We start from the raw sequence: 72,089 nt of genomic DNA, 5'->3' as shown, positions 1-72,089 counted from the left end.
GCCGAAACATATGTCGACCGATAAAGGAAAACTAAATTCCTTTTCCTATGTCATGTATGCATATTCATAATACCTGTTATGCTGGAAGAAAATGTAAGCTATAGAACCCCATTTTTGTAATAGGATCATGTTGGTTGAATGGTATGATTGATGATCATTAGAGGAAAATGTTTGTAATGTTTTTTTAATATGTTTTTATGACAAATTATTAAAGAGATTTATGTTTTGCAAAATTGCATCCAGCTTCAATAATTGCCCCCATTAAGGTGTTCACCCTGTCAACTATTTAAACGGGGCTCTCCACCCGAACCTGTGTGACATACAGGACTTCTAGAGAGGGGTAGTCAATCTGTAATGTACATTTGCCCTCTATGTACAGCACCTCCTGTTGACAATATTGCAGTTTTTCCTTGTCAACCTTATAACCCTTCTCAGCCAGTATAGTCAGTAGCTGAACTGAATCGCGCCTGCATTGTGCTTCTGTCGTGCTGCAGATCAGAATGTCATCCACATACTGCAAGACGATGCTTTCTACTGAAATATTGCTCTGGTCCATCTGGACGACTCTGATAAAGATGGACGTGGACTCACAGTACCCCTGTGGCAACCTTGTGCTTTTCAGATGCATTCGTCTGAATGTGAACGACGTCACATCTTGTGAATCACAGTGCAACGGGATTGAGAAAAAATCATTTTTCAAGTCAATCACTGTGAAATATTTTGCCTCAACGGGTATATTACATAAAATTGTGGAAGGATTTCAACAATATCGTTCAACGCTCTTAAATCTTGAATTAAACGCCAAGACCCTCCTTTTGATTTCTTGACAGGATAAATCACTGTGTTAAAGGGTGATTCTGACGTCATGAGGATGCCCTTTTCCATCATGGTGGAAATAGTCTTTGCGATCCCTTCATCCGCCTCTCTGGACATGGGATATTGTCGCGCTTTTGGTAAAATTGCTCCTGGTTTCAGTTTAATTTTCACTTCTCCCACCCCCTTCAGGAGGCCTATGTCATAAAGTCCTGTGGTCCATACTGAGCCACCTGGGCCATGTTGGCATCAAAGTATTCTGGACATATAAGTGCCAACATTATTCTCTGAGGCATTTCTCTTTTGATCATTTTCACCCAAAATATGAGACTCACTTCTACCCTTGTCTCTTCTGAATCAGGCTGTTCTTCAAACAGATCGTCATCGGTGACGTCAGTCACTCGATAACCTTCTTCAATGGCGATTATTGCACACCATTGTCTGTCTTCATCATCGTAGCCTTGAACTAATGTTATCCTACTTTGCACTGCTGCAGCATATATCATCAAGGGAAATATTTGTCCCTTCTCTTCATGCATTGGTATTCTCGGCCTGAATAAAAATTTGTCCGGGGTTCTCCTGACCTTTTCTGCGAGGCCTGGTAATCCCATCATAAGTACACGTATGCCATACGCAAAAACCTCAGGTTCCAGTGGTATAGCTCTCATGGCTTCGTGTCCTGAATAGGCTCTGGTCATATCGCACACGTTCGAATAATGCATTCCCGGGTTAGAGCATACTATGCCCTCCTCTGTAAATGAGATGGTCATATTTAATTTTGTCATTAGATCTCGACCCAGAATGTTTACTGGGGTCTGACGTGAATACAACAAAGGTACATTAATTTCACATTCCCCTATGGAGACTGGGAGTGCGTCTGTAAAAGGAAACTCGACTGTGAGCTCCTGTAAAACTCTGAGCATCTATAGCCTCGCCGGACAAGGGAAATGTGCCTTCTCGTATGCACGAGCATGTCGCCCCCATGTCAACTAAGAAGGAATATTCTTTACCCCCTATTGCGACATTCACCCTAGGTTCCCTATTAGGGTCTGGAGTCACTGATAGGATAGAGCATATCAGGGTTCCCAGTGAGCTGTCCTAGTTCATATATAAGTTAGGTCCACTGTACACTTGTGGATTTTCTCCATTCCCGGGGTTGCCTCCCCTCGCGGAGTTTGTGCCCTGAGACATTTGCAGTGGTGCCTGTTGGAATTGCCCTTGTGGCAAGTTCCACATGCTTGGGGGTTGAACCCCCTGCTTTGCACCCTGCTGCATGCCTGGTGCTTGCTGCTGCACTGTGTGATTCTGTGCACCGCCCTGTTGTGGGATTGCAGGTGCATTCTCTGCGACTGCTCCCAATCCTTAGCTATTTTTCCAAGCGCCTTGGCTTCTGCACGCGCACGCCAGGTGCCCCGTCATTCTACACAGCCAACACACTGGCGGTGGTCGGGCTCTTTGTCCGTTTGACATATCTGGACTGCCCATCTGCACGTTTTGAAAGCCTCCTTGATTACTCTAGAAACCTCCCTGATTACTCTGCCATCCTCTTCCTCTAATTCCCCTTCCCCTTGGGTATTATCCTACGAAACCCTGGTTATTCTGCTGTGGGATAGCCACCTGTTGCGCTTTCTGTTCAGCTGGGCTAGTTAGCATGGCTCCTTCGAGAGCATACTTGGATAATTTCTTTTGCACCAGCTTCGCTTCCTCACCTTTACGAGTTGCCTCCTTTTTCCGATTCTTTTCTTGCAACAGTCTGCAATAATGTGCAATCGTCAACTGAATTTCGGCCCAAGGTTTAGCCTCAACTCCTACCAATTTCTTAAGCTGTTTTTGTAGCTGGCTCTGGTAACCCTTGGCATAAAATGTGGTAAAACACAGGTATGGATTTTGTCCAAGATTCATGCGTTTCGAGCACCCACGCATCTTAGAAATTCTGGATATAAATTAACGGATCTTCTGACTCCTTCATTTTGCGAGTCATTATAGCTCCCATATCGGAAGTATCGGGGTAAAGCACTCGTAGCGCTTTCCATACTGCTGCTCTGCAATTATTAAATGGCGCTCTGTCATGGGCAGTGTTAATTATGGTAACATCAGGGTACCCAGCCCGTGCCCATACATCGTCTGCTCTCTCACCGAGTATGGCAATCAGGAGACCTTTAATGTCCCCTATAGCTAACGTGACACCCCCTGTCATTTTTATCTACTTCCCAGCTCCCGATGTCAACATTGGAAGCTTGTTTCTCAAGTTCTCTCGATCCATGTGTGGCCACGGGATATATTGTGGTCTCGCTCCCCCTTTTTCTAGTAGCAGAAATTGGAATGCGCAGACTCCCTTCTCTTCCCCCACAGCTCTCCTGTCTACCGCTGGGGTAACATTCCCGCATCGCCGTCTACCTGGTAATGTCCTTAACCTGTCCGCATAGGTGGGTGCCGGCACCCCCCTCTGACAATGGGGTGTTCCTTCGTGTCGGTAAGACTGTGCGGTAGACTCTGATGCCCTTGTTGCGGACTCGCTAGCGTCTGACCATCGTACCCCTTTGTCCCTTAGGAGCCGCTTTTCACGCTGTCTCCCTTCTTCATTTGCCTCGCACTCCATCTCCTCTTCGGAGTCGGTCATTGATTGTTCCCAATTCACGCAGCTCCTTGCGTCATCTTCATTCTTACTGATTTCCAGCCTATCCAGTGACAGTCTCCTGCTCCCACTACTTCGGGTGACGTCCTCAGTGTCATACAGCTGAGTGCTTTCTAAGCGCTCGTCTTCCCTTTCCCCTTGGGATACTCGTTCTAACCCCATTTCATCATATATTTTATCAATCGTTTTCCCCGATGCTTCGGGTGTCAAAGTCATCCTCAATATTCGCCCCACTGGTGCCTGGCACTGAATCGTACGCAGGGAAAAATTCTTCAATGTCTTTCCATTCTACAACAGGATTGGGTTTTTTAACTTCCCGCTCCAGATAGTCGAGATTGCGTGCCCTCTGTTTATGCTTACGTTCAATATCATCATCAAATTCTTTGCACTTCCTCGCCTCTTCCCTGCCCTTATCTTCTTCCCTTCTTCTTTCATTTCTACATTCGTTTGCCCTGCTAACTTCCTCATCTTCTCTTCTCTTTATTTTTCTTTCATTTTCTCTTTGCTCTTCTTCCAACCTTTGCAGGTTCTGCCTGTACTTGTCGTAGGCTGTGCTCTTCTTGCGACTAAGCGGCTTTCCTTGCTCTTCGCGATATAGCTGTTCTCGCCTCATCCTATCTTTCCTCTTTATTCTTTCGTCCCTTACTTCCTTTTCCTTCTCTTTCTCCCTTCTCTGTGTCTCATCAGACCTCTCTCTTGGTCTCACATCAATTCTTCCTTTACCATCGAGTTTTAACAATATTCGTCCTCCCATTCGTCTTTTGCAAATGCTGTCACATCAGTTCTGTCTTCTCTGCCTTTCCATTTTGTTCCCTCCCTCTCCTTATCAAGAGGTGCACTTGTTTGTGCCTGATCCTCCTTTTCATCATAGCACCTCTCCTTGTCCCTCGGGACTGCGGAGGTGAGATTCTTATCCTGATCCTTGCCTTTATTTTCATCACTACTCTACGTAGGTGACTCATATGTGGGGTTGCTGTACCCTGTAGCTGCCTTGAGCTCTCTTAATGGGTAGAGTCCCTCTGACTTACTTCACTCGCTTTCTGTTTCAGGTAGGGCTTGTGGCGTGGTAGGTGTCTCGCCCCCCTGCGTGCATACATTTAATATCCAATCTGCAGGTGGCTCTTCCTCTTTCCCTTGTTCGAACATTTTCCAAAGTTCTAGAACAGCGAGGCGTTTCTCTAGTTTCTTGCCTGTATATGTGGCATGCAAATAAGTTGTCATGTGTTGTAAAACGGCTTTAGATAAGGACCCAATCTGTGGCCACGGCATAAACATCTTGTGGGCGATGCCCTTAAGCCACTCTGTACTGTATTTCTTAAGCCTGGGTGCATGTTTAGGCAATTGTTTACACAAGTGAGCTAGCAGAGTAATATCTTCCATGCTCAATCTGTTTTAGCAATACTTTCATGCAATTTCACCACTCCCACCAACATGAGCGAGCACCAAATGTCGCAAGCTCCAAACCAATCTTCTCCCGCAGAATTTCTTATATCACCAATTCATTCAAGAACATCAATTCATGTGCGATTCCCTCTTAATTATAGAATTGCGAAAAACCCTTAATCAATTTCAAACAACATGGAACCACATTTTCTTACATGTGACACATCAACAGAACATGTATGACAAACGTTAAACAGTCTAGACAAACTAGACAGACACCAGCTGGACACAGATATCTCTGCCTTCTAATCAATACCCCGACATGGAGTTTAAACAAACTCCTTTTATGACGTCTTTAATCGTCATAGTAGCCTAGTTTTTCCCTATTATGTGGGACTATGAGTTCACGTTTCTTCTGACTGCTATATTAAAGTGCAGGAACAAGGTGAATCCTTTACCTCTGGTGTCCTCCCCGGTATCCTCTCTCTTCTCAGGTGTCTGCCCTGGTATCCTCTGTTTTCTCTCAGGTGTCTATCCCGGTGTTCTCTGTTTTCTCTCAGGTGTCTATCCCGGTATTCTCTGTTTTCTCTCGGGTGTCTATCCCGGTATACTCTCTTTTATCTCGGGTGTCCTATCCCGGTATACTCTCTTTTTATTCAATTATCCTAGAGTCATTACTCCCCTATATATATACACAGTCTTCTCTACTTCCGACTATTTTGTTTTCTCCACCTCCCTCTGTTACCTTTCCCCTTACTTGTTCTATCGCCTAGGAACATTTGTCAAAGCATCACTTTTTATTTCACGCACCGCTTGCATCGTTCCTCTAGATCCTCGGGATCACCGCCTCATTTTACCACCTCCTTCGGTCTTTTCGTCCGATCGGCTGCCCAGAGGAATGAGAAGGGTTGTGCTTCGTAAGGCAGGTTCCTTCCGACCCACTGCAGTTTTTTGATGGATTTACACTATCATTGTCCACGGGAAGCTTCTCAGTCTACTCAGCCGAATGGCTAAGGTCTCGTGATATTTCTGAAAACCTAGAGTTACTACTTGTCGACGGTCAGTAGGTGTCTTATCAATAATCAAAATTCACTAGTTGATGGTCACAATCATCCTCTGCTACCAAGCGTACTGGAGAGCGGAGTGACCTCTGAACGGGCCCATGAGATTCAGAGCTCGCCCTCCGGCACCTTAAAACGAGATAGCTGCACCTTGTGGAGGATGGGGTGCAGGATTCTCTTACTCCAACACCAATCAATAAGGACAAATCAATGGTTTGGCAACGGGAAGTCCGTTTAATGACAAGTACAAAAAACAGGGAAACAAATGGAAATCATCAGAGCTGTGATTGCCTGTCTCGCTTCAACTTCCAAATTGTTCATTCAGACAGCAATAGTTATAGTACATTCTCGTCATCACTGACGTGTTACACTCCAAAATTGTCATGCAATTCTATTGGTTGGGAAAGGTAACTTAAGTATAGGGGCTATATCTGTATATGGTAACAGAGTGTGAGGATTGGATAACTCTTATCAGGTGGGCATCTACGCCCATCCCTCTACATCACTCGTGATAGATGTCACTACAAGTACGACGTCTTATTGGTTCTACTAGCTATAGGACCCTAGATTATTTGGTTCATTGTGATTGGGTGGGTTACACTCCTAGGCATAAATCTCCACTTTAATTAGCAGCATTGCAGAATGGACACCCAGATGTGGTGTGCCCCAAGATTCACCCTGCCTCCCTTCCATCAATCAGTACTTTAGGGCTATGTGTCAATTAGTTGGCTGAGGATGGCCTCGAAACTGTAGCTTCTTATCAGGAAAAGTTATGGCATCCTCGGGTTCTGGGTGACATCAGACGTTGGTACCTCTTTGCACTCAGCTGGTCACGTGTCTGTTCACCGTGAATCTGCTTCATTTTCCATCTTTTCGTGTATTTGATTCTTCCTTAGCCTTGCCACCTGCCTGGGGCCTCCTTATCTCGACCTTCACTGGCTGGCTGCTATGCTCTTAAGTTTCATTTCTTCGAAGTTGCTGCTTCCTCCCTTTCTTGAGTTGACCTCGTATTCCAAGGCATGAGCTGCCTTGTGCTCAGTTTCGATTCCGCTCTTTCCTTCTGGCTTTAGCTGGAATATGAATCTCGGCCCGGTTGGCCCCTTGTAGCCTGGGCTTAGTTCTGCTTTTACAAAATGGAGTCGCACTTGTATAATGTGCTTCATTGAGGTAGATATATAATTGGCGTTTGTCGCTCTATTCTTCTACTCAGCATTGCAAGCAATACCGTTTCCTTAGCTTCTTGCGTTCCAAGCCTATTTACAGGCGTTAGTTAGTTGCATATTTCATCTCACTTCATGGTTACTTTTCTTTATATATCAACATTGTTTCTTCTTACAAGTCCATTACATCATTACTCTTCACATTTCATCCTTATGTGTCATCTTTCGATTGTCGTTTATGTTCATCTGTACGTCTGTCCGGGCCCTTGGGTCATCACCACTCGCCTTCCATTAAGGCTCTTTGGGTCTCTTCGGGGACAGTTTGCAAGTAGCCTTCATTCCGTGTTAACTGCTGGTACGGTTGTCTCAGTGGGTATCATGCGGCCCATGGTTGTCTGCTTATTGGTGCATCAATAGGTATTCAAGTCCTTCTGATGTGCACTGGACAGAGCCCTACTGTGGCTCTCTGTTGGTTTATTTGCTCCTTATACGTCACATATCTTGGCGAGTATGCTTCTGCCATCTCGAAATGGGTGGCTGGAGTGCAGGCCATATTTGGGATATGTAATAATTAAATCTATCTAAATCAAGCCCTATGGCTTGATTGCAGAGGCACATTACGACCGCGCGCCCACTCGGGTCGCACTGCGGTCACGTGTCACATAAAGGAAGCGTTGCCTAGGCAGCGCTTCGATGGAACAGCCGCATACCCGCTCGAGCCAGCAACAGGAGAACTTCTCCACTCCCGTGTTATGCACAGTAAGCTTTCTTCCCAACTCTATTTTTTCAATCACATACACGGATTTCAAACACTGCACTACAACGTATTTTCTCTGGTTACAGGCAATTCATTGCAGGCTGTTGTTCAGCAATGATTTCTGTCACTAAGAAAAGACAACTTGTGATTTCTACATGACCTTTATGAGCATATCGTGCCACAAACTCTGCATGCAACTAACCTATTTCAGGTAAATTTTTTCCTGATTTGGTTTCATTTTTAATATCTACAAACATGGTTTCATTATCAATTAATTGATTTATTCTTTTCCCTTGTTCCCTCCTCCCTCTCCTACTTTTGAAAACCACAACTGAATGGTATGTTTTTGACTTTATTTCAATATTTCAATATTCATGACACTAATATGTTGCTTTACACAAATTGTTCTTGCTATTTGTGACCATGTATGGATTATCTTTAGACTGGCCCTGACGAAGGAAACTTATTTCCGTAATGCATTGGCAATTTGATAAAAATGTTTGTGGCAAATCCTTCCTCACTAAGAAAACATTAGTGACTTCTCACTCTTGAGATTATTTTGGATAAAATTGTTTTGAAAAACTACTGGAGCTTAATGGTTTTGTCATTTTTTCAACTAAAGGTATCCCCTTTCACCTTCAAGCTGAACTTTTTATAGTTTTGATTAAAGACATACCCAGATTGGGTTCTATAGAGAGCGGCTCTGTGACCCAGTATCTCACTTGGTCTCCTGCTTTACACATATTTGGGACCTCCTCTACAGTGCCACCTTATCTATAATGAATGCATATCTATAAAGAGGGAAATTAAGCTTGAAGGTGTTACACTTGTGTTCAGCTATTTCGTTTCACAGATCTCTAAGCATTTCTGGACTTTTCTGCTGCCCTTGATGACCAACATACTGACTAAAAATGACTTTATTCTTGCCCAGAGCACAGACATGTCTTTGTCTGTGTTGTTTGTATCTATTGGTGTGGCTAAGAGCCATGCTAGAACACTTTCAACCATCTTGTTTTCTTTGTTTTCTGTTTGTTTAAGAGTTGATTAAAATGCAACATATTTGTTCCAATGCAGGTGATTGCACACGGGTCTCTGTCTCAGCCTGTAGGCCCACCATGGTATCTGCACTTGCCTATGGCAGGATTTCAGCAATGCCTACCAGTGCTGTAGATAGGAGCTCTTGAGAAGGTGGTCCTGCACATATGAGATGTGTTGTATTGATGAGGATTAAATGTCCGAGAGAGATTGTTAACAACCGCAAACTACTGCAACAAGAACAAAAACATATTTTTCTTACTAAAAGCTACATTGTGGGACTCAATGACAAAATTGAATGGCATCACCCTTAAATGAAGTAATGGTGGTTTGTGTCTTACCCCTTCTTCGTGATGATGTAGACAGTTGTGATAGACAATAACTAATCCTTCTGGATCTTCTGAATTTGAGGTTGGGTTTAGCTGCTTGTCACCATATTTGATTTTGTGTTTAATGGCAGGCCTTTATACTATTATTGGACAGCTCACATGATGCAGACTTGCCACATTTGGATTCATGAGAATTGAGTTGGGGGCACTGCGACAGTATGTATACGTATGAGAGATGCTATTCTCTCCGTAGGTAATGCCGAGGTCTAGTCTTTCTCTCATCTCGGAGGTTTGAAATTTCACATGTCATTTTGAGATAAGGCACATGTATTATCGGTATAACGTCCTTTCATCGCGGGATGTATTTTCGCTGGGTTTTTTACCGCAATAATTTTGACACGTGGGTGTTCATGATCATATAAAAATAAAAGTGGATGGTGGGTTTTGGGGGAACCCCCCTAAAATAAAAAAAATAAAACATTTGATGAGTTTTTTCATTGAAAAATCTGTGGTAAAAAACCCTCTGAAAAAACATCCTGCGATGAAATCACATCCAGGGACTATCCAGACAACCGGCCCATTACCAGTTGCCAGGCAGTCATAACTCGCTGCACCAATTCCCCGCCTCACTCCGTCCCCCGGCACCCTTGGCTTTCACCGAGCTCCAGATACAATTGCACTGCACCATCAGACTATGAAGCCATACCCTCTCCCCATCCTTGTAGATGCTATCCAGCGCCTTATCCAAGGACAATTTCATCAATCTACCCCTTTGGTAAGACCCTTTGAATACAAATAATTGATTAGAGACAACTTATCCGCACTGTCTATTACATATTTTCGCACCCGCCTTTTTTCTCCCGCCCTTGGTGCATTTTCTCATTATGCTAATACCTACCCACTTTGGTCATGTTTAAATGGTTACTTATGCAATGCCTATTTATGTACATGTATATGTATATGTATGTCACCTCACACTCACTAAAACACCACTCTTCCACACACATGACAACTGGATGTACTAATGTAACTTGAAAATGTATGACTATCCAACAAATCATGTTCTATACTACCACCAAATAGTGCACGGCAAACCACCACATCACCACCTCACCAATTGGCACCATCACCTTTACACAACATCAGAGACTTGATAAAGCCCCATTGGTCGCACGCGTGTTGGCTTTTTCTCATGTGAATGGAAACCCTGTTGCTCTCAAGAATGTGGCAACCGCTTGCGCATTCAAACCAATTCCACGCACATCTAACAGTTTCAAGAATCTTCATTTGCCCTCCATGGAGGCACCAGTACATTGAGTGAAAACCACCATATCCAGTGCCCATTGTTACAGGGATCCGGCACCTTCTTCTCCTATGTGATAAAGACACCTGCTTATAGTCATTATTTTACAAGGATATGGAGCTTGCTGTTGTTTGTGAAACAAAAAAGCAAACCATCTGTGTATGTCCAACAAGCATACATTACTGCTTCCTATGCTAGCTGTCCTTGGGCCATGATGATTGGCTACCCCTTCTTGAACTTCCAATTGGTGGGACCGGGAGTCGTTGAGCTGGACTGTTTTCAAAGGTCCACTTCTAAGGACCTGGTGTGCTCCCTGTACTCTACCAGGCCGCTACATGATTCTATTGCCACAACCTGGCCATACCTGGGGCTTCCAGATTACTCAGCTATGAAACCCGACTACCAAGACTCTATCTCTGCCCTCTCAATGGGTTTGTTCCCTCCTACTGTTTACCCTTTCATTTTCCTCTTTGACCTTCACTCTCCCCTCTGCCTGGTCCAACCTTTCTCCCTGTATGCTCCCTAACACTTTGTGTTTCAGCACTCTCCTCTAACTCTTACCTCAGTTCTTTTACCTATGGCGCCTAAGCATTTGCTTCTGGTATTCAAATGTGGGTGTGTTTTGAAAAGTCAAATTTGGGTGTGTTTTGTAAAGGCAGATTTAGGTGTGTTTTGTAAAGGCAAATTTGGGTGTGTTTTTTTCATTCTACTTTGGATCTCAATTGTAACCTGCTAGCCCAGTGACTGTTCCACACTGCTGTACTTGCTTTTTCTCCCATTGCCTCCTCTCTCTACCTGCCCATGGCGCTATCTTTTTCCCCTATCTACTCCAACTGCTTCTCTATTAACTATCCTTCCCTCCTCACTAAGTCTGGTAAGAAGACATTTAAAAAGGATATCTTGGCCTCCAACCCAAGTCTCTCCATCGCTGACACCTATTCCAGCGCCTCTGCCAGACAAACCCTCACTGGCATCCTCTTTGTTGTTCCTTCACCAGATCTATGGACCCCTCACATGATCTCTGTGCTCAGTCCTGTCTCCTCCTCTTCCATTAAGGTAGCACCCGCTGGGAAGCCCTCATGTATTTCTTTGACTCCTCCAACGTCATCATTAATGTCTACCTAAATGGCACCGTCAAGGTGCAAGGCCCTCAGGCTAATCTCCTCCTCTTTGATAGGCGGTTCCCTCGCCTTATCAACTTCCTCTCATATCCAGCTGTCCCCTACTCTCTTCCCTTGGCTACCTTGCCCTCTACCCCTTTCTCCTCTGCCCCTTCTCAAACCCCCTCCACACCTCTGCAGGGCATACCTCTTATATGTACCACTCACCGGAAGGCCTTCAAGGCTGGCAATCTCCTTCATCTTGCCACTCTAAACTTGCTCTACTGTCAAACACTCCTCTGACATTTGCCACCTCCTGGAAGAACTTTACCTTGATGTCCTCAGTCTTACAGAGACATGGTTCAAGGCCAGCTCTGTCACGAGTTTTGACACTCTCCTCCCTGAAGGCTGCACAATCCTCTCCGCCCCCAGAGCCACCCGGGCTGCAGGGGTTGTAGCCCTGATCTTCCCTGAGTGGATTTCTGCATCTATCATCCCTACTTAGACTTAGTCTTCTTTCGAATGCCTTGTCTGTAAGCTCTCTCTCTCTCCTAGCCACTCTCTCACTATGGCTACTCTCTACCGGCCCCCTGGTCCAATCACCTCTTTTCTCTCTGAGTGGGCTGACCTCTCCTCCTCCCTCCTGGCATCAACCACTCAACTCCTTCTCCTTGGGGACCTCAATATCCATCTTGACTCTCCCTTCTCCACATCTGCGCTCTTTCGCAACCTCTGCGATTCACTCTCCCTCTCTATCCTCCCCTCCGTCCTTACTCACTCTGCTGGTCACACACTGGATGTCTTCATCTCCTCTGGCCTCACCCTCTATATTCCCCTTACCACTCCTCTCACCACTCCTCTCTCCTAGAGTGATAACTGCCTCCTCTCATCTTTCTATCTCCTCCCCTCAAAACAAGCCTTCCCCAAGATTGCCACCCACCTTCTCGGACATCCGGCTCATGAAGAGTGTGACAGTCGAGGCTTTCGCTGCAACCTCTCCCCCACTCCTCCACCCCGGGCTGACACACACCCTGACACAGCCCTATCTCTGCTCTACTCCTCTATTTCTGCTACTCTTGATGCTCTTGCCCCTGTCACGAGGATCCGCTTGAAGTCCAAAGCCAAGTGCAATTCTTGGTATGACTCTGACCTAGGTACACTAAAATGTGTGTAGGGCGGCCAAAAGGAAATGGAGGGCTTCTTGCTCATCCTCTGACAAACTGGCCTGCCGCCTGCTCCAAAGGCAATACTGACTCTCTGTCCACACCAAGAACAGAGTCCACATTCAAGCCTGCGTCTCTGCGGCATCTAAAAAATCAGCTGAACTGCAATGAGCTGGCCAACCCTGCTGCAGCCTCCACACTCCCCTCGCCCTCCGCCTGACCTTGCTTCTCACTTTATCTCTAAAAACCAGGACATATTGTCCATCTCCTTGGTCCCCCTCCTCTCCCCTCTCCTTCTCTGCTTGCTGACCCTCCTTCTGCTACCTCCCTCCCTCTTTCTCCTCCTTTCCAAGTCTGATCTATGAGAGCCTCATCAAAACAGGCCCATCCCTGTTCCTCGAAAACCATTAAGGGCCACATTGATACCTTAGCTCTGGCCCTTGCTGATTTCTGCAAACTCTCCTTTGCCACTGGATCTTTCACCTCCCCTCTGAAGCACTCCCTTATGCATCCTCTCCTCAAGAAACCCACAGCTGATTCTTCTTGTCCGGCTAACTATCGCCCAATTACCATCACTCCCTTTTTGGGTACGATCCTGGAAAAGCTGGCCATCTCTCAGCTTAACCTTCATTCCTATTCTGTTGGCTCTCTCCATGACCACCAATCTGGCTTCAGTGCTGCCATAAACACGGAAACTGCTCTCCTGAACATCTGTGAAGACCTGCTCTCCAACCTTGACTCTAACATTCCCTCTGTCCTCATCCTACTTGATCTCTCCTCTGCTTTTGACACGGTCAACCATACCATCCTGCTCAATCGTCTCTGTGAAAACCTGGGGATCACCGATCAGGCTCTGGCCTGGCTGACCTCTTTCCTCTCTGATCGTCCCTCCCAGGTACAACTCGGGTCCTTCCTAACTTCTGTCTCCCTCTCTACCTGTGGGGTTCCCCAGGGGTCTAACCTCTCGCCTTGGCTTTTCAACCAATACCTGGCAGCCCATGCCTACTGCATTTCCTTTTTCTGCAAAAATGTACAGTTCTATGCTGATGACACCCAACTCATTTTCAGGCTTCCTTCAGCCACCTCCTCTCCTTCCCTCATCTCTGATTGGCTAATTGCCATTCACAATTGGTGTACGATCTTTGTCTAAATGCCAACAAGTCTGAGATCCTCCTCATTGGTACACCTTCACCATCCTTTCCCCTCACTGTCTGGCCGGCCTCCCTCAGCCCTTCCCCTACCCCTACTTGCAAGGACAAGAAACTCAGGGTTATCTTTGACTCCAAACTTTCCTTCTCCGCACACATCTCTGACATCTCCAAAAAGTCAAACATCTTACTGCATGTCCTTAGAGGTACTCTGCCTTTCCTCTCCTTCCCCCAGAAGCTCACTGTCTCTCAAGCTCTGTTTCTCTCTAGATTGGACTACTTTAACAGCCTCTTTCTAAATCTACCTGCCTCCACTCTCCGCCCTTTACAACTGATCCAGAACAGGATTGTGAGACTTGTTCTTGGCCTCAACCCCTTGGATCATATCTCTCCAGAGCTGAAATCCCTTCATTCGCTCCCAGTGGATGCAAGGATTACAATTTAAACCCTCTGCATTGTCCACAAGGCTTTCTGGGGCCTGGGTCCAAATTACCTTCAACTATCCCTCTGTAAATACCTTCCCTCTTGAGCCCTTTGCTCCTCATCTTCTAACTCCCTCAGGGTCAGTCGTTTTTCTAAGAAACGAGCTGGGGGTAGATCTCCGTCTTCGGCTGGGGCCTCCCTTTGGAACAGCCTCTCTGCACCTTGAAACCTGAGGAGAACCATCTCCGGCTCCAGAAGCAGCTCAAGACCTTCCTCTTTGCTTCTGCCTTTGCCCCATTTCTGCCCTGCTGATCTGCTTTCTCTCTCGGCACCATGCACCTGTGACCACCTTATGTTCTCCAGGCCCATGTACCAGCTCACCCTGCCTCCTTCCTGCACTGCCTCTGGGCCACCCCCTGCACTGTGGTCTATATCTGTAGCCATACAGTCCCCCACTCTCTTTTCTTCTGCTCTTATCAAATACACCCTATCTGATTAATGCTGCACTTTGCCACTTGCTGGCTGCACTACCACTGATTTATCACCATATTTATTCATTTATTTGTACTTATTATTATTTATTCTGTTCTCTCCTCCGTTCTGCACTTTCCACTTCTCCCCCCTTCCATGCACTTTCCCCCTTTTTCCCTTCACCATGCACTTGCACGCTCTTAATGTCACTGACCCTAGTAAGATCATTGTTTTTTTTGTTCTCCTCTGTTCACCTCCCTTTGCCTGGTCGTGCACTGAAACACTTGTGTATGAGCACGATATAAATAAAATATCATATCATATTATATGGTAATTATGGTAATAATACATTATTGTAATAAATTAAGGAGATGAAAAGGGGGGGTTATTTTGTGATTCAATAGGTTGTTGTGGAAGAATCGATAGCTAATTAGGGTGCAGGGTGCATGGGGTCTTTGAGCCTACATGCACATATTTCAGTGTGAGTCACTCAAACATTCACATTTACTAGGAGGAGATGTGACAGGTGTAAGTAAAGATTCCCATTTATGTGTAATTTTCCCACCAGTTTTGTACCCCCTAACTTTTGCTGTTGTTTAACACCATACTCTGACTTTACCAGAGGAGCCCAGCCTTCTGCTGCACTCCTCTGGGCTTTTCCCTCACTTTTTATGGGGAAACTGACATGCCCTTAAGACAGTCAGTACTGGGAGACTTTGTTTCCCTTAGTCCTTTCCAATGTTGCAACTTTTCTGTAACATGTAACAAGTGTACAATGTACCTACCAGTACAATACACTTGGGTCTATTAATCATTTCCAAAGGCCCTAGATACTCTCGAAGGATTTTTTAGAAGTGCAGATGTGCCTTGGACAGGGCTGGTGGCAGCTTATCATTTCATATAATTTTAACACTTTCCTGCCAGGTAAACCCTGATTACCACGTTTGGCACAAATAGGTGGCCTGACTCCAAAATGGCCAGGCCATGAGGTCCTTTGCCCTGTCCGTTGGCCATCTTGCCCCTTCACCTTCCACAGGTCGAGCCAACCCGGGTCAGTCCTTATTTGGGCATGCATTCTCCCCCGAAATGCCAAGCTTTCGCAGGCTTCTGCATGCCTTGTGTGTGTGCCTCCAGGATGTGGGCTGGAACCTCTGGTTCCAATACACATCCTGGACGTCAGAGAGTCTGGAGTGCTGTGAATGCCTGGGACCACCTTGGTCCGTGATTGGTCCACATATGGTATGCCTGTATGTGAGCAGATCTCCCATTGGGTCCTCTTCGTTTTGGCGCGAAGGAGATTCTGGATAAGAGAAGGCCCCCAAACACCCTTACCATGTCAATCTCTGGAGTTCTCACTGAACGAATGATAGGATCCAAGTATCCTGAAACTAAGAAGCCGAGTCGAGGAACCGCGGGGGACCCGCTGGAAGGTTTGGCACCCTGAGCCCGATGTCCCATGGGACCCCTCTACATCTGGTCGTCCTAGAAGGTCTGAGAACATGCTTTGACCCATTGGAATAGTGGGACCAACTATTCTCGGCACCTTCATCAAAACCTGCAAGTAAGCCTTCTCGGAAGTGTCCTTGGGTCAACCAGTGGGCTGACCAGCTTACGCAAACTCTTTGCCCTGATAACGCTGCTGTTTTGAGGAGGTCCTCGAAACTTGGTACATCGCTACCTCTGTGTTCACGGCACCCTCACACTGAATTTCGTACACTTGGCATTCCCAGGTCTGAAGTGAGACGAGTGCACCAGAACCAGAGTATACGCGATTACTGTGTCGCCCCGCTGTGGTGACAAACTTTGCAGGTGCACTGCATTTGTGCCCCTCTTGCCCCTGAAGCCTACTGTAGTGAAACTGCCCTGATCCATCCACCAGGAGCGGAGAAAGCGCCACTGTCCCGTTTTGGAATCATCACTGTATATTCACTGCTGAAAGTCGCAGAGCTGCCAAATTGCTGCACTTGAACCTGCAACTGAAGTGGACTCGACTGCCGAAGTTTGGTCCAGAGTGCACCAGGGGTCAGTGAGTAATCACAACCCTAACTGGTGGCCCCTAGCGCCTCCACCATTTTGTATGCATGTGTGGCCCCTGGGGGCACCTCTCCTTTCCACTGCTAGTGCAAACTAGCGAACTATTCCCAACTCTTGGAATCGACTTTGCCCTCAAGTGGAGACCTTCCTTGAATAGTGGGAACCTATTCTTCATTGCCTCACCCACCTTTCTGAGTTGCTACAGACCTTTGAAGAGACCCCGTTTTGCCCGTTTGAACTACCGCATGTGCTGGCATTGGATGTACATTTGAGCATTAGGCTCCTCTCTTCTTAGGGTTTGGACTGCCTCTTAGTTAGGAGTGTGTTGGATGCAGAAGGGACTAAAGACTGTTTGCACTACCTGTTTCCTTCCCCTTTTTAGGTTGTGGACCCATTTCGTGCATTAACCCTTTAGACCCCAATGGTCCTGTACATATGTATTTAGATAAGATTGTGTTGCCTTAATAGAATTACTGTGATTTGATTTGTGTGTTGAAACTCGAAGGCCTTGAAACAAATGTATATGTATTTTTAATATATCTACACCTGACTGGGAGTGATTTGTAAGTGTCTTTTACTCTGTGTTCTCATTAAGGTCTTTCAGTCACCCCCACCCCTCCTGAGACCTAGTCTTGACCACCACTAAGCTACCTTGATTGGTCTGGGTTGTCCAGAAGGTTACCCTGTTCCAAGAAACTAGGCTGGGCCCCTGAACCTCTGCCCACCAGGTCAGAGTTCAGAAATCCATCTTATATATAGGTAATTCTAGTAGCTTTGCAACATTTAAAATAAATCATGTTAATATTAACCAACAATTTGGTATTCATTTTAGCAAATCCATAAAGATGAAAGAGACAGCCCTCCAGAATTCAAACATGCATGTTTTCTCATCTGCAGTGCGATAGTTAAATGCTTGCGAACCTAGTAATGCACAAAAACAAATATCTTCTTCTCTTAACTACAGGGCACACGTCGAAGAAGGTACCCGCATGCGGATGGCGTCCGACCCCATTTTTTAGAGGGTGTACACTGTCCGCCCTTTGTTTTTGGGGCTGGGAGTAAAAATAATTTAGAATTCTCTAGTTCATTGTTCTTTAACAATTAACTCTGTGTGTTCACATTAGGGTCAAACATGCGATTTGAAGGACTGTCACCAGGCTCCTAGCCCATACTTCTCTGCTAGACCATACGACCAGATGAAATGTCAAGCAAGACAGAAGTGTCTCAAAGGAACTGTGCTCTCCGGGAAATATTTTGGAAGGGATTCTTGGTTTACAAGGTGGCACCTTTCATCATTTCCCAACTCGATTGGAAAAAATAAATAATCTCAAGGGTTATTTTCCCTGTGTTCGAACGCAAACACCCATTCATCCTGTGTGCTTTCTTTTATTATGAAAAGCCATTTGAAGCAAATTTGCATATGTCACTTTGATATGTTAATTTTGGAATGGCGTTGCTGTCCATCGAATATGGTAATCAGTCCTCCCACTTTTTTTAGGACTTGTGTCCTGCTCAACCAAGATCATTCCTTCATGAACATTCCTTAAACATATGGTGTAATGGAACTCTGAAATCACATTCTATATGTTCCAGCAATTGTAGTGAGTGTATCTTTGCAATTCGAGGACATATTATGAATACAGGACTGTTTTTTTACTTCAACAGACTTGACATGATAAAACTGTAGATCTCTGCAAATTACCTTATTGTTGCACTACATTCAGACAAATCAGAAAAGAGCCTGTGTGATAGGTACCTGGTTGTAGTCATTGTTTGCACATTCAAATATCCTTGCACAAGATTTGCAGGTCCATAAACGAAGGTGTCAAAAGCTTAGGTTTGAGTTGGGAATACTCACAAGGCTTTCGTTGAGCCTGCTTTTAGCAGCAGGGTACTCCTTAGGAGGTGTTTTCCGGTTTAGGGTAGGGTTCCAGGCATGAAAGAGCTATTCATATAGCAGGGACATCATTTGGGGGAGGTCTCCCTTGCGACCTCTTAAAAAAATTAAAAAAATAAAATAAAAATAATAAAAATATATATATATATATATATATATATATATATATATATATATTTTTTTTTTTTTTTTTTTGCAATGCAAGCTCCTGGGCTGTGGCCAGCACCATGTGGCTCTTTAATTTTGGAGTGGCTAGCTTTCTTGTTCAGGCCCCTTGAAAAAAGAAGAAAAATAAGACCATGAGAGCCACAAGTCTAACACTTTCAGCGCTGAACCTAAATAAGAAGGAATAGGAATGCCAAAAAATGTGTCTTTCTGGAATTCTATACAATAATTTCTAGACTCATTAATGGTGTGCTTCGGTCACACCTCAGGGGGTGAGTCACTGATTTAGTCTGTTCTCAGCCTTTCATCCTTCTGAGGTCGATAAATGAGTACCAACACAGGTTGGGTGATATTGGGTGTATATTTCTTCTATGTAAAGCGCTTAAGCGTAAGTGCTATATAATAACACATCATTATCATTTGGTCATGGAGGTCTGCTTGCAATCACAGTAATTTGGTAATATGGGCCTATACAGACTGATCTTAACGATACATATGGCGATCCATTCAGGTATGAAATGTACGTCACATTATAGTGATATCGTAACCATATTTTTCGTAGTGTACAATGCAAGGGGATGCCACTTCCTGTTTTGTCAACGGGTGAAAGGTCGTGTTCCATCGCTTCCCGCGATATCACTTTGGAGTGGGGTCAAATAACATCACTTTCTGTGATGTCATCAGGGGGTTAAGGGTCGTGTGATGTCACTTCCGCTACCCCTGGCATTTTGGTGAAATTACGTCCCTGTATGGATGTGGATATTCGTGTGCAGCAGGAATATATATGTAGGAAATAAAAAACTGCTAGACAAGATGGATGCTTACGTGAATGCCAAGACTACATCCCCATTCCCAGAAGACCCTGAAATAGGTGAGATCATGTTATTCTATCTAAGGGAGGAAACTGAGCTGCAGGCAGAGCCCTGGGACTGATAGGGTTCTGGGGGATTATGTATATCCTGTAGTGTCTGCTGTTCCCTGTGGGACTGTGTCTGACACGTTGAGTTGTGTGTTCATTTATCTACACTATGAACTTTATTGATTTAACCCGTGGACAGCAGCCGCCAGCTTGACTTGCATTCCCTCTATGCCCTGGGGAAAAACAGTGGGACTTGTGCCTGAGGCCACAGCCTGTTTACACTACTGATGCCTGCTACCGTTTTCTGGAACGCCATTGACGAACATATGACAATCGCTTGAGATTTCAACGCTTCTCGATCTGTGCTTTGAAAGAACTGAAGGCTCGCAATTCTTCATGTGCGATTTAGGCTTCATCCTAAACGGTCAGTTGAGTTCCCACGTTATTGGGTTGTTGAAGTAAACATGTAACAATCATGGTGTATGTTGTTCTCTGGCTAAGCATATGACACGCGTTTGCCTTTCAGACTCGCATTGGTGTTTGTAACCTTTCCAGAGACTTTAAAGACAAATATTCACATCCCTATTGGCAAGAGAAATGGAAATCATGTAAGCACACACACCGGGGATCAGGAATCACACAGACTTTGATGCACAAGTGAACTGTAAACGAGCGGAGCGGCAAGGGCACTCTTAGCAGTCACCGCGATTACCAGCACAAGGGTACTTGGGCCCCAATGAAACCCCCCTGCAAGAATGGAAGACTCAACCATAGGGCAAAAATGTACTGTCTTTATTACAACTCAAAATGACAGGATCACACCAGCATGTCATTTCCAGAGCCCTCTTCCTCCAAACGTGTGTCACAAAGTTGTAACCATAAATTACATCACAAAAACAAGTTGCACCTCCCAAAAACTATCAGGGATATGGATTGGCCAGTTTAGGAAAACAATATATATAAAGCGTAGAGGTTTAGCATGTTTACTGGATCGCCATATCTGATGGCTCCTCATAGGACCACCTCTACATCTAACGAATACAAAGTTGCAGATTAGCAGAGAAATTATTGGCCACTGCAACATAGAGTGCCTCAATGTGAAATGTAGCTAAGAACTGGACAAAACGTGTCTTCCCAGCCATGGGACCTTGGACAGTTACCAGGCTGAGTGAACCTGTTCAAGGCGATGGGAATGATCACAAAGGTGCTGTATGTTCCCATCATGTTGCCATCGCTGATTGCCAAAGCACGGAGAGTCTACATCCAGCTTTTGAAACTGTATAATAATTGTATTTTTCCACCTCTGGTTCGATGGGAACAGCCTTCCTCTATCTACCTTGAATGAATAGGCACTGCTCTACTTTTCCAGGTCACATGTGTAGGGGCCACAAAATTGAGCTCTCCTGCTTGTAATTATGAGGACTTTAGGCAATATTCCTTAAAGGTGTCTTATCACCTTGGTAAACTGGAAACATTCTGTCTCTGCTCGTCCTTGGCTAAGACATGCATCATGTCTGTGCTGGAAGCTCTGTCTGTCTGCCTTTAACTGAATCAGGCTGTCAGCCTCTCCATGTATTCGAAATCAGCCTTGCCTTCCTCGTTCACTCTAATGGCTTCCATCTTTGTTCTTATGGCCTTTCATGTAAGTCGCAATTAAGCATGTGCAAGCTAGATATATGTATTCTTGGCATCTTGTGGTTACTGCTTAGTAAAGGATATATGTGTGTGTGTGTGTATGTGTATCAGTCCTCTGCGTGATTCATAAGAATTTGTTCCGTTTCTAGCGGCAATACATTAAAAAGTGTTCATGTAGCTTTGTGACTGGATGCCTATATGCTTAATGTCTACATGCACCTAAGTTGTGATGTCAGTAGTGATGTCATCAACCTTTTGAGATCATAGTCAAAAAAAGTGTTCGATCAATGACAATTCTATCTCCTCCACATTGTCAGTTGGGAATGGTTTGAATGGCTGTCTGATTGAGTAACGTTGCTCACATCTGCAATACGTTGACGATGGTGTTGAAGGTCCCAGGAGTGATGTACATCTTTAAATTCTCTGCCTTTGGGTAGCGAGTCAGGTGGGGGTCATGAGGGTCAAACTTGGACCTCACTCTTCCCAACAAATGTTGACAAGTGGGAGATGGAGATGGTTTAAAGGTACACAACCGCCCTGACAGGACTAACCACATCAACAGCCACAGACCAGCATCGGTCACCCCACAGACATCTGTAAGACCGTGCCGTAAATCTGTAGTCACTCAAATGCTCATCTGCACCATAAGATTATGTAAAGGGCACATTTGTGATTTTTCTGCAGCAACCAGGTCTGGCACCATCTCGGCCTGCCCGCTTTCTATCATCAGTGGGTGCCTGTTGTAAATCAGACAATTTCTATGCCTCAAGCACCTCTTTGACCGCCATTGGGTAACCCCTCCGTCCTCCCCTTTCTCCATGCGCATTTCTGCATTTCGCCCGGGACCCGAGGAGGTTACGCAGAAATTACTCTGCCTATGCCGAAGGCTCACACCTTGAACACAAGTCGCATCCATTTGATCTACTGTGCTCTGTCACTTCTCTCGCCCCCCAGTACCTCCCAGGCTGTGTGCACTTTTATTCTCCCGCACAAAACCACACACCTGCACTTGTGCCTCTTTACTCTTTGCTGAACTGCCCTCTCTCTGCATGCCTCCCAGGCTGAGCTGTCCACTTTTTCTTGTGACTCCTCCCTCTTCTCCCCCAACTGGCTCTCCTCTACTTGGCAGACTACAGCATCCTACCCCACTCTTCACTAGCTGCCAACACCAGCTGTACTTTGCATTCCCTCTACCCACCTAGGGCTATTACTGCGCCTCTCTAGTACTGCTGGCCATGTTATCAAAGTATGTTCACTGCCATCTGTGGGAATGTTGTATTTGCCAGTCCCACATTGCTGACTGTGTATTCTTAAAAGTATATTTCTCCACCTGCCTTAGGCATGAACTGTATGCTTTCTGTGACTGTTGTGGAAATCAAATCTAGGCATGTGTTAAAAATTGTTTTTCAACTGCATTGCATAACATTCGAATCTAGTCGTCCTTTTTAACCTACTTGCACTGCTTAAAAGGTGTTTTTCAACTGCTTTGTGTAAAATTAGAATCTAGCTGTCTTTTCAACCCAATTGCTCTGCTTAAAATGTGCATTTCACTGCATTGTGTAAAATTCAAATCTAACAATCTTTTCAACCTGCTAGCTCTGTCTAAAAGATGTCTTTCACCTGCATTGTATACAATTTGAATCTAGCTGTCTTTTTCACCTTCTAGCTCTGCCAAAAAGGTACTTTTTAATGGGACGCCTTATTCAAAGTTGCATTTTGACTATATTTTTGAATATAGGGCTGTTCTGACATCTGCTGCCCTGTTGAAACGCTGACACTTCCATGTACATCTGTTTTTCATCTTGGTGTTCTTAAGTCTGTTGCCCTTGACTAAACTCTACTCTAAGGTCCTTATTTGTCTGCTTGTTGGCTGCTAGGCTGCCTGTTGAGTTTACTCATGCACTGTGCAGTTCCGCTGTCTGTCCGTCTCCTTCCCCCACCCACTCCACCCGCATATAATAATTTGCATTTATATAGCGCTACGAACACTCAGGCATCTGAGCACTGCTTATTACCCACGGTGTGTGGTGCTCATTTATCGACCTTGGAAGGATGAAAGGCTGAGTTTGGCCTTGCTGGGATTCGAACCTGTGTCAGCAGGCTCTGCATGGATGTCGAAGCGAGCACTTTCTATTCCCCCTATCTATTGTAACTGCTACTCTATCACCTATCCTATCTCTCCCAAGAAAGTTCAGAAGAAAAGCTCTCTTGGCTTCTGAACCAGGCGTCCCAATTGTTAAAACCTACTTCAATGCTGCTTCCAGGCATACTATTACCAACATTCTCTTTTCTGTCCCTTCCCCTGACCTATGGACTCCCCACTTGGTCTTCACGCTCTTTCCTTTTCCTCTTTACCCATTAATGGTGACACTAGATGGGAAGTACCCATGGCATTCTTCTCATCCTCTCGGTGCATCATTAATGTCTATCACAATGGCACTATCATGACCCAAGGCTCTCAACCCACTCTTTCCTTCTTGGCCGGAACCTGCCTTCTCTCATTCACTTCCTCCCTTCTCCTGCTACTCCTCCTTCCTCGTCTCTAACCTCAGCACTGTCGGGAGTACCATGCCCCTGTACCCCTCCTTAGAAAACTTTCAAAAGGTGCTAATCAGCTTCACTTAGCTACTTTGAACACTCATTCTGCTGTTAAACACTATTCTGACATCTGCCTCCTTCTAGAGGACTTTCATCATGATGTCCTCGCACTTACTGAGATGTGGTTTAATGCCAGCACTGTCACTGCTCTTGACATTCTCCTTCCTGAGGGTTACAAGCTCCTCTCCAAACCCAGGCTCAACCTGGCCGAAGGTGGTGTGGCCCTGATTTTCCCTGAGCAGGTCCCTGCTTCTATCCCACCTACTCAATCCTACACCTCTTTTGAATGCCTCATCTGTAGGCTTTGGGTTTCTCCTACTCTGCCACTCACCCTTGCTACCATCTACAGGCCCCTGGTCTTATCCCTCTCTTCCTCTCTGAATGGGCAGACCTCACCTCCTCTCTATTGACCTCTACTTCCACACTCCTTCTCCTCAGAGACTGCAGCATCCACCTTGACTCTCCTGAATCAGCCACTTCACAATGACCGCTGTGACTCCCTCTCTCTTACTATTCTTCCTTCCGACCAACTCAGCCGGACAAACTCTGGATGCCCTCATCTCTAGTGACATTCTTATTTCTAACAGAGTCACCACCCCCTCTCCTGGTCCAATCACTCTCCCCTCTCTTCCCACTTGGGGCCCCTCAGCCCTTTCTCCAAGCTTCCTCCTGAACGGCCAGCCTCCTTTGATGTCATTTGGCTAATGAAGCGTGTGTCAGTGGCTGCTTTTGCCTCAACTTTCATTCCCCCTCCAACCTCTTCTTCTGACTCCCCATGACTCTGTCCTCGCTGACCTTCACCTCTCTGTCTCTAACACCCTTGACACCCTTGCCGCTGCCATGAGGATCCACCTGAAGCCTGCCTCCAAGTGCAAAGGATGGTATGACTCTGATCTAGCTTCTCTGAAACCTAAGTACAGAGTTGCTGAATGGAAGTGGCAGTCCTCGGGTTCATCCTCTGACAAACTGGCCTGTCGCCTGCTCCAATGGAAATATTGTTTGTCTATCCACTCCAAGAAGAGGGCCTACATCCAAGCCCACATCTCTGGAGTCACTGATAACACGGCTGAACTTTTCAAAATCTGCAAGCAACTCGCCAATCCAACTGCATTCTGTACCTCTCTCCTTCCTTCCCATGCACGGCTTTGGCCTCCCATTACAAATCTAAAACTCAGGACATCCTGTCCTCACTCTCCACCATCCCCATCTGCACTTCAGATTCTGCCTCTATACCTCCCTTGGTTCTCCTCCTTCCTCCCCGACACTCTCTTACCTCCTGCCATAGCACCCGATGAGGTCTCTAAAGTTGTCCGCTGTATGAAGGTCTCATCCAAACAGGTGCTCCCCTGCTCTTCTAGATCCATTAAGAACAACATCTCCTCACTTGCCCCAGCTCTTGCTGACTTTTGTAACCACTCCTTCACCACTGGCACCTTCCCTCTATCCCTCAAGCACTTCCTTGTGCACACTCTCCTAAGAAAGGTATCTGCTGACCCCTCCTGCCGGCTAACTATCGCCCTCCACCACCTTCCTGGGCAAACTCTTGGAGAAGTGGGTCCTCTCCACTGACACTCCACACTGAACTCGTTGGTTGCCTCCATGACCATCAATCTGGATTCTGGACCTCCAGGCAACTCTTGGAGAAGTGGGTCCTCTCCACTGACCCTCCACACTGAACTCGTTGGTTGCCTCCATGACCATCAATCTGGATTCCGGGCATCCAGAGGCACGGAAACAGGTCTCCTGAACACCTGTGAAGGCATGCTCGCAAATCTTTACTCTAACTCTCCTGCTGTTATCATTCTCCTCAACAATCTGTCTTCATAAAACAACTCTGTGATACCCTCAGCCTCACAGACCGGGCACTGGAATTGCTGACCTCGTTCCTCACTAACCGCCCTTCCAGTTCCAACTGGGCCCTTTCTCCACCACCACAATATTCTCTACCTGCGGCGTCTTCCAGGGCTCTATCCTATCGCCGTGGCTCTTCAACATCTATCTCGCCCCTCTTGCTCACCTTCTCTCCTTCTTCTCTCTCCATTTCCAGTGTTATGCTGATGACACACCTCTTTCCTTCAAACATTCCCCTACTACCTCATCTTTCTCCTCTCTCATCCCCGATTGTCTGACCGCCATCCAGGCATGGTTTGGGGCTAACAATCTCTGTCTTAGTGCCAGTAAAGCAGAGATCCTTCTCATTGGCACACCTGCACCCTCTTTTCCTCCTACCCTCTGGCCTCCCTCCTTGGCTCCTCTACCATCTCCATCCTGTGAGGCCCAAAACCTTGTGGTCAACTATGACTCCCCTCTCTCCTTCACCCCTCACATCTTGGACCTTGCCAAGAAGGCCCACTTCCAGCTACACCTCCTTAGAGGCGTTCTCCCATTCATCACCTTCCCCAAGATGCTCAAAATCTCCAGAGCTCTGGTCATCTCTAGGCTGGACTACTGCAACAGCCTCTTCCTCAATCTCCCCCTTTCCTCCCTACGCCCCGCCAGCTAATCCAGAATAGGGCTACAAGACATATCCTTGGCTTCAAGCCCAGGGACCGTATCTCCTCAGCCCTAAAATCTCTCCATTGGCTCCCGGTGGCTGTGAGTATCAAATTTAAGACCCTCTGCATCATCCACAAGGCTTTCTGGGGCCTGGGACCACGCTATCTCCAACTTTCCCTCCCAAAATACTCCCCTCCTCTAACTCCAACTCTCTGCTTGTCAAACACTTCTCCAAGCAGACCGAGAGTGGGGGCAGGTCTCTCACTTCAGCTGGTGCCTCCCTTTGCAACAGCCTCCCTGACCCTCTCAGACTTGAGCCAGACCTTCTTAAGTTCTGGAAACCTCTCAAAACTCTGATTTTTTTCTAACTCTTTCCCTTGTTCCCTTCCTTGCTAATCACCTCATCGCCGCTGAGACTGGTGGCCCGGTCCTCATGAATCTCACAGAATACCAGGTCCTCTAACCAGTTGACACCAGCACCCCCACTCAACAATAGCCACTGTAGGCTCCTGCCTGGCAGCTGTGGATCCCACCCTTGGGATTCATTCGCCCCCGCACTTAGCCTGAGGCCTCCTCCCCTGGCTCCCCTTGGCACTTCCCTCCTGGGCCCCCACCAGCACTTGTCCATTACTAGCTCTCTCTCACTGCCCCCCTTCCCTATCTCCTGCACTTCCCACCATCCCATTTCACTCACAAAAAAGCCAAGATCAGATACATCCTTGGGAACCTAACAGGAAGTGCCTTGGCATGGGCAGCACTGTACATCAGCTCCAACAGTCCGATCTTGGATGACTTTGCTGTATTCAAACAGACTTTTCTGGAGGTGTTTCAGTCGCTGAATTTGGCTTCTGCAGCCCAGAACCAGCTGATCGAGATCCGTCATGGAGCAAGTGACATCATAACCTATTTGAGTCGATTCAAGCAGTTAGCAACGGACTCAAAGTGGGCAGAAGTAACTCAAAAGACTCTGTTTCATCAGGGACCAAGAGACAAGTACAACCCGAAACCAGAACCTTGGCAGCTTTAGTTGGACAAGTCCTAAAGATCGATTATCATCTCACAGAAAGAAGAGGCAAGAGACGGAGAACCGAGCGAATGTACCCAAGGTCTGTGACAAACCCTGTAGTTCCAATCAATCCACCAGACCCAGCTCCGGAATCCATGCAATATGTAGCAGTTCCAGGTCCACTGCCCGAGTTAGAAAAGAAACGTTGGCACACTAATCATCTCTGCCTTCACTGTGGTGAAGAAGGACATTACCTGGGTACCTGTCCTCTACACCCTTACAGACGGATGGAAAACTAGAAGGCTTGTTGTTAGTGAAGAAGGCAACGACAAGCCCCCATACACTCACAGTCCTTCTACCTTTTGCGCCCATGCAACGAGCAACCCTTCTGGTTTTTAAGGTCCACATCTCCTGGTACAACCGCCACTAGGAAACCATAGCCCTGCTCAATTGTGGTGCTTCCGGAAATTACATTACACCAGAAGGAGACAGAGATTCTTGTGGAAGTGATCGAAGGGACACCTTTGTCTTCTGGACCAGTACATCAACAGACTGGGTTTCTTAGTTTTCATATCTACGACCACAAGGGACAGATCCCGTTTGACGTAATCAAGACACCATCTTACCCAGTGGTCTTAGGCCTACCTTGGTTACTGTTTCACAATCACCTCATTAACTGGGAAACACAAACATTTATATTTGCATCCAGTCAATGTAACCGGAATTGCTGTGCCACACAACTGTCCTACATTTCATTTCCCACACCACTCTGCAGGCCTCCAAGGCCGATAACATTCACTGTTTATGTTCCCTGGATACCATTCCAAGGGAATACCAGCAGTATTACCATGTGTTTTCTGATCCGGAGTTGATTCCCCTTCATCCTCATAGGGACTTTGACTGTTTTATCGACCTGTTGCCAGACACGATTATGCCACATGGTAATGTTTATTCCCTAACCCAACCTGAAAAAGAAGCCCTGCCAGCCTACATTGAAGATTGTTTGGCTAAAGGGCACATTGTTCCCGCCAAGTCACCAGCAGGCTTTCCTCTGTTCTTTGTACCAAGAAGGAGGGAACTCTTCATCCCTGCATCGACTATCGCCAATTAAATGAAATAACACAAAAGGATCGTATCCTCTACCTTTAATTTGAAACAACATTGAATCACCAGAGGCCGCAAAGTACTTCACCAAGCTGGACCTAAGAGGGGCAAATCATCTGGTCTGGATCAAGGCAGGTGATGAATGGAAGACACCCAGTGGGCACTACGAGTACCAATTGATGCTGCTCGGCCTTTGTAATGTCCCCTGAGTCCCCTCAGTCTTGCAACATTTCATGGACTCCATCTTTGCCGACTTGCTGGGCCTCCATATGTGGATATATCTGGATGAAATCCTAATTTTTTCCACCACAAAGGATCATGTACAGCACATGTGGGAGGTGTTGTGTCGGTTGGCCAACAATCATCTCTATACCAAAGCCAAGAAGTGCCTTCAATAACCAAGAAAGCATTGAATTTCTTGGATATGTGCTTAGTAGTTCTGGGATATGAATGGATTCTGCCAAGGTGAAAGTGATCTGACAATGGCCGCAACCTCAAGATCTCAAGACTTTACAGCGTTTTTTGGGTTTCACCAATTTCTACTGTCGCTTTATCCCTGTCTTTTCTCGTTTTACCACGTCCTGAATCGACTCACCATTACCAAGGTGCCATATGTTTGGGATTATGATGCTAATGAAACATTAGAGGAATTGAAGAGAGCTTTCGTTTCCGTACCCATCTTACGACATCCTTCTGAGGACTTGCCCTTTATCATTGAGGCGATGCCTCAGAGTTTGCTATTGGAGCGGTTCTTCTGCAGAAGGAGCCTCTTTGCGGCTGTCCTCTGTTTCTTACCGGCTTCAGCTTCCCCTTCCTGGCACGTACATCCTGTTTTTCTTGCATGTCTTCTGAAGCCCTTAGTCCCTGATTCCTTTGGGAGAGCCTGTCCTCATCCAGCTCCTTTATTGCTCCATGGTTCTCCTGAGTATGAGGTGTAGGAGATTTGTGACTCTTGTATCAGGCGTGGGGTTCTCCAGTTTCTGATAGATTGGAAGGGCTAGCCGGTTAGCGATCGCATTTGGGAACCTCTTTCGCATTTACATGACTCACGTCTGGTGTGAGAGGTCTTTTTTTGACATTCGTGGAAACCTGGTGCACCTGACCTTCCTGGGGGGGGCATAGTGTCACACCGCTAACCCTGTGAGTTGCCTCCCACCCAGCTTCACTTATCTTGAGGGGTCTTCCATCTCGCGCTTTCCAGTGCCCTCGCTCCCCGACTGGATCATGGCGTCTCTATCAATGCTTGAGTTGTCCTCGGCTTCGCTCAGCGAGGTTGCAGGTTGCTTTGGGCGCAGCCATTATGGTCCCACCATGAATGCGCGGACTGACGCATTCCTCGCTCCGCACATGTGCAGTGTACAGAGTGCTTGGCAAGGACGGCTTGCAGTCCAAGCCTTGTTGTGGTGCTGGCGCTATAAGTACTTTCTGCAATGGCCGGTTTTTCGTGGCTTAAAATGGTTGGATCTGTCCCCATGTTGCACTTCAGGAATATAGCGGTCCTTGTCTAGCATTCCCTGCCTTGCTCTCCTTGCCTTCCTTGAGACCCTGCCTTCCTTCCCAGTCCTTGCTGTGGGCCCCATTGACTCTTTTCCCTGTGGTTCTGCCCTGCTCCCTTCTGCCTCCTTCCGTTCTCTGTACTGCCTTCTTGGTTTCTCTCTGCACTTACCAGCTTCCTCCAGCCTTTTTTGCTCTACCCTGTTCCTTGCCAGCGCCTCGTTTCTTGTCTCTGAAAGACCTTGCTGGTTTCCTTTTGTTGTCCTCGGAGACCCCATTTGGACCTGAACATTCTCCAGAGGTACCTTCCTTCAGTATACATTCTTCTCAAAGACATAGACCTTGGACATAAGAATACAGCCTGGCCTTCCCAGTCGATGCTTGCACTGTTCCTGCACCACGGAAATCTGGGGAGAGCCATCCTGTGCGGTGGGGAGTTGATTCAGGACTACCCAGTCGCACCCTGATGGGTCCTGTGTTGGTTTCTTGCATTGCACTCACTTCACAATACAAGACAGTGTGGCGTCAACAGCACAACCATCAGGAAAATCAGGTACACAGAGCCAACGAGTTGCATTGCTTAACAAACACACATGCTGGCTAACATCACCCATAGTCCAATATTCTGATACACAGTTCAAAACCTTTTCTCAAGGTTGTTCACCCTCCAATGTGAGAGAAATTTCTACAAATGGCAAATCCGTGTTTGACATTCATACAATAAATATGTCTGCGCAGGCTGTTAAGTGTATACGTTCCTTCTTTTTCTAAAGCACTGTCCTAAATAGTTTCTATAGAGGTTCGCCTTTGTCCTCATCCACCATTTTAGTGGGGTTTCCTTGACAATTTTCCATTCAGGAAATGGGGAGTCGTGGTGTCAGATGCTTCCTTATTTGTGGGATTGTTTATGATATAGCGCCCAAACATGTTACTGAAATAACATTTCAGGCCAGCCTGTGCTCCTGCACCCTCTGAATAGGACTGTAGACACTGCTTTAAATATGCATTGAATGACTTTTATTATTATAATTATAATTATTATTATTATTGATTTTATTGAGTGCAGATCTAGCTTTGGGAAGCAATGGAGTAATTTTCCAAGTCACGGGGGAAGGACACAGTGAGGAAAGCAGAGATACAAATGAGCATTGAGCTAAAAAGGGAGGAAGGCAGGCAATTTTGCACTGATGGCTTTGCAAGCAACCTGGTGAGGAGAAGGGATAGCAGATCAACCTGTCTTAGGTTAGGTGGAGAGTGGAGGGTGTGTGGAACTAGTTGTTAGAGAGGTCCACACACCCTTCTCTCCCCTCCTATCCGTAGAACGACTTCATTTTTAGACCAGCTGTTGTTTCTTGAGAGCTACCATCATCCATATTCCTCTTTTTTTCTCAATGGAAAGGGCCAATTCAAAAATATTTATTGCATCTATTTTGCACCAGAAAATATGCAAAATGCTGCTTATACAGCCACATCAGGGACGTCATTTCACCAAAAAGCTAGGGGTAGCGGAAGTGACATCACACGACCCTTGACCCCCTGATGACATCACAGGAAGGGATCTCATTTAACCCCACTCCGAAGTGATATCGCTGGAAGCGATGGAACGCAACCTTTCACCCGTTGACAAAACAGGAAGTGGCATCACATAGTATTGTACACTTTGAAAAATATGGTTACGATATCACTAAAAGGTGATGTACATTTCATACAAGAATGGATCGCCATATGTATCGTTAAGATCAGTGTGTATAGGCCCATATTACCAAATTACTGTGAATGCAAGCCGACGTCCATGACCAAATGATAATGATGATAATGATGTGACCTCTTGCTACCCCTAAATGACGTTCCTGAGCCACATGAGTCATCGTATATAATTTCACCATTAGGTGTTTCCTTGTCATTCAACACGGACTCGTCATAACTGCATATGCTTGCTCTATCCGTCTTGGGCTGAAATTTGGTTCATATGCACTCAGGCATGTCTCATTGCTAGAGCTTTGGTCGAGCAAAGGATAGAATAATTAACAGGGCCTTCATGCTAATCCTCGCCAACAATAAACTCTGATTATGTAATATTATACATTTTCCTCCATCCGTTTATATTATTAGCAATAATAATACTTGTTATTATTATGATTTATGTGTGCAGTATAACGAGATCTTCATAGTGCAGTATTTACATTAGAGTGCATTATCATCAACTAGCCACCAACACCCACACCTAAAACCTAACCTGCAGATTTGTGCAGTGGGTTGGTAGATGGGAACTGGTTGAGGCCATTAAAGGCTGGCTAAACGATATGGGTCTAGAAGGATTTGCTTCCCAGTTGGTGCCAAGTGCCAAATCCCTTGGGATCACCACCCAACAACACATCACAAAGGCACTCCAAACCACATGGTACCAATTATCACTCCTACACAATATAATAATATCAAGAGTTTCCTTTCTCATACAAGCTGACTTTAGAACTACCTTTGAAATGTTTGTCCTCTCACACCTGGCTGGATGAAAAGCACTCTTGAAATGAGTTGTAGACACTCAACTAGGACGAATTGGTGCATTCCAATACACTGACCCAACTAATCACAAGTATACATAAAATCAAGCATGTCACCCAACCCTCACAGAGCACCGCAGGCTCTCATTTGTTGCCAATATGTTCTGCATCACCTACAAGGCCGTCACAACTCAGACCCCAACTCACAATGGAACTCATCATATCAGGTGTATGACGCCTTAGCAGGCTTTAAATAAGAAAAGACAATAATGCGGAATGAATTCCTAGTGTCAACCACAATAGCGCCAACTCATCTGCAATTTGTGAAGGAAATGAAGACTCTTATAGAGTACCCAAGCAACATTAAATGGCAGCGTGCATATCTCAGCTACTCCCTCATATGACTACTCCCCAGGACCCCTACACACACCTCACCCCTTATTCAGTCCCATTCCCCTCGTTGAGGGGACTCAACACCCAGCCCGAGTCCTCAATATAATTCCTTATCCACCCCACAGCATGTACCACCCCCTGGTACTTACTAGCTATGATTGCGCTATATAAAACACAACACATGCATCCATGCATGCATGCACACATTCATCCAGGATCACTGTGAATTTGAATGTGTAGCTATTTCCACTTCTCACCTGCAAGCTGACCAATGCTCAGAGGACACTGAAGAAGGTGTTTTCAGGTGCTACAAATGGCCATCTATTAAATATTGACTCCCTTAGACACTGCTCAGTATGTATTTGGAACTTGTTTTGAAATGTTCATTCTAATTTTTTTCAGTGGCAATGATCCTTCCCACCTGCTTTTGGTAGTCGCCTGGCAGTATTGTGTCCAGACACGGCTCTTCGGTGAGGGTTTATTAATGGTCCATGATTAAAATGTCTGTTTTGTGCTAGGCCTCACCACCAGCACCTCGCTCAATCCCTAGAACACAACAGCTTACATTCAAATGTTCATGGGCCTTTCAAACCTTCTGCCAACCTCATGGCATTAATATGCAGGAGAAGCAGAAGGGCAGTCAGTCTCAGCACAAGTAGGTCGTTGCTACAGCAACACATGTATGACGTGAGTGTTCAATGATTGCTTTGAATAATCACAGCCACTTGGTAGGTGGTCACTTTGTATTCATGAAAATAAGAAACAAACACAAAACGTAGAGCACTGGTGGAGGGACTGTTGGCCAAATGTCATACATGAGCGCAAATCAAGGAGTGCAGCAAATGCATGCATTTCATTTGTGCTAATTGCTAAAATGCTCAGGTCACCTTATTTTCAAATTATCCTTTGGAAATTGGGCTGCTCCTTTTTTTTTGGTGCAAGTGAGGAGATTGGCTATTGCATCTTCTCACTTGCTTCAAAAAAGTTTTGCGAATCTGGCCCAGTGTATTTGAACTGCAGGTGATTTTATGTCATACAAGTTTTAAAAAGTAGAGTACCGAACAAGAGGTCCAAATTCAGACTGATCTCCTTTTTCAAAGTCGCGGATTAGTCCTACACACTATCAACGCTCTGGTTATTAAACTAAAAAAGTGTACATAAGCTTAAAAAACGTGTCAGCATGGGCTAGGCACTTTCACATACCTGATATCATTTATGAAAGGTCTTTTATCATTTGTACCCACTCTACTAATAATACTTTTTAATACATTCTACACAAATTAACTGATTTGTGGATTGCTGCTCTTTTTCCCAAACCATTACACAAAAGCAAAGTGCACAGGCTTGTTGGGTAAGTCCCGATCCAAGAATCAAAAATTAATCCACACGAGCCAAAAATGAATGCGCGAGATATGACACAAACCAAAATGTATTATGACTGCCTAGGCTGGGAAACATCTAAAAAGACATTCAAATGCATTAGGAAAAATGGCCGGTTTTACAGAAAGGAAAAGACATCACATGTTTCAAATCATTTACATTTCCAGGCTTCTGATTTGCTTGTATTATTTGCACTATAAGTATTTCCATACATGTACCAACTCTATTGGTTTAATCTAACCATGTGACAAAATTGAAGTATCAACAAGATTAACTAATTTGCATTGAGCTCATTTATGTTCTCACAGTTTTAATTGGATGGCTCTCTCTAAAACATGTATAAATTAAACACAATTTACCACTGATTGCTTCACAAAAAGTATGAGTGTAGTGAATGATTACGTGCATTCTAACCAATTATTTTTTGAGATGTGGCAGTGTGGCATTAATATTATAACCTGACATCCTTTCCTGTGGACTTAAGCGGTTTGGCACCATCTTACCGTTCTCATCATTTGTGAACCATTTGTCTCTGATACACTTTGCAACGCGTCATTGGAAATATGACTGGCATGCTTTCCATTTCTCATGATCTCATCTATCCTGTCTTTGACCTTTCATGCTGGGACTTAACTGCTTGTGAAAGTCATTCTATTACAATGACAAAGATATGTGTATGCGCTTACAGGCTTATATGTGCATATCTATATAGTTTCTGAGTTCATGAAGGTGTCTTTATTTTTATTTTATTCATGTGGTGAGGGTTATGTGTGAGCTTCTGGATGTCAAATCAATAATTCCTAATCAATCCTACTTCACATGTAATGGTTTTCTACATAGGTTCTTCGTTAATAAATGGAGCTTAATGGCGCACTCAGAGGGCAGTGTTGTGTCTTGTTCATTCTGCCGAAACTGACATATCTTCCGCTTGTTATTGCTCTGCTCATACAGGCTTTTGACTTTCATTGTATTACATTTTGTCATACTGTTCAGGAACACGATTTATTATATATCTTTTGAATATTTCCCTAGGAACTCAACTTGAGCAATGTATTTTGACCAATCAGTCTGAAGTGTTATGTCCTTCTAGTACAGGGGCCTGCTATCTCTTAGTTGCCCTCTCATGACCTGCCTATTGCATCTTGAGCTTGGGAATTGGTTTGCCTCCCCTGGTTTTTGCCAATCACGGTGCAGCATTTAACTGTATGCTTTGGAAAGTTACAGTTGAGCTATGTGTATGTTTCCTTGCAAAAGCTTGGTTAATATTTCTACTGTGGGGGTGAGGACTTTTCATCCTTGTAGAGTGGCTAACTAGATTCCGAGGCCTACATGTACTGCATGCTCAGTTTAGTGTAAAGGCTAATGTCATTCACTATTATGGCTAATATGTTTTATATTTCCCAATTGATGTTAAATGCAGCTGTGTTCACTTGGCATGGGGTTATGTTTGACTAAAGGGTGAGTACCCAATGCTTCACTAAAACATGACTGCTAGTGCTTTGTTGGGCCTAAATAAGTCAATCTCTATTGAGTGTGTGTGGGTGCGGTTGCTGACTTTCATTCTGCTTGCACATTTTACAGAGACTTTCACAGCCTTTATACCTGTGGTTGCTTATCTGTCTGACAGCTTTCATCTTTTCTACAAGGAGTGGCATTACGTGCCTGCCATAACTGCAAGAATGGTACTTTTATTACCATGAGACACACAACAAGTTACTATTATTTGTTAAGTACACTAGAGTATTATTAAAAGAACAAGAATAGGAAACAGCATTCGGCAAAAGTTGATTAGCCACTAGGGTATCCATTATGTTAGAACCGTGAGCCAGTCATCAACCTTGACAATTCCTTCTGCTTTCTCCATGTCCATTGTCAACTTGGTCATCTGTTTAATGGCAAGGTTTAAGAAGCCGTTGTTAGTGTGATTGGGAGGCATGTATGTGCAGCACATGCTCTGAGTTTTTTGGCACACCCCGCCATCCGTTGCTGTGAGTAGGTCGAGTACCATCCACTTCTGGAGTGCCACGAGCCTGAGTGCACTGATATTGATTGAGTACCTTCTTCAAGGCTTCATCGGCTTCCTCTGAAAAATAACCCTATTACTTCTTTCTTTCCACTCTAGGTCATTAGATGTGCCCTACAACTGGTGGGGCGGCACAGGGGACTGGGATCGTTCTTTGGGCAATTTTACATGCTTCCCTGGGGCCATCATACCAGAAGCATCCAGAGTTATCAGCGAGCAGCGCCCACTCCAAGATGGTGATAGGCAGTAGTAGGCCTTGCTGCTGCACTGCCATGAGAAATCCATGATGGTGGCTGTGACCTCATTCAGTGCTGGTATCATGTAAGTCTGGTTGCAGGTACTGTGTGTGCCAACGGCACACTCTCTTTGCCTCTGAAACAGAACAAAGATTGTGTGAGTTTCTGTACTTTTACAGCTGGATCGTGTTGATGCAGACTTGTCAATTTGTTAACATGCATTGCCCACACTTTTCTACAGCTTTCATCTGTCTGCATCACTTCATCTTCTTTAAATCCCAATATTCCCTCTGCATTGAACACAGCCTCCCCGTCACCCATTTCTTATTCCAAAATGCTGTGCCCTCTATTGATTATCTGTGGTTTTGCTGGACATTCTTTTTAATATTTTCCCATCCCTTCACACTCATAGTTTGATGTCTTTTCCAAATGTATTCAAACTATGTGTCCCTGGAACTGACCCTGTATCCCGCAGGTTATTAAATGTGCTAAGCACTGCACCTCTAAAGTTGACACTTCCTTCGATAAGAACAGTATGGGGGTGCCAACCACATGCGGGATAAGCCCACATATATAGCATGATTCATTTACTCGTGCCCTACTAATGGTTTTCATGAGATTGTGCCACACATTGGTTACTTCAGAATGATGTTCATCGAAAATATTATTTGTTTATTCACTCAACTGTCATTTATGCCTGGTCATGAGGTTAATTCTAAGTATAGGTACATTCATTATCTTTGTGCTATTATGGTTAGTACTTCTAGACACTAGCGTTGACAGTTCTATTAAAGAAAAGGAAAGAAGAAGAAAGAAGAATAGACAACAAATCCCTAAAAACATATTCTTAACATTTCTACGTTTCTATGTTTTCTTTAGCCTTTTGCATATTGCTTGTTGCTCTTGCTCTGCTGTTCCCGAAATACTTCATTCATGTCTTGTAATTGTTTTACAGTTAAAAACTTGTACTCAATTTTCGTTGTTCTTTTGTTGGAGTCCCAGTTTCTGTTGATACTCACTGTTGCAGTGTTGTGGTTGTGTCTTTGTGTAGATTGGTGAGATGAATCCAGGCGTAATGATTTTTCAGCTGTCTTATATAAAACCGGTCGGTTTTAGTTGGAGTGGTTCTTACGTTGTGTTGTTGTGCTGATCAGCTGGGGCCTGCTGGCATGAATTTATTTCTATTTGTGAAGAAATTAACTTTGCCCAGGTTGACATATTCTTAATATATATATATATTGAACTCTTCTCCTAGAAAGTCTAAAATACTGTGGGCATCTGACACTGTTCCTGAGGACACAGCTGGGCCACATATTCTCCTTCCTGTTACTACCTCATGGGGTGCATGGTGGTGGTCCTTCCCAGACTGATTATGTAAACTAAACAGGGCCAGGTGTAAGCAGTGCAACCGGCTCCTTTTAAGAGTATCGCAAAGTTTAGCTCAGCTCACTTTATATTGAGTAGTCAGTTCATCCTTTCCACCAAGCTGTTCGCTTGTGGGTGGTAGGCAGTGCTTAATTTGCGCCTCATTCCTAATATCAGGGAACTCTTCGTAGGAACTCATTTACAAAGTGAGGTCCATTGTCGGACCACAAAATCTCACGTATCACCCACCTGGGGAATACCGTCCCTTACTAAAAATGTATCTGCATTGAAACAAGTTCCTGGCCTCTATCCAATAAGGGCACACTACACTACTACATACCTGTAGGTACTGCATCAATTCACCATATCGATATAATCAATATGGAGTTATTTGATTGGCCCTGTGGGGTGAGGCAATGTTGTATGTACAGGATAGAATGTATGGTATGTGGTGCAATTTGCCTCAAACTTGTCGACTTGTTCGGCCAAATTAGGCAACAACCAGTTCTCGCTAATGTAAGCAGCACTCTGCTGCTTAGGTGCATGCATAGGAAAATGGAGTTGCTCTAGGGCAATGTTCAGTAGCTCTTCAGGCATTACTACCTTAACTGTGCTGTTTTGTCTCCAAAAGATGTCAGTGGATGGCTGTGCAAAACCTCTTTTTATCCATGATGCTTTTTCCTCTTTCCTGGAACTCAATTATATGTTCCTTTGATAGTGCACTGTAAGCTTCTGGTAGTCTTCCCTGCTCTACTGCTGTAACAGGGGTTTGGCTTTCCTCTGAAAATGGAATATAAGCTGCCTGTTTTGCATTTGGGTCAGCAGGTGCATTTCCGTATGAAACTAACTCTGTCCCTTTCACTTCACTATGGCTACGTGCAAAGGGCCTTTCAACGCTTCAATTAGTCTATCTATCAAGATTGCATGCTGAACTGGTGACCCATCTGTAACCTCTTCTCTTCCACCTTGATAAACCTTAGTTCACTGTGGCGGTCATGCAGGCTGAGTCGCTGTAAATGGAGACATCTTCATAATCTGATATTTCTAGGGCTTCTGTGAGTGCATAAGTGCTACCAGTTGTGTTGTGTGTGCTGAATAGTGTGCAGGCACTCTCTGGTGCATCAATATTTGGTATTGTTCCTCTTAATTCTTTATATTTTTTACACCTGCTGCTCCTTTATGTCTCTGACCACTTTACTGGTCTATGCTTGATGACCCATCTATATAGTACACCGCTCCTATGTCCAGAGGGGCTTTGCTCACTCTGCTGAATTTGCCTGGCTCTCCCTCATATACTGTACAGTCATGGATGTTGTCCTGAGGTTCAGCTGGTGTGGCGATGTATGTTGCTGAGATGACTGTGTGACACCTCATTATGGTAATGGCTGGATCTGTCAAAATTACCTCATACTCACTTGATCTCTGTGTAGTAAGGGTTAATTTGTTCCTCTCTAGAATGGTGAATACTGCATGCTCTATGTACAAAGTGAGTGGACACCCCATAACTATGGTAGCAGATTTCTCTACAGCAAATGCTGCAGCTGCTAGTGCGTGCTCACATGGAAAATTGCCTTGCATTACTAGGTCTAAATGACCACTATATTATGCAAATGACTTGTGCTTTTGCGATGACCACTATGTGAGGGCTGCTGTCATGACCTATCCATTGGAATGCAAGAATAGAAAGAATGGCGTATTGTAATCTGGGGTTGTTAGCACTGGTGCACTACTGATTGCTATTTTCAGGTCCTCAAAGCATTCTGCTGTCTCCTCTGTCCATGCAAGCATTCTTCTAATTGTGTGTGCTTCCTTAAGCGCCTGCAATAGGGGTCTGACATATGTTGAGTAATCATACATCCATGTTCAGCAATGATTGCATATGCAAAGAAATTACTGCATATCACTGATTGTTTTAGGCTGTGGTGTGTACCTCACTGCTGTGGCTCTGTCTACACTTATCTTCCTTCCTGCTGATGATATGATCTGTCCCAAGTAAACCACTTCTTTCTGGCAGTATCAGAGTGTGTTTCTGTCCTCCTTGTACCCTTTGTCTGCAAGTATTGTCAGGAGTTGTACTGTGTCCTTTCTGCACTTTTCCTCTGTTGTGCTTCACACTAATAAGTCGTCTATGTATTGTAGAACTTTACTTAGGAAAACCGATGTTTCCTAGGTCCATCTGAAGGACCCTGTCAAAAACACTGGGGACTTCCAGTGCTCCAGGGGCAAACGAGTGTGCTGGAATCTCTTTCTGCGATATGAAAACACTGTCCGATACTGGGAGTTTGGATGCAATGGTATTGTAAAAATGAAATTTTTTGGGATCTATCATGAGAAGTAAACTGCATCAGCAGGTATGTTGCACAATATTGATGCAGGGTTTGGTATTAGTGGATATTCTGCTTCCGCTTTATCATTCAGAGGATAGTGATCCTGTATGAATCTCCATGATGATCCCTTTGCCTTCTTGAGGGAGTATATGGGTGTGTTGCATGGTGAGTCTGGAGGCACTATCATGCCTTGGTCGAGCAGTGCGTTGATTGTGTCATATATAATTATAAATGTTTTTTTTTCATATATTCCCTCGTCTGCTTCTTTGGACAATGGATATTTCTTTACTCTAGGGAGTATGGCACCTTGTTTGAGTCTGATTTTAACCGCTTCTATGCTGGTCAGTTACCCTACATCATGTGGGTCACTGGTCCATAGCCAACTAGGTACTTGGGCTAAGTCCTGGTGCATCTCGGATGGTGCTTTGGCAGCTGTCAATATTTTCTGTGGTACTTCCCTTTGCTATATCGCCATGTGTTAGGGTATGCTGACATTTCTCCACCTGTGTCGATGTTTGCAAATAATTGTTTGTGAGTGACTTCTCTCAATGGCAGTGTGGAGATTATGCATAGTACTGTTCTCCACTCCATCCCTTCCTCATCTGTGCCTGATATGATGCCTTTGTCTTTCCACATGATCACTGTCTCAATGTGTAGTGTAAAGATCATACCTGGAGCTTCCTCAAGTGGTACTGCTGGTCTGAACAATAATTCTTCTTATCACATTTGGTACGCCTGCTAACCGACCAATCAGAATGGTCACTGTACATGTGAATATAGCCTCTTGTAATGGTAATGCCCATATTGTGTTGGTGCTGCAGATTGCCTGTATTACTGTGGCTATACTTTTGAAATGCATGCCTGGTATTGAACACACTATTCCTTTGTCAGTGAATGAAAGTGTCATGTTAAGCTTCTGAAGGAGATCCCTCCCTAGTAAGTTCCCTGGTATTTCTGTACTGTACAATAATGGTTTGACTATCTCTTGAGTGCCTATAGTAAGGGGTACATCTTCAGTGATAGCAACCCTAACAATAGCCCCAGAAAAATCTTGAGTATCCATGCTGCAGCTTGTCAATGGAAACAGTCCTTCCCTTATACAAGATCGGTGTCTCCCCTGTCTACCATAAAGGTAAACCTTCTGTTCCTTTTCCTTGCCCCTACATTCTGTTCCTTATCTTTACCCCTACTTTGGACTCCTTGTCTGCTTTTGGAGTGAGTGAGTGAGAGAACTGTACACGTCAAAGCTTGCTGTGGCCTGTCCTATTGTTTATAGGCATTGGATCCTGGGAATATGAAAGCATTACTTCCTTACACACTGGCTCCAGTGTAATGTGTTACAATTCCTCAGGCAAGGGCACAATGTTCTCATTGTACTGTAGTAGATTGTGCTGATATCTGATGGGTGACAATCTGCACTGCCTGTGGGGTTGGGTACTGTATAGGCTGGTCCTGTGTGGCTGCAATCATTTGTATGTGGCCTATGTTCTGGGGCTGTGCAGACCCGGGGGATACATTTGTGCTGGGCTGTGGCTTGTTATGGGGTAGAGAATCCCTGTGCCTACGTTTGTTCATAATATGGAGCTGGGGGTTCTTGGATGGCATTGCATGGGGGTCCATTTCGACAATCCTTAGACATGTGTCCCATCTTTCCACTTGTCCAACATGCTCCTCCAAATTGAGGTTATAATCCCATAAATGAACCCCTTACCCCTTCTGTAAATTACCCCTTGCCCCTTGGACTACCCCTTATCCCATCTATTGCTGTGATTGTCCTGTGTATTAGTCATGCGTGTGTTTCCCCTGACTACTGTTGTGCATCTGCACGGTTAGTTACTACTGCTCCCTCCATACTGACATTTGCTAGTTTCTTTTGCACTAGCATAGCTTCTGCATGCTGCACCTTGTCTACCGCTGCTTTTTCATTCTAGTGCTTGCATTTACAGAAATGCACTATGTGAGAATGCATTTACCCAGCCCTTTCACTGCCATGCCTACAATTCTATCTAAATCCACTTGCACTTCGGTAGGAAGACCTTTTCAAAGCACCTGATAGAAAAATTAGACATCTTTTCTCACGTTTCTCCTGTCTCCTCTTGCCACATTGCCTGAATGGACTGGATATATAATGCAGGACCTTGGTCATACTTCATTGTGTGTGCCATTATTGCACCTACATCAGGTCTATCTGGGTATGCCCTTCTCAATGCATCCCATACAAAAGCTCTGCAATTATTAAATGAAGCACTGTCATGTGCATCACTTTCTAATCATACTCCCTGGTACCCTGATTGCTCTCAAATGGTTTTTGTCTGATATCCAATTATACTGTCTAGTAGGATTTTCATGTCGCCAATTGCTGAGGCAGCCCCTGCTGTACGTTATTCTACTGCAGTGTTCCACTTACTTGCCCCCGCTGCAAGAGGTGACAGCATTTTGATCAAATTATTATTGTCATATGCAGCCATGGTATATTATGGCAATCTGTCCCCTTCCTTCTGTATCAATGGGAACTGCCTCCCTTGTTTTGGGTTATAATGTTTTCTAGCCTTCTTCCTCCCCTTAACCACTGCCATGGTTTTAGGATGAGGCCTTAATCATCTTTCCCAAAGAGTTCTTTCTTCCTGGTCCAGTTTCACAATTCTCCTCACTCTCTTCCTGCTCGTCTTCACTTTCAGTTATACAAACAAGGAACTGACCATATCCCATCAAAAATATTACTCTTTTTACACACACTATTTTTTCGTGTGGTGCTCTACGAACAAAGGCTGAAAACTAGTACGCCTATAAAACAATAAATGTTGGACCCAAATGCTCTGGATATCTAATTAATTTGATATCTCAGGCTACCCTGGAGCATCGAGTGTTACTACCTTGGAGCAAAAGAAAATATATAGAAAAAATATAGAAAAAACTGCTGTGATAGCTTAGTGGCTATTTTTAATTGTACAGTTGTTGTTTAACAAATAAACATGATCTCCCAAAGGAGCATTTACAAAAAAATGGTACTTTCAAAAATCGAAACCATGAACATTAAAATGCACAGTGAATTACATCAAATACTATGGAACATACATTCTGGTATTTGACAAGAAATAAACATTTTCAAACCAAAAAACCATCCACACAATGTGTGATTGAATCCACAGCCTATATGATGAGTTGAAAAAACAAAATGAAGAAAATAAAACAACAAAAAGAAAAATCCTAACACATCCTGATTTTGTGTGATAGGGCAAAGCAACCAAATGCGACCCCCACCAGAGTCTGATGTATTGGTGGCCTCGGCCAAAGGACCGATTGTAAAGTCCTCGGGTTTGGAGCCCAGGGCATGTGTGGTTCCAAACTAATGCCAGAGGTCAGGTCCTCCTGATGACTTGGAGGGTCAGCTGGTGAGAGTTTATCAAGAGACCAATCCTAGGTCAACGTCGGTGGTTATATTCCTGCTGATTTGAAAAATGGGCCGTATAGCAATTACGTGTCCAATAAGACGTTTCGGCGGGCAGTGAAGGCTACCTTCATCTGGACCTGCGGATGTCGCTCTACATGGGAAAACAGAGCAAAGGAAAGAAATCAGAAGGGGAGAGTGGGTAAGAACAAATCACCCCCAGCATCTCATCAATCTATACATGCCTAACAATGGTAGAGCACGTGAGAAAGAAGTTCAGGTGGGTAATGCCAGCCTACAGGTGCCAAATGTTCTCTCCTTTTGGCAACCTTTTAAAGCTTAATGTCTCCTTCTTTCTCAAACCCCACGAGGGTTTGAGAAAGAAGGAGACATTAAGCTTTAAAAGGTTGCCAAAAGGAGAGAACATTTGGCACCTGTAGGCTGGCATTACCCACCTGAACAGAGAAGAGGGGGAAAGTGGAAAAAAGCTCCAATGGTCAGGGTGACCAAGGAGACGGCCCGTGCCAAATTAGCACAGGTACTGTATGGAACCGTGGTTCCAAAAGACTGGTGCCTCCGTGGGGTCCCGGAACCAGTCGAGCAGAGGGTGAGTTAGAGACCCGATGTATCAAAGCTGGGAGGCCTATCAAGGGAATACAAGAAACAGAGGAAAAAGGATCAGAAAAAACGGAAGCATCTCTAAACTGCATCCGTGCAGGTCAAATAATGTGTAGCACCGAAAAATAGCAGAAAGGCAACACTTACTACAGACATGTTGTAATTCGTGTCAGGATCCGGTGTGTGCGTCAATCAGTCAAACCTTGTACTTGCAGGTAAGTGGATCGTTCCAAAGAAGAAATCAAAGTGTAGCTGGAGATCCTACAGCGGGAGCAGACCAAAATGTTGAAGTGAATATGAGGCTGCTGACGATGGCTAAATGAATGCTAACATAATTAAGAAGCAGATTGGAGCAAGTAATGGCTCAAACGATGTATAGACCACATCCATGGAGGGGAAGGGGTCTGTGGTCCCAGGGACTAGGATGGATAAGGAGAGGGAAGGGGCATGTTCACTCAGTAAGGGGGAAAGCAGGGTGAACCCATTAAAGAGGAAAATGCTAGAGCCCTAGCGGTAAGGTGCCTACCCGTCTTCAAGCAGCGTGTCGAATGAAGCCGTCGCTGTGAAGAAATCTCGAAGATGCGCGCCGGTCCGCATCCCGTGTCGCAAGTGAGCAGTGCACAATGAGAAACACTGCTAGAAATGCTGAAGCGCGCGTGATTCGCTTAAATGTAAGGGGAGAGCGCGCATGCGCGGGTATAAAGACACCGGTCCCGTAAGTGCGGGCACCGCGCATGTGCGGGAACAGAACCACTGATCCTGGGAGGGCATGAGCACAGTGGCGAGCTCCTGTTTCGGATGAGTGGGCGCATGCGCATGGCACAGTGCCGTAGTGTTCTAGTCGAGCGCATGCGTCCCAAGGGGCAGCGCCCATGCTGGCATACGAGTCAAGCCCGGAATAAAGTGAGGAAGGAAAAGGAAGAAGGGTGGGGGGGGGGGAGAGAGAAACTAAGACAGCTGCCACGAAATGGTCAGTAGAGCAGAAGGTAGCTCCAGTATAAAGCCAACGGGAATCACCGAGAACAGAAGGAGGGTGTGTGCTCAACTGGGTACATGAAACTGGTGAGTGCCTGATGTGAGGAACTGATCAGGGGGCTGGGTCTGTACAAGCAGAATAACAATGTAGTGGAGAATCCACTTTCTTAAAAAACAAGCACCATGCATAAAAGAGGCTTCTGGTAATTTAGCAAGGTTTGTATCAGAAATGATCAACATTGTAATACAAATTCGAAATTACAAAGGAGTCTCACGTTGTCAAGTCACAGTTGATACACATGTTAATGAATTCAATCATGTAATAAGTAACAGTGAACAAGAGGTCGGAGACACATATCAACGTCTTCACTTTCAATCACCTCTGATTCATAGTCTACATCCTGGGACTCTGGCTCTTTTGTTTCTACTTTTTGTCTATAATTACTGCCTCGTGCAATTTCAATAATATTTCTCATGCTGCCCATGTTTCTGCATCTACTTAATTGTAACTGTAAACTGTAAACACGTTAATGGAGTAATGCAAATGTCTACATCAGGTCTGGCTTCAGCCTATCGATTTATAAGCACTTTGCATGTCCTTTGCTGAAGTCCTGTTAAACACAATGAATTGGCAAAACTGAGAGTATTGGCTTGTGTATAAGTATTAGGCATTTGCCAGGCACTGCTATGATATGCTCAGGTACTCGACCATTTTGCACCTCTTACCATCAATGCCCAGTTAATAACACTACGGCAGAAAACTAGGCTTTGACAAAACAGCAAACCAAAGAAATACTTCCATATTCTGAAAGCTGACACATTCAAGGAAACATACATGTTATTATATGATTAATCATTTATAACGTGCCTGTACACATGCATGATCTAGTAGGTGCTCTTATCACAGAGTAAAAATTGGGTTCCAAATCTTTTTTGTAGGCAGAACATAGCACCTCCATATAGAAGGTCAGAGAATTTGCTCAGCTCTGAATGAAGCAGAAATGCCAAGGGTGGAGGTTGTCCCTTTATAGGTCATCCTGTTGTTCCCCACTACAGCCCCATTTCCACCTTGGCAGCCTCGGAAAATTTTAAAGTTACAATTAGAGGGGAATGTATGAAAAAGAGATACATTGGGCATAGCCTTAACCTAGTTGGTTAAAAGATAAAAAATAAGCCAAATACGCTGAATTCGTATCGGACCATTTGGGCATCATTTTTTAGGACCCAGACAGCATTAAAGGAGTTTTTAAAGATCTACACTCCTAGGAAATAAGGGTAGAACTTTGGTGAGTTTAGAAACAGCTATCCTCACCTTGACAGATGAGAAGTGGATGGATATATGGCTGAAGTGACAAGGCCAGTGGACATTTTGAAAGGGGATGATCCCGAGGTGAGGATGGTTTACCAATTAAATGTTATTGTATTTACACATATTTGTGAGCCTCAAGATTATTAGCAAAGTACAATGAGGAATTTAGATAAATGTCTTCCCTGGGTCTAAAGTTATCACTGCATTACTGCCCAAGCCTTGAAAGGATGCTCTACATTGTGGCTAGTACTGCCCTTTTCTTTTTCTATGAGGAATCATATGCAATATCCTGACAGGAAGATAGTTCAGAGTGATATTGAGGCTTGGAAACAAAGTGCAGACATGCCCTGTCCCTTGGAAAAACAGTGTCTAATTTCCGCCAGCTTTCCTTAATGTTTCACCACATGAAATGTGATGCATGGAAATGGGCTATTGTAAGCTTGGACGCCCACCAAGCATTTGATTGTGTAGACTGGTATTACATGTTTGTAAACATTAAAATATGTGGTTTGGGTTCAGGATTCTTGCAATGTGTCGGCAGCTTCCGTGTATATAGACCCACTGTCTAGAATAAACAGTTTAAGTCTAGAACTCCATCCTCCAAGTGGCAAGTGGGCCAAAGGGTTCTAAATTATTTAATCACAGATATTTCACTTAATCCCATTTCACTGTTTTTTTTATCACATTTTACGACAGGAATTGAGGAGGAGACCCACGTATACCTTTCCACACACCCACACACACCCACCTTTCTAAATACCTAACCCCAAACCACATCTCCCTTTTTGCATTAAAATAGAAAAACTGCAGTAATACACGATTCGGTGAAAGTGGCCTGTGGGGAGGCAAGGCTGTCCTCTAACAGTATTATATTTAATTTGGCAGTGCAAACTTTGACTCTGCTAAAGACGAAAACATTTGCAGAATCTAAACAAACAGATGTTATTTAATTGTACACAGGTGATTTTATATTACATGTCACTGCCACACCTAACGCCATCTCTGACATTGTCAAATAGATAGAAATATTTGGGGTGGTGCCAGGCCTTCAAATTAATTGGAATACATCACTCTTGTATCCTTTGTAAGGGACTGGTCCACTGAGTCTAGTAGGACTAACTCTTAAAGTAACCACAGGTCCATTTTGATACTTGAGCATGAAAATGTGCTGTGTAAGTAGGAGAACGCGAATTATCTCACCTTATGGTACGTTCTTGAAAATGGTGACTGTGCTGGTGGGTGCAGTAATATTTTAAGTTAAAATTCCCTATTGTTGCTATTGGGCAGATTGATACTGGTAAATGAATACCCACTGGATGGACCAGATAACTCTGAAAATTGTGTTGGTATTGAAGCCAACAGCTTGTCCTCCTGATTTATGTGGCCAAGATTACATTATAAGGAGATTTATTGGGATTAAGATCTTATGTTAAAAAGTTGATGTTCAGAACATAAGGATTTCAGGTGTGCTTGAGAGGGCAACTGGGGGTTATATCCTTTTTTTAACCACTTTTTACTATGACTTGATTTAATTTCCCTTCAGACTGTCATAATCATGTGTTACATATTGGAAGTGCCTATGTTACAATATACTATGAACAAGGAAATTATCAGCTCGGCTTTTTATTCCTTCCCCCTCTCAAATTGTAGCAAGTGGGAGGAATGTGAAGTCTCTTAAGAGAGGATGAGGAAGAGAGACATGCTGTGAGATTAATATCTGCTTCTATTGTAGGGATAGTGTCACACATGGATCTTGTCAAAATCGAAGCCATCCTTCGTTGGCTCATACTCAAGACCATCAAAGACTTACAGAACGTTCAGGTTTCAGACTGTTCTGCAGATGCATCATCGCACAGTACACCACAACATGTAACTACTGCCCTAGTTACACCGTAAGGGGACACCACTTCAGTGACCAGATAAACCTCCCAAAAAACATGACGCAACCTAAATCAATAATATCATATGCTTCTTGAAGCAGTCCTATACCAATCACAACCCCCCAAGACATTGCTTCAGCTGGTAGCTACTCTATGGGTTTTAGGCCCTATTGATAAGATGGTCAGGTGCAAACGTCTTTTGCCTCATTTCATCAAAACCTTAGGTTCATTCGGGATACCTGCTGTGTACACCAGAGGAAGAACTGATGTCCTAGGTTCCTGATCCAATTTAAATATTGAAATCCACTTTACTTGATGGCACATAAAGCCCCAGCCCAATTCTATGCCTGAAGTCTCACTAGTTACAGGAAAAGGAGAGAGACACTGTGTACAGTTGTTGCCTTGTGAAATATTCATTCTGTTGACAATACCATTATAGGTTTCCACACTCTTCCCACATAGCCTTCATACATGCGGATATGAAGTTTGATACCCTGTCAGAAACGACCTCCTTTGGTAATACAACACAGGAGAATATCCCAATGGGAGCCTTTGCAACCACAGGAGCTTTGATGCTCCTCAGAGGGACAACATCATAATGGCATGGTATACCACCACCAAGACGTATCAGTTCCCTGAGCTGGTTTGAGGATCCAAAGGACCCACAATATCCATGCCAATTTTCCCGAAAGCCCTCCCAACCATGGGTAGTGGAATTGAGGGGGCCTTTGTGGCACTACCTGACTTGCGAGTAGCTTGACAAGTTGGCAGGACCGGACACATTCCTCAACTTTTACACCAAACTGTGGCCAGTAAAAGTGCGCAGACAACCGATCCAATGTCTTAGTCACTCCCAAGTGACCCACTAAAGAAATTTGGTGAATCTAAAAGAAACTTTCTCTGACATTGGGTAATCACCAACCTTCTGGTGCCCTCACCCTGACAGTCTTCTGGCTCACTGTACAGGAGTTCATCCTCCCAGTACACTTTAAATAGTCCAGGTGCCTCACTCATAGCCTGCTCGTCTGCCTGCTTCTACAGGCCCACAAGATTCGGACACTCTTTTTCTGGGCTTTAAAGAAGTCATTCTGATATGGGCCCCTATCTGATGCAATCTCATCCAGCTCAGGCAGACCCTTTATATCTGCCCTCACCTGGTCCTCCACCTCAGGTTCCTGTGCTGTGCCAGGCAATTATGAAGTCACTGAGTCCACTGCTACCAAAAAAGTATCCCCAGTGGTTACTGGCCCCTCTCCCACAGGAGTAGGTGACTCAGCAGTCTGTGGAAACTGGACATGGGGCTACCGGCCACGCTGGTACCTCCAACTAACCCTCTGGAAGCACTCCAGGCCCTAAAGCCCTGGTGACCTCTTTGGCCCTCGATCGGGTGGACACTGCGACTATCTCCGGGTCAGGAAGATCATTACCCAACAGACATGGGACAAGGATGGAGTCTTTCACCGCTACATGGAGCTGGGTCGTTTCAACTCGCTAGCTGAACTCTTCTATCGCCAAGGGGCACTTACTCTTTCCGTCAAACCCACTGATACCGCAATCAGGCCCATCGGTATACTGGCCTGGCTGTACCCACTGCCGGGTGACAGCAGTGAGGCTAGCTTTGGTGTCTCGGACCACAGGAGTTTTGTGTCCATTGACATACACATGTTCTAAATAGAATTGAGTATTATTTGGAACTGGGATCTCTTCTGGGGACACAGTACCATTCCCACTCAGTGTAACCAATTCACATTTGGCCACTCTGTAGCCCAGTGGGAAGTCCTCCTCTAGGATGCCCACACTAATGATGGCCTCCTCTATGAGTCCAACATTCGCTATATCTTGCATGGGTAAGCCCTTGCAAGCAGGATCTCCTTTCCCATGGCCCAGCTTCTTTAGGTGGTGAGAATGGTTAATGGTTAATGGAGCTCTCTGTGGTTCCTGATTAAAGCGTAAGGTCTCCCGTGCAATTGCAGTGAGACCAGAATCCCTGGCTCTGCCAAACCACATACTCATACCTTATGAATGAGGGTCCCCAGTGGGGATGACTACTGTAAACACGCAGTCCCAGACATGACATTTCACTGTCAATCGATACTGAGGGAGGGAGCTGGCATCAGGTTGACACAGTTAAACATATGACACATATAAAAGGTTGTTGGGGCTTCCTGTCTCCTTTGTTAGCCTCTGTAACCAGGCCCTATGTGGGCCTGTTTGAATTATTTTGTAATTAGTATGCAAATTACTACCACAAGCTACATGACCCAACAAAATTACATGTTGTTAGTTAATTAGGCTAGTCATGGCAGGGGGGAGGTTTGGCCCTCTCCCATCTAGAGATGACTAGTGTATTCCTCCTGTCATATCCCAACTAAATATGACAGGGAGCACTGTGCCTGTAGGCTGCGTCCACCAAGAGTACATGGGTCTATGTGTATGCCATGCGGTGAGCATAGGAAAAGTTGTGTGGATTAGGCCCACACATTTTCCTGCAGTTCATCTACTATCATTCAATTTAATTTAACATTTCAAAATAGCCCAGGTGAGCACACACCCACCGTCTTGATGCTCGAATTCCCCACATATCAACCAATACTTATTCTTCTGCGGTCATCAGCACTTTATCATGCATGTCTCTGACATAAGGCTGTGAATAGGATGGGTGCCAAGAGGCATGTCCGTTTCACACCCTATGCAGCTACACATTTTTGGCTCCTATTTGCTTGTCGGGATTACCCTTACATGTGATGTTGTGTTGCCATAGAATTGAACATACATATCCATGCCTATTTATGGATTCAAGCTATATGATTATCAAAGTCTCTGCAGATGTCCTAATAAAGAAAGGATGGCTGTATATTTGCCAATATGAGCATGGATGCGTGTACGCTATGGACACTTGACTACTTCGATTCTCATGGTGAGCTTGTTACATGTTTTATGTTCTTCTTGCTTCCTTCGCAGCTCTGCATAGTAATAGTTTTTAATTGCTATTTTACCTTTTACTTCATCATAGGACATAAGTGTGCAAAAGTAAACTACATTAAATTAGGTCGACGTGTATTGTTGAAAGCTGGAACATGAAGAATGTTTTAGAATATTTTTCTGCTCTTTACTTAGTTCTTGGCTGCTAGTTTGTCTTTTGCTTCCTTTGTTTTAGGATGAGTAGATTGTTTGGTGATGGGTCTTAATTGCCTGTTTTAATTGTGATAGAATTCACAGTTTTTTATGTCTTTGTTCTTTCTCTGCAGAGGATGCAAATTATGTGGATCCTGTTCTGATCCTGAAGAAGACTGTATAACTAAATCTGTGTATGCCATAACGTGAACACTGTAAACAATGAAACACATGTATCAGCCACATGACCACATGGCCATGGATTTATATTTGTTCTTCATGAGTAAATTAGTTCATTTTAATCTGTGCATTAACTTTACACATTTGTTTTGAATCTAGTTGCTTATGTTGTTTATGTTTATCTGATATGTTGTATTATGATTAGGGTTGCTGCAGAACGTTCTATGCATTTTGCTATACAATCAAGTTAATAGTTATTTAATAACAATACATTGTTTTGAAATAATTTAAATAAATGAGATACATTATGCTAACATTATGTTTCACTTGATGTCATATTCAGTCACCCATTGAATGCTTGGTCACAAATGTAACTTCAAGTAGTTTAAAGTAATTATACTAATGATAGGATATTTTTGTAAATAAATGAACAATATGTTTTTAAATGTCCAGCAGGAAGGCAGCCTTTGGTTTTGTGTTTGTGTGTTGCCATAGGCAGTCTTTATCATCCTTTGTCCATCTTCATTTGCTTCAGCATGTCCATTCCATTGGGAAAGGCAGTGGATGCAGTGTAGAAATCCAAGTATACGACTTCATGTGCGAATGACCCATCTTTCTGTGGCTAAAGGCATGGCTTAGATGGAGAGGATAAAGATCTGGTCTACTATTGACATTCAGGACTGGCAGCTCCTCTGCTGTGGATTAAGGATCTTCTCCTCTCTCCAAATCTACTATACCATTAAAAGTAACTTGCGATGATTTTGGGTTCACTGTCAATAAAGATTATTGTCCTGTGTGATTTGATTTGATCCACCTGGCCTGTTAAAACATGATTTCAAACACCGGCCAAGCATCGGACAAAGATCTGGAAGCTGAAGGTCAGTATTGTGTTATAATGTTGTGAATTACTTATGTTCTGTACATGGACTAACTTGGTGGCAAACCTGTTTTTCACATTACAATGGATATCAAACTTCGCAGAAAACAGTGGTACATCTTCAAAGGGAAGAGGAAAGAAGCCAAGCTTCACAGTACCATATACTTTCTTACCTTCTTACTTTCTTACCTTCTCACCCAACGCAGCCAAATCGTTCCTCGCTGACATATCCAAGAAAGTCTTCTCAGACACTGCCTCAGCAGACCCATCTCCCATCATATGCAGAGTCCCCCAAAGCTCATGTGTCTCCCCCACACTGTATAACATCTTTACTAAGATGCTATTCGACCTCCTAGATGACAAGAAAGTCCCATATACCAACTATGCTGATGATACTCAGATCCTCATCAAGCTCTCAGGGTCCTACGAGAAGGATTCCTCCCGCCTAAACGAAATCTAGAGCAAAATACAAGACTGGATGGCCAAGCACAGGCTTTGTCTAAATGATGACAAAACCGAGCTCCTGCTCATTGGCTCCAGACAATGCCTCAACAAACTCAACCCACAGTACAATTCATTCAGTATCGACAGAAACATCATCAAGGTCTCCAAAGACACCAAAACATTAGGGGTCTACTTCGACTCTACCCTGACACTCTCAAGACAGGTTAATGCCACAGCCTCTTCCTCAGCCTACACCACTAAATTAATAACTGCCTGTAGACAATTCTTTTCCACAGAGCTGTATCATATCCCTTTATCTTGGCAGCAGCAAGCAAAACATCCACACACTCCAAATCATGAAAAATAACGCTCTCAGAGTAACCCTCAAAATTCCAAGATCCAACCACATATCCCAAGCCAGACAGTTGGTCAAATGGCTCCCCATAAAAGACAGAATCACCTTTAGAACTCTCATGATCACCCACAAATGTCTCAATACCACCGCCCCATATACCTTGCTGATATATTCTGCATACAGGCTACAGTGAGGCCCACCAGCTCTAACTATGCCCACTGCCTTAGCATTCCCAAATATAGACTCCAAAAATTAGGCGGAACCAGCTTCCCAGTACTGGCTGCAAAAACGTGGAACTCCTTGCCCCCAGCGCTTAGAGACGAACACTCCTTCCCAGCCTTCCACTTCAAAGTCAAAACCTGGCTCTTCTCCATGTTCCCTGCTACCTAAAGAACTATACTGAGATCACACACTTCCTGTATATTTTGTAAAATATGTTTTTTGCAGTTTTTCTGATGCTCTCAAATTGTAAATTCTTGTATATTCTTCTAAATTCTTCTCGCTTACACACTTGTCTTGCCCTACCCACTACGTATATATTCCTATCCCTCTGTATTTTCCTATGTACTTGTATATTATCTCTACGCTCACTTACGATTGGATATTTATCCCATGTATGTAACAAACTCGACCCAAGTCAAGCGCCTAGCTATCTCAAGGTTCAGAGTGCAATATAAGTAAATAAAACAAACAAACAAACAAATACAGCCTGCAAGAAACAGAATTGAGCCATAAAACTGAATACGCTGAGTAGAATGAAGACAAACATCAGAAAAGTTAAAGAATCCTCTCATACAGCAATTCTACTCCAAATGAACCCCTCTAAGAAAGGACATTAATAATCTCACAACAACGGTATGACACATAGCCCAGAACCACCAGTGGATTATGAATGGGAAAATAATTATCAGAAAATATAAGGTTATTTATTCATTGAGAAGAACAAGAAACTCCATGACCTACAAGGAACAAACTATGCAAACTGTCTAGGACACTGAGGGCCCACGACAGCCCCCAAAACTGAGATCCACTTACAAAACACAAGCAATACTCAGAATTCAATGGAGACCATATTACACACCATTTATCAGCTATCAATGGAGCAGGCATGGAGTGAGCTGTTCTGTGCCAATGTAAGAGCCGAGCGGAAGGGAGAGGAGGATTTGGAGGACATTTACTACACTCCAAGCAGTTTTAAAGCTGTCTGTCCCCACCACAAGCAGAACGGAGCAGACCTGTGGCGGATTATTCCCTGCAGATATAAGAGCCAGGAAGACGGGAGAGGAGGATGTTGGAGGACGTTTACTCTGTACGTTCCAAGCAGCTCTAAAGCTGCCAGTTTCTCCATGAGCAGAGCAGACATGGGGAGTGCCGTGCCCTGCTGTTCACTGAATTTCATTGTTGCTTGCTTGCTACTTCCTCCTGCCACTCAGTTGACTTTCTGTGGGTTGTGCATTTATTGTGGTTTACTTTCCTGCTTTTGAGGAACAGCCTACTCCTGAAAATAATCACCAGATTGAAAGATTTTTAAAAGCAAGCAGAGTGGAGATATCTGTGCCAACATCCAAGGAGGCAGAGGTAGGTTTTGATAGCACACGGTAAGTGATTACCAGCAATTTAACAAATCTCCTAATCCCCAATCTGCAAGCCGTAAACTGTTTCTCAAATTGTTTAATGTGAGACACAGATGCTCTTTTTGTTCCTTTGTCTCCATTTCTGATTAATTTCGGCAAGGACACCAGCCCCACTGACATTTTAGCCCACAATGTGGGAGAAGCACAAAGCATTGGCATCTCCATCATTTGTGTTATGTCCAAGGAAAGAGTTCACATCCTCATATCCCCCAAGGATTTTGGATAATTTCTTTAAGAAAGCTATGGGAGTCCTTGATTCTCAGATAGCTCAAGTTGAGGTTTCCTTGTCTGTTTTTATTTCAGGAGATTCTTTTAACTTTCTCCAATATATCTTCCCGCAGTCCATGACATAGAGCATATTCCCGCCATTGTCCCTGCACTAGCCCATCTTCGGTGACCATAGAAGACACATTGTCCCTGCACTAGCCCATCTTCGGTGACCATAGAAGACACGTCGTGACAGATAACTCTGAAATGAAACATTCTTCCTACTTGGAAAATAAGGGTAAAATTGGGAATCACCCCAGGTCTACTGTGGGCTCTACGAGAGTTACACAAAAATGGTAGAAAATTAAATCAGTTAATCAAAGAACCAAAAACACCAAGCTGAAGACTCCGAAGCAAGCCCCTGCCATTCAACAGAAAGGCTCCAAATTAGGACGGCAACACAGGGATAGGACATCCCCAACCAGATGGGGAAAGAGCAGGCACAAGCAAAAGTGAATAATGACATTGTTTTCGAGTTGATGTGGAATGGCTTTTTGCTCGAAAATGCTACCTATAAATTGTTGACTGTTATTGAAAGAATAGTCTTGAATTTTGCAGAGTGCATGGAAAGATTGGAGGTGATGTTGGGGGCCACATTCTAGAAATGTCTCTCCCAGCAGAGTATGGATGTGAGAAAGCAGCATCAAAAACGAAAACTGGAACTGTAACCCCTCTGTCTTTGAAAGTGCCAGCAATTACCAGCAAGTGCCAGCAAGCCGGGGTTGTCGCTACCATGAAGAAATTCTCAAGTCCACAAATACAACAAGGCAACCGCCAAGGGAGATACGGCAATGCAACAAAGACATGTGAATGAAATTTCCCAATCCAGAGGTGCAGAACTATAGAAAATGGGCTGAAGGTTCACTCCCGACCTGGCAAGAAGGGCTCTAGAGATGTAATATTGGATCTTCCACCACCATACACTCCAATTATACTCATTTTGACCAATGTCCCAGACATCCAGCCTACGCAGAGGGTGGACACTGTCAGTCTTTTTAACAAAAGCTTGCATTGACCAGACACAAACTGCCTAGGCATACAAGTAACATTAAAGGATATACTGATGACAAGAAGGGAATCTTGGATCGGCCATAAGGTTAAAACCGGCAAGAGCGATTGTTTAATTTCGTAGTGGGGTGATAACAGTGAGCATTGTTTCTCTTTTGAGACATCCGTCCGCAGTCGGGTGGTCTATTAAAATGGTTCTGTGTGACATTTCTACCATCCAGGTTTTCCTCATAGTATTGTAAAGAACCCCATTTATAGCTAAGACCTGAGAAGGAACAGGGATACCTTCCAAGGTCCTCTGGCACTTTAGTTTCAGTCAATTTCATGTAAAAAAAAAAAACTAAAAGAAAAACAATATAAAGAGGAAAAAACTAAAAGAGTTATCAACCTCTCTGAACAACTCACAGATGCTGAACAGTCTTTTCTCTCCAAGGGGCTGACATTCTGGCCCAAGCAAGAAATGGACACAATTTAACTTTGTGGAGAAATTGAGGACTGCATACAAAGATAATGTCACAAAGAATATGTCAATTGCCAGAACAATGAACAGCAGACCATCAGTGATTATAATGTCCCAAAAATGTGCTCACACTAGCCACCCCCTTACAGAGACAACCCAAAATTTCAGCCTTACATTGATTGCCTGAGAAAGCATTCACAATCTGACATACTCATCAAGCAATGTCCAACTAAAAAGAAGCTCACAACACAAGAGGCAAGGGTCACTCCACACAAACAAGCAGATAATAATAAAAACGAGCTGACAAGGATGGTGCCATTGTCATCATGGATATAGAGCAGAGGTATTCAAATTGTGGGGTGCGCCCCCACCCCCAGGGGGGGGGCAGGGCCGCATCCCAGGGGGAGGCGCGAGAGCCCAGCATGAAATGTGTAAAAAAAACAAACATTTTTTTTTAGTTTGGTGAAAATGGGCAGGGGCAGCTCACATGGTCGGACTGGACCATAAAATTGTCTCATGCACCAATGAAAAAGTTGCCCACAGTTGCAAATGGATATTCATTCCTTCAGTCACGGACTGTTTGAATAGTACCCAAGGGGGTGTTTTTTGTTCAAATGTAAGCAAATAGTGATATTTAAAGAATATTTATTGTGCAGCAATGGTAAAAACTACTAGCTGCATAGTGAAGTAACTCATCAAACTGGCCCACATTGACCAAAAAAGTGGCCCATTTTGATTGGCCTACACTAGCATTTAGCATTTTTGGTATGGGCATCGACCTACTGCCATATAGGCCAGTCGAAGCCTGGCGGCTCATCCATAAAGGGCGAGGGGACGTCCACCCAGTGGCCCCCTCACAAATTATGGAGGAGCCGAGTAGCCAGCCCAGTGAAACATTGATCACTCCCTCAGCTGCTTTTTCCAGCTGAGGGAGTGCTCCTGGGCTGGCTGGACTGTCAAAGGTGAAACACTGTTTCCCTTTGACAATTCAGATCCCCAGCCACACATGCTCACTGAGCCAGCCAGACTTGCATAGCCCATTGGAAATGCTGGCTGGGGTACTGCATGTCTGTGTTTGCTAAGAGGAGCTCATGCGCCTCCTCGCACATATGGACAGAGCAACATGGAGCAGGACATTTCAGCACCCACAAGCAGGCCCCTGCAGCAGGTACGTTTAAGTTCATTTATTTTGTATGTGTATGGATGCGTGTATGCTTGTGTTATGAGTGTGTGTATGGTGATGGGTGCTCGTATGAATGATAGAGTGATTTCTATGTGAATGTGTGTGTATATGTGTTTGTTTTAGTCCATTGCGCTGATGGGGGATAGAGAGGGGAAAGGAGGGTTCTACAACAAAGCATTTTAAAAATGCATTTGTTGCACAATCCCCCTACCCACCTGGCAAAATCAGCTCTCCTTCTGAGGTGCTGTGGAGCCCAGGGGACAGCAATGGTCTTTTATTTTACTGGATATCTATCATAGATGTCCAGTCAAAAATATCTTGCTTTTCCTTTTGGCCCCCCCAGTGCCAATTGCAAACTGTTTGGCTTTTTAACCATTTTTATTTTTGAAGTATGCTCTAAAATTAAACATTTTAACCCATTATTTTAAAGGAATTCATGGGGAAAACCCCCCGAGGCCTTCTTGATTGGTTCGGGCTCCCTCGTTCAGTCGCTATGGCTCCCACTGGCCCTCGGACTGTGTTGGGAATGGGGTGGGGGAGCCCAGGGACTATGGCAGGAGCAGGATGACCGGAAGCATTGGGATAGTGGTGGGAGCATGGCGGGGAGAACGCAGGGTCTGTGGTGGGGTGGGGAGAGCCCAGGGACTGGTTAGGAGTGGAATGAGGGACACCAGAGACTGTGATGGGAGCAGGTGGGGGAGCCCACAAACTATACTGGGAGTAGGGTGTGGCGATGGCACGCAATAGTTCATAGACATTTGTACATACTGTCAGATGACTTCTTGACACATGTTATTACCAGGATCCTAGTAATGCCCTAGGAGTACAACAGTATCCTGAAGCTAATCATCAACTCAATACATAACAATATTGGGGAACATATCCAATCATCTCTGGCATTTATCCAGGCAGACAGCATTGAATAGGCCACTCAGTTGCTCCGCCCACCACCAGTTTTCATATCACCCTGAAGGACTTTAGGCCAGCTCCAGGCAAACAGCATTGAGTGGGCTGCTAATCACGGGACCAGACCCTGCCACCCAGCTGCTCCACCCAAAACCGTTTTCCCCAGTCGTCCATAGGCGTCATCATCGCCAGCGTCCTCAGCAAAGGAGCACAAAGACAAGGTCTCACCTGTTTGCGTCTGCTCGGGCCTGATAGTGCTAAGGGACAGACCTGCTATCCAACATTTCACCTATAAAGTAGTCGCTACTACTGCTACTCGTCAAAAGACATCACCATGTGCCTCCTCCCACCTCATTCCAGTCACACTCTCACTAGGTTTTGAATAACCAACACACTTGGCAGCCCTGGAAAGACACCCTAGTAAACCTCATTAATATTGTACTTGCCCCATCCAAGATCCATGGACGAACCGCACATGCCCTCTCATGTTGAGCAATGCTTGCTCAGCAGTCACTGAGGCTGCAGAGATTGCTGAACTCATCTCGTACAGCAACGTTGATCCCATGTTCATCACTGAAACATAGATTACTGCATCCTCTCCCCATGTCTTTGGCATCCTCCTAACCCAAGACTGCTGCATCCCGAATGCCAACGGGCAAGAAAGGGCAGGAGAAGGAGTGGGAATCAACAGGAGAGTTTGGCCATGCTCCATTATTCCCCTCCCAGAACAAGCTCTTTTGAATCACTTGCCTACCGGTTCACTTTATCACACAAGGAATCCATCACCTTCCACCTAACCTACAGACCACCTCACAAGAGTGACTCATTCCGTACATATCCAACTTAATCTCCTCTAATAAATTAGCACACTCAAATAAGGTCTTTCTTTGCGAGTTTAACATCCCTGAGTTACAGGCCGACTACCACATTCAAAGCCTACTTTTTGCACTGACCGGTTCCATGGACCTTAAGCAAATTGTGCTCTCTCCCCGCACAACAAAGGCAACACCCTAGACTTAGGGCCTCATTACACGTTGTCTGATAAAAATCAGAATTTTAGGGCATGGCGCTATTAGCGTGACCGCCCTCGCAAGAGGCCGCTAATAGCGTCCCATTACGAGTTTGCGGACACGAGCATAGCGCCATGCCGTAAATGTCCATACCAACATGCTGCAAAAGTCCCCAAAATGCCCCTTACCGGCTTCGACCAAAGTGCTGATAGCACCTCCGCCCCCACGCTCCATGCAAATAGCGGTCACCGCTATTAGCGGTCACCGTAAAAAAGCGGAACCGGAAATAGCGTCATCGCACAGGAACGGGAAAGAGCACGACGGGCCTCAACGACCGGTGGGGGGTGTCTGTACTTCCGCTCCCTATATGGTGGAGGAGAGGCACAGGAGACCCCAGCCAAGATTCTCTATTCGGTAGCAATGGTCGAGCAATCAAGGCCTAGCTTCTCAGGAGGTGATGCAGGCTGGTTCTTAAGTACAGTGTAGTCCCCAAGCCCCCACAAAGGAATATCCACACTCTGTATTGGTTAGAACACAGTCTTTATATAATCAATATTTAATGTTATGTACATTTATCATGATAACTCACTTTGTACTCCGGCAAAATCTACAATGACAAATATTTACAATCCTAAAGTTGTACCACCCTAGATCTCATTGAAGTGCATGAACAATACTGTACGATGTCACACAGACCAATAGAGTGAAACCAGCAATAGAGTGAGGAGAGAAAATAAGATGGTTGAGCAATAGGCAGAATACTGGCCCCTACCACTAGGCACAGTTCTGTGTGGAGATCCCCCCACCTGGGCAACCTGTAAATCAAGATATAGCACAAGCCCAGTCCATGTATTGCTCTACAAGTCTTATTCTCTCCTATAATGTTTTTACCCCCCAATGTACCTGGTGGAGTCGAGCTCCTCGAAGAGGCGTCGACAAACGTCGAGGAACTCGTTGTTCGGCGACGGGGAATCGACGGCCCTTCTTGAATGCCTTCCCTTTCAAGCGGGAGGCACGGGGCGTCGAACGTCTGTCGACAAACGAGGTAGAACGATGTCGAAGAGGCGGCAGCTTCGTCCGAGCGGTGCTCGTCGGCGTCGGCGTCCTGCAAGGCGGAGGTGTGCGGGGCACCTCGATGACAATAGTTCTGGACCGCAAAGATTGTAGAGACGGAAGCCCAGCAAGGGCGTCGAGTCATCCGAGTCTTTGAGGTCGTCCGGTGGCGGGAAACCCACCGGCAGGTTTCTCCTCGGCGCGTTGGTCGTCCTCGACTTTCTCCGGCAGGATAAGCGGTCGACGATGCGGTCGAGAGAGTCCTTCGATTGAATGTTCTTAGGCAAAGGAGCGGACGGCTCCAGTCGTCGGCGGCACAGCGTCAAGTGGTTCCCACGGCTGGGCAACACAACTTCGACGGGCCTCCAGCGGTTCCACAAACCTGCGAACCCTGGTCGACGCCAATGGACTTCGACGGCGTCGATGTCCGGGTGCTTCACTTCGATCTCCTCGGCGGTCCCGTCTCGGGTCGACAGCCTTTCGAGGGTCTGTCTTCCAGGGCACTTCGGCGAAGATGGAGCGGTGCTCAATGGTCCCTCGGAGCACGGGAAGAGGGCGCCTTACCAGGTCCTCTCTCGGGTCAGCCCTCGACGATCTCGTCAGCCTTCAGATCGGTCGAAGCAAATGCCACAGCAAGTCTTCTTCTTCCAGCTGGACGTCGAGGATCAGCAGTTCCAGTTACTCGTAGAGTGGAGACTCAACTCCCTGGCTGCTTTAGGAGCACAATGGTCGCTTCTCAACCAAAGGTCCCTTCTGAACACTTTTCCAGTGGTGAGAGGTCCCCAGATATACTATCCTCTCTCTCATCCACGCTGCTGGCACACACTCAGCAGCCAATCATACTGCAGGGCATTCATGCAGTCAGTCAGCCAATCAGGCACACAGTGCATTCAGACCACACTCCTCCCTTCCAGACACTCACAACAGGGAATGTGGATTGGGACAAGTACCCAGCCATTCAACACTACACACTGCATTCAGGCCAGTGTCGGGCAGGGCTGTCTCAGTCTTTGTCTCTCATGCCAGAAACCAGACAACCACAACAAGGAGTGTATATTGGTCACACACTCCATTCACCCAGGTCCCACCCACAGGAGGTACCCACAACATACAGTCACTGAGAAGGCTCCATCCAGTCTAGCTGGGCCTTCACAACAATACCATACATGGAACTTCCACCCAACAGCCAGTCAGGGGGAAGGGACAGAGACAGGGCTTCCCAGGACTTTGGGAAAACAAGACAACAGGCCATAGAAAGCAAGAGGCCACAGGGGCCATCTTGTTTCCTATCAGGAATCAACAGATCCCAATGGCAGGGGCGGGGTATCCCAAAATGGAGGACACCCGGAGCACCTGTCAATTCAGCACGGAGCTGCCACCAGCCCATACCCTGCTCTGGGGCCACCCACAGGTGAGCAAAAACATACACTAGGGGCACAGGGTTGTACCCCTACCCATGGGTGCCATAAGGGTATCCCATGGGTCTGTTCACCAAACCAAAAGAGAGAGCTGCACTGCCAGGAGTCCCACATGGACTCCGGGGCAGAAAACATAACAGATCACATGGTAAAAACAGAAAAAGGACAAGGATTTGAGGCCCTGTCCCTCAGATGCATTTCCAGCATCACAGTCGCCCCCCCCAGACTGAGGTGGAGGGTGTCTAATCTCCCACGGGATAGACACCCTCATCCAGACGGTCAACATACCTTCTGGAAAGGCCATCTGCATTATCGTGACTCTTCCCTGGTCTGTGCTCTATGGTGAAGTCTAGCCCTTGCAGACTAATGGACCACCTGAGCAATTTCGGGTTCTCACCCTTCATCTGCATAAGCCACTTCAGGGGCTTATGATCTGTTTGGACCTTGAAGGTAGACCCCGTAAGGTAGGGCCTAAAAAGCCTAAGGCTCCAAACTATACTAAAACACTCCTTTTCAACAGTAGCTCACCTAAGTTCTCTACCCTTGAGTTGTCTACTGATGAATATGATAGGGTGTTCTCTCCCTTTGTCATCTAACTGGGACAAGACAGCTCCAATTCCGGTGTCGCAGGCATCCGTCTGGACGATAAAGGGTCGGCTGTAGTCAGGCGCACTCAACACAGGTGCCCTGCACAGACTTTCTTTCAAGCCATCAAAGGCCCTCTGACAGTCTTCGGTCAAATTAACCTTCCTAGGCTGCTTGGGTGACGTTAGAGCTGTCAGGGGGGCAGCTATGGTCCCATAGTCTGCCATGAAATTGCGATAGTACCCAGTTAGGTCCAAAAAGGCCCTCACCTGGGTTTGAGTAGTGGGAGTCTCCCAGTTCTGTACATCCTGTACTTTACTGGAGAGAGGTTGGATTTGACCCCCTCCTACCTCATGACCAAGATAGGTAACTTTCCCCTGAGCTATCTGGCACTTGGTGGCCTTGATAGTGAGGTTAGCCCTTTTCAAGGCCTGCAACACCTTATCCAGATGTGTCAAATACTCTTCCCAGGTGGAACTGTAGACGGCAATGTCGTCTAAGTAAGCCACACAAAATGCTTCCAGCCCACTGAGCGCATAGTTGACCAATCTCTGGAAGGTGGCAGGGGCATTCTTCAACCCAAAAGGCATGACCCTAAACTGGTAGAGTCCCTCAGGTGTTGAGAAGGCCGTCTTTTCCTTGGCATGGTCCGTCAGAGCTATTTGCCAATAGCCTGAAGTAAGGTCAAAGGTGCTCACAAACTTGGCAGCACCGATGGTGTCCACGAGCTCATCAGCCCTGGGCAATGGGTGCGCGTCAGTTTTGGTGACGGCATTGACTCCTCGGTAGTCCACACAGAACCTCCAATCCTTGGTACCTGCCTGTGAACTTGCCTTGGGGACAAGGACCACTGGACTGGACCAGGGACTGGTTGAGGGTTCAATAACACCCAGATCCAACATCTTGGCGACCTCAGCCTGGATGTGGTTCTTGACGGTATCTGACATACGGTAGCAACTGCTTTTGACAGGCACACTGTCACCAGTGTCAATTCCGTGCTTACACCACGGTGTAAGGCCTGGCTTCAGTGAAAACAGGGAGGCGTACTGTTGGAGCAAAGCCCTACAGGCCCTCTGTTGCTCTGTTGTCAAATCTGGAGAGAGATGTACTCCCTCCACTGAGCCATCCTGAGGGTTGCTATGCAGCAAATCAGGAAGGGGCTCACTCTCATCCTCTTCTTGCCCAGAAGCTAGCAAGAGACATGAGACTTCCGCTCGTCGGTGGAAAGGCTTGAGCCTGTTGACATGGAATATCTGAGGGGCCACCCCAGCGGCTCCCATATCAACCAGATAGTTGACTTCGCCCATCTTGGAGATGATCCTGAAGGGTCCAGTCCACTTGTCTGCCAAAGCCCTAGGCTTGGTAGGCTCCATCACAAGGATTTCCTGTCCCGGAGTCCAATCCACTTGCGAGACTTTAAGGTCATGCCAGTACTTATTCAATTCCTGGCTGGCCTTGAGATTTGCTGTTGCCTGACCCATCATCTGTGTCATCCTCCGTCTGAGGCCTAACACATAGTCCCCCACTTGCTTGGCGGGACCCGGAGGGGTGGCTTCCAAGCCTTCCCTGATCAAGGCGAGGGGCCCGCTCACGGGATGTCCAAAGAGTAACTCAAAGGGGCTGAAACCAACACCCTCTTGAGGTACCTCCCTGTAAGCAAACAGCAGGTATGGCAGGAGGAGATCCCATTTCCTCCTTAGGGGTTCTTCCAAAGCCCTTAGCATGCCCTTGAGAGTTTTATTAAATCTCTCAACCAGACCATTGGTCTGGAGGTGGTAAGAGGTGGAGAACTTGTAGGTTACCCCGCACTCTTTCCACATGGTTTTCATGTAACTCGACAAGTGGCACTCTCTCTGTCCCTTACAGAAGTCCGCCCGCGAGGGTCCCCCTTCAGCTAACAAGCATTGAAGGTCAGGATGATCCTCCGGGTTGAGAACCTCTCCCACAGGAGAGTCTTCCGTCTCTTCTCCCAAAGGAGTTGAGTTTGGGTTTCCCACTGGACGCAGCCCGTCCGGAGCATGGATCCCAATGGGTGCAGCAGGAAGAGAAGGTGCTCCCTCCACAGAGGTGGCCTTCTTGGTCTTCCTTCTTCTTGCCTTAGGCCTCGCCTTCGGCTTGGGTATCTGACCCACAGCCAGACCCGGTGTCACCTGTGATCTAGTGACGGCAGCAGCAGTCATGGGAAGACCATCCGAGATCAACCCCAACTCTACTAGATCATTCCCTAACAAAATGTTAGCAGGGACATTGTCCTGAACCAGGACAGGTAGCTTCGCTGTCTTGTCGCCAATCATGAGTGTTACTAAGGCTACAGGTGATAATTTGGGAGGCCCACCAGCTAACCTGGTGGTTTGCAGAGGAGCACCTTCATAGTCCTCTGGCCTGAGCAGGGTCCTGTCCACCACTGTCATGCTTGCCCCAGTGTCTCTCAAACCAGTAGAAGGCTGGCCATTCAAGAGGACACTTCTCAAAAACCTACGGGTGTTCTGTGGGATAGTCGCCAGTACTTCTGCGTACTGGTCCCAGGCCCCAAGGGACACTAAGGAAATCTCCACCGGAGCACCAAATGTGATCCCGGCAGAGGAGGGGAGGACAGTGGCCTCCACCTCAGACACGGGGTAAGGGTAGGTCAGGCTGACAGCCTGTACTCCAAGTGCCTTACCTTTACACTTGGGGTCACCCCTTTTGTGATCCAGAGCCCCACAGTCCCAACAAGCGCCAGGAGTGCGGGGTACGGTACTGGAACCACTGGGAGCCTGCTTTGCAGCAGGTGGACCACTACTCTTATTCCCACCCCCAGATGACTTATCCCCACTAGATTTTTGGGTCTTAGAAGAGGAAGGTTTTGGTTTACCCGACTGTAACTGCTTGGGGGACTCCTCAGCTTTCTGAGAGGCCCCCTTCTCTTTGTCATTGTCCTTCCCACTGGAGTCCCTGGGGGACACCCGGTGGGAGACCCACTTGTCAGCCAACCTAGCCAGCTTAAAGGGGTCCAAAATGTTCTGGTCAGCCACATACTGACGCAGCTCTGGTGAACAGGCTTCAGAGAAATGCTCAAAAAACAAGAGGTGGGACAATTCAACAAAAGTCTTAACCTTGTATCCATCGATCCACCCCATCATGTTCATGTGCGCAGCACTCACCCAGTCAACCCAAGACATGTTCTCCTTTTTCTTAAAATCCCTGAACCTTCTAAGGTATTGGGTAGGTGTCTTGCCGAACTTGGCAATCAAAGCAGACTTCATACAATCGGACTGACCCCTTTCTTCCACACTCAGCTTCAGAATACAGTCATACTCGGTTTGAGGCACTCTGCTTAACAAACACTTCGCCCAATCTCTTTTATCCACATCATGAATCTCACAAGCCATTTCAAACGCTTCAATCCATTGGAGGATATCCGAACCCTCTACAAATACACCAACCAAATCTTTCATAAACTTGGTGGCTGGGGACCTGACACTCTAACTGGTTCTAGCTGAAGTCTCCACTCTAGCTTTCTCTAGCTGGATCCTCTGACATTCAGTGTCCTGGCTCTTGAGTTCAAGGTCCTTATTTTTGAGTTCAAGATCCCTATTCTTGAGCTCCACTTGTTGAGCCAACTCCTCTTTCTTAAGCTCAGCATCTATTTCCAACTTGCGGTATTCAAAGGCCAATTTCATCCTTAATAACTCAAGCTCTAAGGAATTGCTGGAGTTTGGAACAGAGGCAGCAGGAATGGCGGCATTCCCAGAAACAGATTCAGCAGAAACCCCAGGGGCAGAGTCCTCATTGGTTGCATTCCCCCCTTCATCAAGAGTTTCACTATCAGTCTGGTAGTCCACCAGGGCAGCTATCAGCTCAGCCCTAGACTTATCCACAAAGTCTAACTCCCTAGCTTCACAAGCACTCTGGAGAGCCTCCAAGCTCATCCGAGTTAATTAGCCATTCGCAATAGACTCCATTGTTTGTAATGCAGTTACCTTGTACACAACTAAACCTTAATTCAATAAAGGGCAAATATCCTTTGTAAGTGGCACAGTTATACACTGATTCTTAAAACCATAAGCATCCCACCGCTTGCCACCAGTGTGAGAGACGGGCCTCAACGACCGGTGGGGGGTGTATGTACTTCCGCTCCCTATATGGTGGAGGAGAGGCACAGGAGACCCCAGCCAAGATTCTCTATTCGGTAGCAATGGTCGAGCAATCAAGGCCTAGCTTCTCAGGAGGTGATGCAGGCTGGTTCTTAAGTACAGTGTAGTCCCCAAGCCCCCACAAAGGAATATCCACACTCTGTATTGGTTAGAACACAGTCTTTATACAATCAATATTTAAGGTTATGTACATTTATCATGATAACTCACTTTGTACTCCGACAAAATCTACAATGACAAATATTTACAATCCTAAAGTGGTACCACCCTAGATCTCATTGAAGTGCATGAACAATACTGTACGATGTCACACAGACCAATAGAGTGAAACCAGCAATAGAGTGAGGAGGGAAAATAAGATGGTTGAGCAATAGGCAGAATACTGGCCCCTACCACTAGGCACAGTTCTGTGTGGAGATCCCCCCACCTGGGCAACCTGTAAATCAAGATATAGCACAAGCCCAGTCCATGTATTGCTCTACAAGTCTTATTCACTCCTATAATGTTTTTACCCCCCCAATGTACCTGGTGGAGTCGAGCTCCTCGAAGAGGCGTCGACAAACGTCGAGGAACTCGTTGTTCGGCGACGGGGAATCGACGGCCCTTCTTGAATGCCTTCCCTTTCAAGCGGGAGGCACGGGGCGTCGAACGTCCGTCGACAAACGAGGTAGAACGATGTCGAAGAGGCGGCAGCTTCGTCCGAGCGGTGCTCGTCGGCGTCGGAGCGTCGGCGTCCTGCAAGGCGGAGGTGTGCGGGGCACCTCGATGACAATAGTTCTGGACCGCAAAGATTGTAGAGACGGAAGCCCAGCAAGGGCGTCGAGTCGTCCGAGTCTTTGAGGTCGTCGGGTGGCGGGAAACCCACCGGCAGGTTTCTCCTCGGCGCGTTGGTCGTCCTCGACTTTCTCCGGCAGGATAAGCGGTCGACGATGCGGTCGAGAGAGTCCTTCGATTGAATGTTCTTAGGCAAAGGAGCGGACGGCTCCAGTCGTCGGCGGCACGGCGTCAAGTGGTTCCCACGGCTGGGCAACACAACTTCGACGGGCCTCCAGCGGTTCCACAAACCTGCGAACCCTGGTCGACGCCAATGGACTTCGACGGCGTCGATGTCCGGGTGCTTCACTTCGATCTCCTCGGCGGTCCCGTCTCGGGTCGACAGCCTTTCGAGGGTCTGTCTTCCAGGGCACTTCGGCGAAGATGGAGCGGTGCTCGATGGTCCCTCGGAGCACGGGAAGAGGGCGCCTTACCAGGTCCTCTCTCGGGTCAGCCCTCGACGATCTCGTCAGCCTTCAGATCGGTCGAAGCAAATGCCACAGCAAGTCTTCTTCTTCCAGCTGGACGTCGAGGATCAGCAGTTCCAGTTACTCGTAGAGTGGAGACTCAACTCCCTGGCTGCTTTAGGAGCACAATGGTCGCTTCTCAACCAAAGGTCCCTTCTGAACACTTTTCCAGTGGTGAGAGGTCCCCAGATATACTATCCTCTCTCTCATCCACGCTGCTGGCACACACTCAGCAGCCAATCATACTGCAGGGCATTCATGCAGTCAGTCAGCCAATCAGGCACACAGTGCATTCAGACCACACTCCTCCCTTCCAGACACTCACAACAGGGAATGTGGATTGGGACAAGTACCCAGCCATTCAACACTACACACTGCATTCAGGCCAGTGTCGGGCAGGGCTGTCTCAGTCTTTGTCTCTCATGCCAGAAACCAGACAACCACAACAAGGAGTTTATATTGGTCACACACTCCATTCACCCAGGTCCCACCCACAGGAGGTACCCACAACATACAGTCACTGAGAAGGCTCCAGCCAGTCTAGCTGGGCCTTCACAACAATACCATACATGGAACTTCCACCCAACAGCCAGTCAGGGGGAAGGGACAGAGACAGGGCTTCCCAGGACTTTGGGAAAACAAGACAACAGGCCATAGAAAGCAAGAGGCCACAGGGGCCATCTTGTTTCCTATCAGGAATCAACAGATCCCAATGGCAGGGGCGGGGTATCCCAAAATGGAGGACACCCGGAGCACCTGTCAATTCAGCACGGAGCTGCCACCAGCCCATAACCTGCTCTGGGGCCACCCACAGGTGCCCAAAAACATACACTAGGGGCACAGGGTTGTACCCCTACCCATGGGTGCCATAAGGGTATCCCATGGGTCTGTTCACCAAACCAAAAGAGAGAGCTGCACTGCCAGGAATCCCACATGGACTCCGGGGCAGAAAACATAACAGATCACACGGTAAAAACAGAAAAAGGACAAGGATTTGAGGCCCTGTCCCTCAGATGCATTTCCAGCATCACAGATGTCCAGTCAAAAATATCTTGCTTTTCCTTTTGGCCCCCCCAGTGCCAATTGCAAACTGTTTGGCTTTTTATCCATTTTTATTTTTGAAGTATGCTCTAAAATTAAACATTTTAACCCATTATTTTAAAGGAATTCATGGGGAAAACCCCCTGAGGCCTTCTTGATTGGTTCGGGCTCCCTCGTTCAGTCGCTATGGCATTTTAGTGGGAAATATGTATGTCCCTCCACTTATAAAATTCACCAGCTCCCACTGGCCCTCGGACTGTGTTGGGAATGGGGTGGGGGAGCCCAGGGAGTATGGCGGGAGCAGGATGACCGGAAGCATTGGGATAGTGGTGGGAGCATGGCGGGGAGAACGCAGGGTCTGTGGTGGGGTGGGGAGAGCCCAGGGACTGGGTAGGAGTGGAATGAGGGACACCAGAGACTGTGATGGGAGCAGGTGGGGGAGCCCACAAACTATACTGGGAGTAGGGTGTGGCGATGGCACGCAATAGTTCATAGACATTTGTACATACTGTCAGATGACTTCTTGACACATGTTATTACCAGGATCCTAGTAATGCCCTAGGAGTACAACAGTATCCTGAAGCTAATCATCAACTCAATACATAACAATATTGGGGAACATATCCAATCATCTCTGGCATTTATCCAGGCAGACAGCATTGAATAGGCCACTCAGTTGCTCCGCCCACCACCAGTTTTCATATCACCCTGAAGGACTTTAGGCCAGCTCCAGGCAAACAGCATTGAGTGGGCTGCTAATCACGGGACCAGGCCCTGCCACCCAGCTGCTCCACCCAAAACCGTTTTCCCCAGTCGTCCATAGGCGTCATCATCGCCAGCGTCCTCAGCAAAGGAGCACAAAGACAAGGTCTCACCTGTTTGCGTCTGCTCGGGCCTGATAGTGCTAAGGGACAGACCTGCTATCCAACATTTCACCTATAAAGTAGTCGCTACTACTGCTACTCGTCAAAAGACATCACCATGTGCCTCCTCCCACCACATTCCAGTCACACTCTCACTAGGTTTTGAATAACCAACACACTTGGCAGCCCTGGAAAGACACCCTAGTAAACCTCATTAATATTGTACTTGCCCCATCCAAGATCCATGGACGAACCGCACGTGCCCTCTCATGTTGAGCAATGCTCGCTCAGCAGTCACTGAGGCTGCAGAGATTGCTGAACTCATCTCGTACAGCAACGTTGATCCCATGTTCATCACTGAAACATAGATTACTGCATCCTCTCCCCATGTCTTTGGCATCCTCCTAACCCAAGACTGCTGCATCCCGATGCCAAATGCCAACGGGCAAGAAAGGGCAGGAGATGGAGTGGGAATCAACAGGAGAATTTGGCCATGCTCCATTATTCCTCCCAGAACAAGCTCTTTTGAATCACTTGCCTACCGGTTCACTTTATCACACAAGGAATCCATCACCTTCCACCTAACCTACAGACCACATCACAAGAGTGACTCATTTCGTACATATCCAACTTAATCTCCTCTAATAAATTAGCACACTCAAATAAGGTCTTTCTCTGCGAGTTTAACATCCCTGAGTTACAGGCCGACTACCACATTCAAAGCCTACTTTTTGCACTGACCGGTTCCATGGACCTTAAGCAAATTGTGCTCTCTCCCCGCACAACAAAGGCAACACCCTAGACTTAGGGCCTCATTACACGTTGTCTGATAAAAATCGGAATTTTACGGCATGGCGCTATTAGCGTGACCGCCCTCGCAAGAGGCCGCTAATAGCGTCCCATTACGAGTTCGCGGACACGAGCATAGCGCCATGCCGTAAATGTCCGTACCGACATGCTGCAAAAGTCCCCAAAATGCCCCTTACCGGCTTCGACCAAAGTGCTGATAGCACCTCCGCCCCCACGCTCCATGCAAATAGCGGTCACCGCTATTAGCGGTCACCGTAAAAAAGCGGAACCGGAAATATCGCCATCGCACAGGAACGGGAAAGAGCACGGCGGCCATCTTTAAAAACACAATCCATTGCCATTCTCTGCATCCAGGACCTCTTTCCAGAGAACTCCGACAAGAAATCATCCAGGAAAGCCCGAAGATGCCCAAGGCCCTAATAAAATCTTCAGATCGTCAGCGGAAAGAAAAATTCTCAAATGAGGAGCTGATAATGTTGAGCGGGACACTTGCAGTTAATGCAGAAGTTGTCTTCGCCAATGATATGCGGCGGGAGGCCATCATTAAGAAAAAGGCCATCTGGGCCGAAGTTGCCCGCAAAGTCAGTGCGGTGGGCACTACCACCCGCAGTATCAAGGACTGCCGCAAGAGGTGGGACGACCTCCGGGTCCGTGTGAGGAACATACTAACGGCCAACCGTAACCTGGCAATGGCCACAGGAGGTGGTGCAGATTCCCCTTTGAAGCTGAAGGAGTGGGAGGAGACATGTGCCTCCACAATTGGAGTCGAATCCATAGAGGGAGTCGGAGATATGGAGCATGGTGTGGCCATTTAATCCGATGGAGGTGAGTGTATACATCAAACAATGCACAGTGAAGGGTGAGGGGTCCCCCAAATATGTGTCCATGACCAGGCCATTGATCCAGCCATACACATGCATGCATGCATCACCATATGCACGTGCAACAGAGACCCATCCATGCATGACCAACCCGACATCCCCATTACTAGAATCTATGAT

This window comes from Ambystoma mexicanum, chromosome 4q (assembly GCF_040938575.1).
Source record: "Ambystoma mexicanum isolate Mex_15411 chromosome 4q, UKY_AmexF1_1, whole genome shotgun sequence".
Classification (NCBI taxonomy): domain Eukaryota; kingdom Metazoa; phylum Chordata; class Amphibia; order Caudata; family Ambystomatidae; genus Ambystoma; species Ambystoma mexicanum.
The sequence above is the reverse complement of the archived record's forward strand: the minus strand, read 5'-3'. Positions refer to the sequence as shown.